Here is a 72,089-nt window from a genome sequence, read left to right as displayed (position 1 = left end):
TTTTAGGATGGAGAAAATTACCTAAGTTCAATAAAAGATTGAGCTAAAATTTAATTTTAATAAAACTGAAAAAAATTCCTAATTGTTTTTGTGCTCATGGTAATGCACAGTGGACATGTATCTTGGAGTTGCACAACTATGTGATGTAAACAGTGACAACAGCGACATAAACTTTGTAGTTCCAGCTGCATGGATTTAATACAAGTAGTGTTTGCAAAGAATTTGTGGGGATGTTTAGTCTTTGAGGAACAAAAGATACATCATTTCAGGTGTATTGAAGGTATTTTTGTTTTCAGGTTGTCCTACTTGGATTGTCTTAATGCTTGTGTTAGGCAGATGCCTCTGAAGTCAAGATGTGTTTGAGATTACTATCTATAGAAGCTCTCTTTTTGAAGAGTTTAAGATCCTACTCAGTAAACAAAAGATGTGAGATGGCAACTTGAAGAATTTTATATTATAGTACTGTAAACAAACAAACAAAACAAAACAAAGCAGAGACCAGCCAAAGATCTCATCTGGTTAGTTTGGACTAGATGATATTAGTTGCATCAATTGTTTCAAATTCTTTCTAAGTGGTCTTACAGTCTTTAAATTCCTAAGGGAGGCTCTCAAATGTAAAAATGGACCGACAGACTAAGGGTTCATGTAGTTATTATGCTTCTTAATATAAACAATGGTAGTCAGATTCTGATTCTCACATGAGTTTTGATAAAGTTAATTTATTTTTCTCAGGGTATTGAGTTTCCAGCATTAAGGAGGGGAGAATCAGTTCCTTGATTCAGAGTTAATCGCAAACTTAAGTCTCTTTTTTGATCGTTAAGATGCAGTCAGAGCAGGGTGGTGACAATGTGTTATAATTCTGAAATGTAAAATTAAGGTCACTTTATCAGAGTTAAACTCATTAGTTCGATACTAATGGGTGAAAGTTTCCAGCACCCACCAGAAACTACTAGCATGCCAACTTGCTTTTACCATAATCAGTGATTTTAATTCACATAAATATAAATTGTAGCTACAAAAAGGAGTGAGAGTATAGAAATCTTGGATTTGGAGGGAAAAATATATATATATATATTTATATATACATATATATATATATGTATATATATAGTTGTTTGTACCCAGAGTTGAACTGAGGGAGAAATGCTGAATTTTATGGATATGAACAGTCCCATTATTGTTGGCCTGTATTGGAAAACAGATTTTCTTCCTCAGTAACCTGCCAAAGCACAGTGTCTGGCATTGGATATTGGGAATGACTGTAAAGATCCTTCCAGGTTCACTCAGAAAGCATGCCTTTGTTGACTAGAGACACTGCCAGGATTTGGGAAGAGGTGATGCATAACCACATATTTGCCAACTTTACATGGAGGTAAAATTTGCGGTGGGTCAAGGTGAGTTTTCATGACTCAGATAGATGTCTCTCTCATGACTAGTTCCACTCTCTACCTTTTATTTTTCTCTTAACTCCACAAGTAACAGCATGATGACTAATTTTGGCTTTTCAGATACCGAGTTACTTGGAAAAATTATATTCCAGACAGGGAATATGAGGATTCTGTTCTCTCGAACAGATTACATGCACTCACACTCCACTGCACTGCCCTTCCTGCCCCCTCCCCCCAAAAAAATTAAGGAATGAAGGTAATCAAGGTGTTGTATTCACTGCTCTCTTGGCTCAGGCAGCAATCTCCAGTAATTCTGTGTAGTCCCAACTCAATCAGGTGCTAAAGTTTATTACTAGTAATTTTAAATCCCACCTTCCAGTCCCCGAGTGGGCTGCTTGCAGGGTGGGTGCGTTTCTTTCTGGGTGAGGAAGAGGATGCTAGGGGCTAGAAGACCCTTGCCCCTTCCCCTTACCAAGGGCCATGGTTTCCCTATCTCTTCTGATTTGGTCTGTGTAGTCTCTTTACTTCTTTTTTCCTCTTTCCTCACCTGAATCTTGTTCAGATTATGATCGTGGAAAAACTTCTGCAAACTCTTGTTTTTGTAACATTCTAACCAGTGGCTGCCCAAAGGGAGCAGAATTTGAAACTCTAAAATATGCCTCTTTGTGATACTGATCATTTCAAGCTGGTTATTTTTAAGAAACACAAGATTCAGAAAGAAATTGACTTCGCCCATAACTACCTAAAAGAACTTAGATTGAGAACCAGCTCCAGGAAGGGAACTATCTTCATTGATAATTATAGTTTAAGATGAACTAGGTGTGATAGGGAGGAATTAGCAAAGCTCTTTTGATCAAAGTCCTCTCTGTATCCTTTCATTAAAGATAGCCCAGCAAGCATTTGTTCACCAAACATTTGATTTTCCATCTCCATGTAAATTGCCTTCCTCCTCTTTGAAGTCCCAATCCACTACCCCTCTTTCTCCTTAGCTCAAAATAGCATATAAATCTCAATTGCCCAATTTGTCCTCTGGTCCCATAATCTTATGAAAATTCTGTATATATTTTATACACATATATAACACAGTTTGGTTATTTTCTTCTATTAATCTGCCTTTTATCATTTTAATTATTCGACCAGCCAAAAGAGCTAAGAGGGCAAAGTGGAAAATTTTTTTCCTTCTTTAAGTCTTACAAAATTAGTTATCACACTGTTACTTGTGGAGTTTAAGGTGTTTTTTTTTTTTTTTTTTGATACTCATAGGTGAGTTAATTTAATTAGTGTAGGTTGAAGAGGAAAAGGCCACAGGGGTGAAAGAGAGAATTTGATAATGCCAGAAGGACAAGGTGGATTACATACTAAACACATTTAGCAATAAAACCCCAGTAAACTAGCATGTCCTAAAATGTGCACGTAGGCACTCCAGGTCCCACAGAAAATTTCACAGGCAATACAGAGTGAAACAGAACAACACTTGCCGTATGTCAAACCAGCAGAAACTACTAGATTGAAATAGTTATCAATTTCAAAATTAGATTGTGCTATACTCCTTTTAATGGCGTCATGTCTTTTGTGAAGGTGCTTTTTGCTTATTTGTTTGCTTTCGTGGACACAACAATAAAAATCAGGCCCCGTGAGAAAATCAGCAGGAATGGGAAATGAGGCTGGTCACATCCAATATGGTTCCAAAATTTGAGGGATCGTGCAGTACCCAGTAGGTTCACACTTCTTGTCAGTAAGTAACTATGGTTATATAAAAAAAAGAAATGAAAATGTCATTTTTCTTTCAATTTATGTGTATTGAAATTTCCATTTTGTGTGTAATATTTTTTCAAACAGCTATGAAGTTGTTAAGACATGGACACTTTTTAAGTTCTTTGAGTCTAATTTCTTAACACACAGAACTGTAGGTGTGTTTTTGTCCTGGGGTTTCCAGAAAACAGTTATCGTTATCGAAAGACTAAGAGTGCTATGAAGCAAGAAAGATTGGGGATATCTGCATCACATTATCAATCACATTTATCCTATTATGTGTGTGTGTGTGTGTGTGTGTGTGTGTGTGTGTGTGTGTGTGTTTGTGTGCGAGAACTTGTCTAGTTTTAGTCTCTTTTCCAGGTTTATAGCACGCTGACTCCAAACAAAGGTGTCTCCGGAGCATGGCAAGTTTGGTAAGGCCATTTATGGTCTACACTGTCCATCTGTCCCTGGTAACACCATGTGTGGTCAGCAGATTCTATTTCAGGAGAAGCCTGCCATGACTTACAGCACTCGGCCCAGCATACAGTCAATGAATTTTTTTGTTAGATATTTATTTATTAAGTGATTTTTAAGTGAAATGAAAAGTATCCAGAAAAAGAAGAGTTAAGATGTCTGTGGTCAGTATACTTTTCTTTACAATAATGAGTCTTTCATCTTTCTAGTATTTTCTCCCTACTACTCTACTGATTTGAAAGAGGAAAGGGACATTGTTCTCTCATCATCTTTGTCCTTCTCTTTATATTATTCTCTTGGGGTCAGGATGAGACTGTGCCTGTGACTAAGGCCAGCTTACATGCCAGAAGAGTTTTATTTATTGTCGTAGAGTGCTGAAGTGGTTAGAATTTTAAAGACTGATTACGTTCCTCTGCTTATTTTTGTTTATTTATTTTTTTTTTGGAGAGACCTCACAAAGTTGAACGGTTTGCTCATGGCACTTGGATTCCTACTTTTGGAGCCAGGACAAATACATAATTCTGATTTCCAATCTGATATTCATTCAGTTACACTGCTGTTGGTTTGTCAGTGAAATTTAAGTTCATTTCAGCCTTTTAAAAATTCTTGTAGTTGATCAGCCATAATTTCTTTCCTTCGATTTGAAGCAGCTTATTGCTTTATGTTTGAGGGAAGCCACCATCATCCTGAAGATGATTCTTTTGTAATAGCAGGCTAACTAACTTTTCTCTTTGGGTTTAAGAAGCAATCGGGAAAGAGGGGTGCTGTGCTCTATAAATATAATTGGTTATATTCTACTGAAACAAGCTATAGCATATCACATCTGACATTTTTCGTGACTTTGCATATAGATAGTATGAATTAGAAAATGCACTTTTTTTGAACTCTACAGCTGTTCATAAAATTGTCACAGAAATTTGCATTTAAAATATACATATAGGGAATTTGCACACATTTATGGAGCTCTCTGGAATCCTTAATAGGTAGAATTTAATACCTGCTGGCAAATACTTCCCAGTTATATGCTAGGAAAAGAATAAAAAACTGATATACGTGAGCCTTGTTTAATTTGGGGCTCATGAGCTTTAATAATGGAGTGGACAGAACCATGAGTTTGATGAATGATATTTCTGTTTAAAAATGGAATAGAATCATACTTTTTTCTGACAGTATAACAGAGCTAATAAAGTATCAGTGGATCAAGCCTATTTCTATGATATCAATCTAAAAAATATATAATAATCAAAATATAAATAAATGGTCAGCTTTTATTTAAATAGAATCTAAACAGCATAAAAATAGAATTGTTCAAAAAAGGAATTATTTAAATAAAGTGTCTACATTTAAATTAGCTTTTGTAGGCAGTGGATTTTTATACAAGCAAAAGTTACTGAAAAGAATTCATTATTCTAAACTGAGTTTAATTCTAAATGGTTAATTTTTGCTAATAAATTTATTTTTTATATACTATTAAAATAGTGCATATTTATTGTGGGGATTTAGAAAATACAAAAAAAAACTAAAATGATAAATTAATGCTCTTGAAATTCCACCATCTAGAGATAATTTCCACAAACATTTTGTGTATCTGTTTCAGTTAAGAGCTTCAGTGAGCACACAAACTTTCACCACATCATTGTTAAGAATTATAGTGTATTATATTGAATCAATAAGTCATGTTTAAATGTTTTAGAGGATTTCATTTATTTTGTTAGAATTAACAACATTTTGATAAACTCTTTTATACTTGTCCATTTGCACAACTCTCTCATTATTTGTTTTGGATAAATTCCCCAAAGTGGATTTTCTTAGATTAAAACATTTGTCCATTACTAAGTCTTTGAATAAACATTTCTGTATTAACTTCTAAAAAGCCTGAATCAGATGTTCCAGGCATACTCTCTTCCTTTACATGACCTAAATTCTGAATCTCTACTTACTCACATCATTTACCAATATGATAGGAAAAAAAAAACAAAAGGGAATTATAGTGTTTACTTTGTGTTTTAAATTACTTATGAAACTTTCTATTTTCCCCTTATTAAAATATTTTAAAGATTCAATATGCATAGAGATTACTATGATGCTATCCATGAGATGAGAATATACAAATGTTAATAATTTTTTATTTTGTTTATAGTTATACAGTTATATCTCTCTCTGTGTGTGTGTGTGTGTGTGTGTGTGTGAAATAAAATCTTACACATAATGTTGAATTTCCCCTCCTAAATCCTATTTTATTTCTCTACTTTTATCTCCACGAATAACCATTTATCATAAGCTTGTTGTGTATGGTTGGTGTCCATGTTTTTAGTTCAGCTGTGTTTTTTTTTTCCCCTACATTTGATTTTAAATAATGAACATGCATTTAGAGATCTCTAAGTTTCACCACGTTTTTCTTTTATCTTGTGTACTAATGCTCCTAGTATCCATTACTGTTATTTTTTATTAAGTGGAAGTTCATCCTTAGGAATTTCTTTTAGAGAGAAATAGCTGAGTTAGAAAATAGAGTTTAGGCTCAAGGCTGAATGAGAAGGATGATGGGGAGAGTTCAGGGCTGTTTTCACTTTGTTTTATCTTGGCAGCAGCAAACAGGCAGTGCAAAGAATACAGACGAGGTATTCTTTGCATTCTAATGAATGCTGTACTCTATTTTCTTCTTTATATCTTTTACAGACCTTCCCCAAATCCAGTGGTCTTGACAGCCTGTATAGAGTAAAATGTGCTCCAGGCAGAAAAAGCAAAGAACTGTGGATTCCACGTCTTTTTTAATACTGAAAATCATCAGCATCTGAAAAAATTTTACTACTATTTTGGGATAATATCCATCCTTTCATATTCCTTACTAAGAGAATCCTAATTTTATTTGAAGTGACAACATTCCAAGTCAAACATGTGTACTTCTTAGTCTTCTTTGCTGTTATGAGGGTCACAGTCAATGAGGAAAAGCAAAAGTTGCTTAGAGGAAAACTCTTTGGGAAAACTCTTCATAAGGATTTGAGTCAGCTGTTGCATACCTTTTGGTCCTGGACATTTGTCAGGCATCTTGAGAACATAAGAAGGATAAGAGTCACAACCTAAGGGTAGCACCTTGAAAAGCTAGAAGTATTTCCAGATTTCTTTTGTGTTAGAGAAGATGCTTTGGGAGGGAGGGCAGTTGGGGGAGAAAAAGAGAAGAGGAGGAGGAGGAGAATAAAGAGAGAAAGAGAGAGGGAAGGAGGGAGGACTATATCTCTCAATAGATGATAGGTAGGTAGGTAGATAGATAGATAGATAGATAGATAGATAGATAGATAGATAGATAGATAGATAGATATAGTTAGATAGATAATAGATGGTAGGTAGATTATAGATGAGAGGGAGAGATAGATACTAATTTGTTTGAGGCACTATTTTGAGATGTATGTTACTAGTGATCGAATGCAACTTCTAACTGAGACAGTCATATAACATAATATCACAACTCACAGAACAGTCACATCACCCAGAATAAATATCTGCTTTTTCTGGCCCTTAGAACTTTCTCTTTGTCCACTTGTCTGCATTTGTGCTGCATGCCTCAGGTGTTTTACTTTAATCTGTAACTGGGTGCTTCTTGTGGATAGTTCTAGTCCTAGCCTAGCACCAAATGTTCTACAGTGGAACATTTGTGTGACTGCAAGTTCAAATATACTTTTATTTAGATTCATTACTTGCACAATTGTTTAAATAAGTGTAAAATAGTTCTAGTTTCAAAGTCACTTTTACATATTAATAAAGATATTACACCATTCAATATTTTTTTTGGTACCAGGATTGTAGCTGTGAATTCTGATTGCAGTTCGATATTTTAGGCTGTTGAAAGCTTTTCACACTTTTTCACTATCTTGTTATTTTAAAATTTGCTATGCTTCTAGGTGAATATATACATTCTTATTTTTTAATGACACTAAGTGGCTATTTCTATAGGAAATATAATGAATTTATTGACCTCTGAGAATTTTCTTTCATAATTTTTTTTCTGTATTTCCTTGCCTCTCATTATTTGTTTCCTCTTTTGTAACTTCTGAAGCTATCAATGTCCCTTAATTTTAATTTTCCTCCATGCCTTTTTCCTATTTCACACCATTGGGGGAGAATTCCTTAGTTCTATCTTCCAATTCACTAATTTGTTCTCAAATGTACACGTTCTGGTATTTAGCCCAACTTTTGAGTTTATTTCAGTAATATTTCAATAATCATAGATTTTCATTGCTGAAATCTCTAATTTGTACTTTCTAAAATAATTTCTTCTGCTGTGGAGATACTGTTCTCTCTTGTAATTTTGAGGGTTTTTTTTTTTTTGGAACTTATTTTCAAGTCACTTTTGCTTGCTCTCTTAGTTTTTTTCTCAACTGCTATTGTTATTGATTTTCAATCTAAGTGTCATTCTCAATGACTTGTCTAAAATATTTGGTCTTTTTGATTATATCGAGGGCCCCCAGTTAGGCTAGCTGTGACTCCACTGTTTGTGTTCAGCGGTCTGTCTCTAGTGAGGAGGGAAGGGCAGTGCTGTGCTTCTCACACATGTACCGCTTTTCTATTGCAGTGTAACAAATCACCACAAAGTGACCTGAAACAATATCTATTTATTATCTCATACACTGAAGGTCAGAAATCCAGGTTGACTTGATCAGGTTTTCTGCTCAGGGTGTCAAGTCCAAAATCAAAGTCATCTGGAGTGGGCTCTTACCTGTTGTTTTAGAGGAAAAATCTGCTTCAAGCTCATTAAGATTGTTGCAAAATCCACTTCTTTGTGACTATGGCTCTGTTTGTGACTGAGGTTTCTGTTTCCTTGCTGGTTGTCATCAGTCTACAGCCTAAAGGGTGCTTCATGCTTTCTCACATGCCACTCCTCCCCCCACTGCCCTCATCTCCAAATCAAGAAAGGTGTGTGGAGTCTTATTCACTCCTAGTATCTCTCTAGCTTGCCTTTATCTTTCCAGCTAGGGAATTGTCTCATTTTTTAAAAGCTGATGTGATTATACTAGGTTTCCTCTGGATAATCTTGGATAATCTTTCTCTTTTAAGTCAACTCTGCTGTGCCTATGCTGCATAAACAGTCACAGGAGTAATATCTCATTGTACTCATAGGTTCTGGTGATTAGGCTGTGGAATTGGGGGGAGGGCATAGAGCTAGATTTTAGATTGCTTTAAGAATCACCCCTGCTTTCCATTACATCTAAGCTTGGAGAACTCTAGAGAACTCCCCCTATTTGTAGTTGTGGCTTGCTATGCATGCTTTGGACTTTAGTTTTTCTTCTTTCAACTTAGTCTTATATGCCTTCTTTCTCTAATTACAAAATTATCATAGTTTTTGGCCCACTCAGGACATTCTCATCTCCAGCATCCACAACATCTCTTCTCAAGGTTTTCTATAGCAACTGAGTACTTCTCTATTATGGATTTACTTGACTTCTCACAAACATTCTACAGAGTTAATCGTCTCTCCTCTTTGGAATATTGTTGCTTCTCAGCTTTTACCTTCCTGGTTATCTTTCTCAATCTCCCTTGCAGTCCTCACCTTTACTTAAATTTTAAATGTAGGATCTGCTCAGTCTCCAATTTGGATTATCTTCTTGTATTATTTTCATTCTTTACTTAGTAATTAGTTTCCACGGCTTTAAATGCCACATATACTTTGATGACTTAGACATTTACTCTCCACTCCATACCTCTCCCTTGTGTTTGAGATCTATAATTCAGTCTCTATCTGTGAAGTATCACAGAATTAATATGTTCAGAAGTGAATCCTTGATTCTTCAACTCCACCATGTTTTGATCCCAGTAATCCCTCTCTTACTAGTAGCATCACCACTAACTCACTGCTCAAAAAGAGGACTTGATGCATCTTTCCTTCTTCACTGGCACATCTAAAATATCACTAGGTAGCGTTAATTTCATATTAAATTATAAACTGTGCCCATTTGTGTCTCTCACCTAGACTAATGAATAAGTCTCATCTAGTGCCCTTACCTTCACTCTTGCTCCACTTTATGCATTCCCCGTGAGATACTCAACATGATACTAAAATATGTATTATATATTCAACCATCTGCTCAGCCTTCTAGTGGCTTCCTGATACACTAGGATTAAAAATTTTAACTTATTCCCAACATCTAATAAGGCATTATGATCTATTTCCTGTTAAACTCTCCAATTTCACTTATAGTATAGCCTTTGCTTATGCTGTTTCTATTCCTGGAAGGACTATCCCTTGGCTTTCCACCTGTGTGATTCATAATGGCCCTTCAGGTTTCACTTAAATTATATTTCCTCAGAGAGGTCCTTTCCATCTGCCTGTCTCAGATGCTCTTATATATCCTGTCCCTACTCATTTTCTTATTAACCCCATTTTCCCTCTTTTTATTAATTACTTAGTATTTGTCTCAACCACCAAGCTCTAAACTCCATGGGGCAGGAGCCGTTACGTCTTGCTCATTACTATGTCTCCAGCATCTAACACAGCACCTCTACAGAGTGTGTTTTAGGGACGTATTTGCTAAGTGACTAAGTAGATGATCAAATGATTTAGTAATGAATAATAAAAAGTACCTATTAAATAGTATTGTTGTCAGTTCCTCTTGGCACTTCCATCAATTATGTTAAAAATATGTAATTTCATGCATGAATTTACTTTTTCTGCTGTTCCTTTCTTAACATATTGATGGTTCTCACTTTCCCAAATATGCATTCTGTTTGAACTCAACTTCATCTGAAAATATTTTCACCTTTACTTTCATTTAGTACTTCTCTAACAATCTTTCTCTTGCTTATTATTATATTAAATAGATTGAAAATGGTTTAATTCCATATTTTATCCAACTTGTAGTTATTGATATTTAGGAAAGGAGCTTAGCCTGTTTGCATTTGTTTCCATTAAAGCTCTCTGTAGCTCCTTGCAGCATCTAGTTTTTCCATCTTTGCACTTTTCCTCCTAATTATTTGCAAGCGAGATCTAGTGAGTGCTGAAGAAATACTTAGGATTTTTTTCTTTACTTCTTATTTCAACCTTGGCACCCTGTCTAAGGGTGAGGAATAATAGTAGTTTGGTATAGTTAGGGAAAAGCGATTAGAACTTCCATATAGGAAAAGGTCAGTGCACATGAGAGCAGAGCCCATGTCTCCTTTTGTTTTGCTATGTGTCTCCAGTACCTAACATCAGTCTCTGCTACAGACTGGATCCAGGAGCTCTCTGTGGACTGAATGAATGGATAAAATTGATTCGTTTGTCTTTCCCTGCATCTGGAAGTGTAGACTAGTATATCTCAGCCCTGAGCGCTGTGGGCCAAGATCCCTGCTCTTATCCCAGACTGTAATTATCTTTTCCTTAGTAAGTTTCACAAGAGAGACAAATACATGAGAAAAAAGAAGTAAATTAATGTTATGTTATTAAGTAAAATTTTAGCCCCAAACTCCAGTGCCTATCTCTAATATATTATGTACAACTAAGTAACTCTTTGTGCTGTTCCCTTAACTTTTCCCCCCAATCCTGGAAATCACATCTCGAACTTTCTCACTTTGACAAGAGATGATATGGAGTACATGCACATTCATCAAAGTAAAATAAAAATTCCAAGGTTCTTGGTTTATTTTATTGTAATTTTATGTCACCCTGAGCTACTCTAGTTTTTAACAAGAGTATTTACATTCTGTTTTAAATTTTGTGATTTTTCCTTTTTTTTATTTTTAATCCTCATCCCTACATATTTTTCATCACTTTTTCATTTCTAGGCAATGTCTGCTGTATCTGCAAGATGAGAAATGGAGAGAAGAAAGGGAGGAGAGGGAGTAGACGACATTCTTCAAGCTGCCACCTTTTCTTGGAGGTATTGCTGAATGAATTCTATGCTGACATGAACCTGATGCTCTACTTATCTATCTTCCTAAAATGATTGATTCATAGTTCTGTGAACCAGACTGGGCCTGGTGGTGAACCTGACTCTGTAAGAATCTTTGAATTAAAAAGCAACACAACAATAGTAAGCTCTACTGTAGCTCTTCTTTCAATCCCCCCTCTTTTTTATTAAGCCATAATTTTCACTTCACTAGATGAGACAGACTTGTAACACAGCCTGCATGAATGTAAAATAAGTCATCTATAGCAAGTGATAAGCACATTTGGGCAAAAAGCATACACTGGGGAGAAAAAAATCAAACCATTATTTTAAAGGACTTTACCAAGAACTGCTATATTCCCCATCTATTTGCTGGAAGTCAACAAGAATATCTAGCTGTTTGTATTCATGTCAAATGTCAAAGCAGAGCATCCTAATGCAAAGAAAAAGAAAAAAAAATACTCCAAGTTTCCCTCCTCCTCCCCAAACCATAAAAGGAAAAAGGAAAGTTTCATTTCCAGAAAGACTTCCTAATGGTGTCATAAAGTGTAAATATACCTCCTCAAGGAGCATATTCAACCTCAGTTTGAACATCTATCTCCTTGAATCTTTCATTTGCATAATTGTGAAGAAGTAGTACCTTTAATTTTAAATCTATTTAACAAATCCCTACAGTTTACTTCATGATAAAATGACATAGCTGAGAAGATAAAACACACAAATTGCTGAAAGTATATCAATTCTTTAAATCCAAAATCTGGTATAATGCAAAATATATTTGACTGAATATATATATATATATATATATGCATATATATATGAAATACATTTAACTTCTTAGTTATATGATGTTGTCCAAATTATCTACCAGTGACCTAGAAATAAGGAGATAAATGTGTGAAGGGATTTTAGGATTATTTATCTGAAGGACAGGAAGGTCTATAGTAATCTATTACACAGGATGTTGACTGCTGCACTATGCAGAGAGCCAGACTTCAGACATAAAAAGGTGCCTTTCTGAGGTTAGTGTGCAGGTAACTCATCCAAAGAGATTTATTGAAAAAGTAATGAGCAAAGATCAATGCAGTACCAGTTAACTTATAAATCAGTCCCTACAGATTCTGAGTGCACAAGAGGCCTAGTTTCATTCATAAGATTATAACGTTTGTGGTTACTGGAAAGAGATTTAAAGCCATTTTTCTTCCATTCATTTTTGTTTATCATGCAGAGAAAAGATTTAGATGTTCAATCGAGATCGAGAGGAAAAGCACTTCAGGAAAATTCAGTGACGTGCTGACAGTTTGATGACGTGTTTTCTGCCACTGAAACGGTAGGATTAATGCTGCCTGGCACCGGTGGCAAAATTTAATCACTCCGAGGCACAGGAGCACCTCGGTGGTTTATCGCCAACATTGTGCTTTACGGGAGGAAGGCCTTTTCTTCATTACAACTGTATAGTCAGTAGTCTGTCAACATGTTCTTCGTATTAACTTTCATCATATGCTTTCAGGGGTAGCCATTTTACCTTCACCTCCACTGTTGTTATATGACTGCGACAAGGTGATTAGTGATAAAATAAAAGAATGTGACATTATATTAATATTTTTTTGATTCCCCTTTGGGGGTCATTGGCAATAACACACATATTTGCACTGAAGAGAAATGATGGTTCTGTTCTTCACCATACTGCGAAGATACCAATCTGAGGACAACGGTGAAACAGGCCTTTGGAGTCTTGAGGTCAAGGTTATAGAAGTGTGAAGAGATCTAGAGCATGGGGTGAGCCTTCCTTAGTCTCTCAGAGGCAGGTTTAGAATGGTCAGTAGTACAAGTTTTTTGCTGTTTTCCCAATATCTCAGCTTTACCTGCAGTAGGGCAGAATGGTGCATGGAGAGTTGGGGACAATCAGCATTAATGTCCATGGTTGCAGTGTCCTTTAGTGGGCTGAAGAGCAGCAAGGACTACAGCTTTGGGCATCAGGAGAGCATAGTTCCTGCCCCAAGGCCTATAGGGGCATCTGTAGCAGTCACAGGTGCCTTGGGCTGGATTCACAAGGTGAGTGATCCCCTGGGGATCATTTGCAAGGGAGACAGCAATGTGGTAGCAAAATAAAAATGCTAAAGCCCTTTTCAGAGGAAGTGCAGTTGTGTTTATTTGTTTACTGGAACACATTTAAAATCTAAGGCTCTTAGGGCTAATAGCAAGGAAGAGTCGGCATTTACAAGTAGATATTCATTGAGCACGTAATTTGGAATTCAAAAAGTAAGGCACAGCTCTTATTTTTGAACTTGCTATGTCACAGGAGAGACGGACACATAAACAGTTCATTTCCATTTGGATGCATTCTATAATAGATATAATGGAGATAAAAGCAAGAAATTAGGCAATTAAGTTCTATGAGCATAAATTTTCTCATCATTATAGTAGAAATCACAATAGCGCCAAACTATCACTGTGATGATAAAATGAAGCAATAAATGTAAAGTGCTGAGTACAGTGCTTGAAACCTGAGTTTTCTCATCTGTAAAATAATGGTTTTTTCATCTGTAAAATAATCTCACTTCATGAAGTTTGGATGAAGATTGAGTGAGGCGATGTGTGCCAAGCACTTAGTACATTGCTTGGCACATATTAGGCACTCAAAATTGTTAGCTATTGATCTTGATACCGCACTGTGATTTTCATGGTGTGAACACAGGGCAGCTAATTCAGTGTGGGGCACATTTGTGGGTTGTCTGGGAGGCTGTCAAAGCAGCCTTCCCAGAAAATGAAATACAATACGTGAGTCATGAAGAAAGAAAAGCTGTCTGACAAGTGAAAAAGACGGGGGGGAGAGGGTATCCTAATGTATTCAGTTCTCCTGTGCGACTTCACCTTGTATGATTACATAATTTCTTATCTCTGAACTGTTGAACCCCAGGGTGAGTCACTAGGGCAGGCCTTTTGAACTTTTCCTGCAGCTTTGCTGCTGTGAGTACTGTGTGTAATTGTGCCTGCATAACATATTTAGAGTTAGGAAAGTAGAAATTTTTTTTTTAGACCATTAAGTGAAAACTTTTAAAAACAGAAAAAGAGAAAAAGAATGTGCTTTAGTGACGGATTTGGGTTGTAAAGTACAAAACTCACTCGAGTTAGTTCAAGTAAAGAGGTGTTTACTGGGATGAGGCATGTGTACCAATAATGAAGAATCCAAAACTAATTCAGAACTGAACAAACATCTGCTTTTAAAAAGTGGTTAATGTTTCATGCACTTTATCTAGAGCTAGATTGAAGATTGCATAGGTTTTTCACGTTCTAATTCTACCTGTCATATATTTCCTACAATTAGTTCAAGCTTCTGCCACGCTATTTCTTTTTTCTTTAATTAAAAGTCTATTTGATTTTTTAAATTTGATTTTTATAATTTACAAGGTGATCACCCCAATAAATCCAATACCCATCTGACATCACACCTAGTTATTACAATATTATTGACTATACTACCTATGCTGTACTTTACATCCCCATGACTATTTTTATAACTGCTGTACTATCTCTTGATATTCTTTTGTCTGCTGTTTTTCTTTTTTTTAATCATGTTTATTTAGTGGTGTTTGTGATATAATGGGAGAAGATGAATTTGATGGCTGTTAGCCATTTGCCAAATTTAAACCTACTTTTGTAGGGCTTTTAAACCGTCAGTTAGTGCTTATTTTGTTGGCAGTATTATATGTGAGCTTATTTATTATTAGAATTACAGCTCCAGTGTAACTGTGGCACAGGTGACCTTGATCAATTTCACCTAATTTGTTGTAGAGGTAGGAGTGTTTGTCTTTCCTTTTTCAGTAACTTGGCCACAGAAGAAGTAATAGCAGCCATCTTCTCTTGAGGGTAGTTCAGAGGCTGGTCTTGACTTTATTGTTATTAATTCCCACAGGTGAAAGCTAATGTTGAATTGTAGGCTATAATATTGAAGATTCATAGCAGCACCTATATGCTTACTGCAGGGCAGGTGTCCATTTACTCTAGAACTCAGTTGCACAATAGTGGCCTAGAAATAGGATTGTGTCAATAGTGATGTGTTTCTTTGAGGAATTAAGGAGACGACTGTCTTTCTGCCCTCAGAGTGAGTAGTCTTAGGAGAGATTCTCTAAGGGCCCTTTTTGCTAATATGCCCATTTTTCATGCAGAAGAAGTTTCTGTTAAGCCTCTTTTAAAAATTAAAAAAAAAAAATTTTTTTTTTTCAGAAAAGAAGATTCTATTTCCCATCCCCAGATTTAAAGGCCATAACTGATAAGTCAATGCTGCAGGCCAGAAAGTCATTTTCTATTATTATATGTGGTTACTGGACACACGCCCCATCTGAGCAAGTACTCAGCCTTCAGTAGATATTTATTGCATGAATAAATTATAGCAAAATGTGGGCTCAATCATTTTAAATTAATCCTTCTCTCTTTTTTTTTATTAAAAAAAAATTCTAGGTAGTATCATGAGGTAAACAAGAGCCCCTATAAGATTCTAGATAAAAAAAAATAGACCAACTGGATCGTCAACTAACTGTGGAAACATGATTGCACCTCTCTGTGCAAGCAAATCAGCTAAGAAATTTTTACGGAATGCTGCCGTGGCAATTTAGCTACTTTGTTATGGTTACTCATTCATCATGTCTCTCATTCACAGGTTCCTGAGAGTCACATTTGTTCTCCTCTTTATTCCTGCATTGACTCACTCAAAGTTATTGAAGATTTTCCTGAACTACAGAGTAGATCATGAAGTACCTGTAAACTACTGCTGAGAAAAAGGAACGTAAATAGTAATTTTTGTATCATATTGTAATAGCTCATTCCATGGTTACTTGATCAGAATGGCCAATCAGGTATAGCTACTTTGGCCTCAAGTTATTGAACTAATAAAGTGAGATTGAGCTAAATGCAACCATCTACAATAAGAAAGCTTAAGAAGCTCTGAATAGGTGTGGCATGAAACACTGCCCAACTTTGGGTGCTCCATACCAGATTCTCACAGGAAAAACAACCACCAAGCACAACTAGTCATTTCAACTAAGCTTTAAATAATACTAAATCATTTTCTATTAATTATATTTCAGGGTTTCAAAGCCAGAGTAGTTGTGAAGCTGTGACCTATGTTCAATTTTGTTCATATCCTTTACCTTCTTTCATAAAGTAACCTGGGATTTCCTAGTTTCTGTAATCTTAAAGAACTAAATAAAACACTAGACACTTTTGAATCTGCACATAAAATCCAGCATATTGAGCCCTCTTCAAATAATCAATTATAAGATGCGTATTATGTGGAATCTGTAAATCATCCACAGTCAATAAAGCTGATAGTGCAAGATTGTGGCAGAGGACAGAAACAAATGAACAAGTAGTTTAATAGCTATGGAAAGAAAAGTCAACTTAATTCTTTTTTATCTCTTGATCATATACAAATGCACATGAAAATTCCAAAATGTTTCCACAGAGGATTGTTTATAACCACAAATTTATAAATATAAAATTATATATGATTTCTATATATTTTTATTAAAAATTTAAAATATATTATGAAAGACACACCAAAAGTAATACAACAGCATTGTAAGGTATGATTTCAAAAGTAAATACAGAGTTTTTATTTAAAATCTATTAGAATATGTCTGTGGGATAGAAATTGACCTGGAAATACTCTCAGGGAGCAACAGTGCTGCCTAAGGTAGCTTCATGTAAGGAATGCCTTCCCTCTTTTTTTCTTTCTTTCTTTTCTTTTCTTTCCTTCTTTCTTTCTTTCTTTCTTTCTTTCTTTCTTTCTTTCTTTCTTTCTTTCTTTCTTTCTTTCTCTCTCTCTCTCTCTCTCTCTCTCTCTCGCTCTCTCTCTCTCTCTCTCTCTCTGTATTGGAGTATTCAGATGACCAGGTGACAAATAAACTCCAACTTGGAATGTTTTAATCAGAAAGTACAGCATAGCAAAATATAACATAACCTGTAAAAGTCAAGCCGTAACTTTAAATAAATCTTAACAATAAAAGCAGGCAGTATTATATGATGTTTTACAAAGATGAACAAGGAACAGTGATTCCTTTCTATTTTGCTACTGTGAAGGCAGCTTTGGGTTCATAGAAGGGAGAAAAGAAAGGACTTAGCATTTGAAGTACAAACTCTATGTCAGGCATATGTATATATATCAACCCATATCCTATGGGTCAGGTACAGAATCCTATGAGACAGATACAATTCTGTTCTAAAAGAAAGAAAGTAGCCAAGCAGGCAACATATCCAAAGTAGAATGCATTAAAATTTGGCTTTTTATGTTATGTACAGAGTAGATTCTACTGCTCAGTCACCCCTAAACTCCATATTTCTTCTTCTATAGCTAACAAAAGTCACCCTGCACCACAAATTCCTAGATGTCACTATTAACAGCTCTTTTCTCTTTTAATAATTTTACACATTCCTACCTTTTTGATAGCATGGCTTCAGAAACATATAATGGCTCCCTTTGTCCAGAATTGCAAAAGACAGAAGGAAACAAAGATAATAACGAACCAAATCAGGTTTTTAAGTGTGGCCGTTATTGGTTAGAATTCTATAGTCGATATGATTCTAAAAATGCTCTCAAAGATATCAAGCCTTCAAATCCACAAAACCTATGAATATGATGAGATATCACTATCTCATTATATTGTGTTACGTTATATGGCACAGTTGACCTTATAAGAGATTATCCAGATGTACTTAGTCTAATCACATGAACTTGTAAAAGCAGAGAGCCTCTTTGAACAGCGATGGGAAAGAAAGGCAGAAGAAGTCAAAGATATTTGAAGCATTAGTAGAATTCAATGCATTATTGATAAAGTAAGATAGACAGGGCCACAACAGAAGAAATGCAAGTGGCCAGTGGAAGCCAAGAATAGCTGAGGGCTGTTTCAACAAGTATCGGGGGACCTCAAACCTATAGCCATGAGGACTTGCATTCTGCCCATAACCTGAATGTACCTGGAAGCAGATTCTTTCTGCATATCTTCAGATAAAATTCAAGCCAGCCAACCTCTTAACTTGGAACTTGGTGGTACTGAAGCAGAGCACCCAGTTGATCATGCCAGATAGCCAATCAACAGGACTGTGAGCTAATACATGGGTGTTTTGTTTGTTTTGTTTTGTTTTGTTTTGTTTTGACACCAAGTTTTTGCTAATGTGTTAAGTAGCAATAGAAAACTGATTCAGATTGTTTTCTTTTAACTCTTTAAATATCTAGTCCAGTTACATCCTTTAAGTCCCTTCATGTACAACTGAAGAGATACCCACCAGTTTGCTATTTTATAACCCTGTTCATCTTCAGTAGAGCACTTATCACAACTCGTTAATCCATAATAATCTTTTTTTTTTTTTTTTGGCTCTGTTTCCTGAATAACTACTAAATCTTGAGGATAGGATTTGTTTTTCGTGCTATATCCTGAGCCTCGTACATAGTATGACTTACCTTTAATGAATTGAGTGAATACATATTGCTTGTAGTAACTAAACATCTGCCTTAGATAACATAAAGCATATTGGAATAAAGATTCTACTACCACACAAAAAAAAATGTGTTGAAAGGTCAGTTAGATATTTTAAATATTTTGGCACTTAAGTTTCTAAAACCAATTATTATCTCCCACATATTTTTACTTGTGAAATTATTTACTTCCTTTGGTTACCTTTAAATACTTTTTCCACAAATAATTTAGCTGCAACTTAATATTTGTTTTTTATTTATATATAAAGAGTGCTTTCCGGTTTTTCTTATTGCCACTCCATTCTATTAGGTATATAACATACTCATAAAGTGCATGTTGCAATTTATGAAAAATAAAGAAATGTGCAAAGAGATTCTTATATCAGAAATGGAACATTACACTGTATTTAGGGTAGTGTTCAGAGAGAATAATATCCTTGGTAATTGATTTCAAAGCATGTAAAATTATACCAATTTGTTTTTGAGACAAGCTGAAAATATTCTAAGTCAAACAATAAAATGTAATTTCTTGTAGTGACTGTATAAAGGCCATGGGGGAGGTGGGGAATAGAAGAAGTTAGTTAATGGTGAGATTAAGTAGGCAGGTACTGAAGGCTAAATGATAGATTAATATTTATGCTTAGATATCAAGAATATCATAATGAGAAAAAAAATGAAGGGTTGGGGGTGGGGAAGAATTTCCATGAAGAGTCCAAAGATAAGGAATTATAAATGAATATTTGGACTTACACTCCATTTGATATCTGCCCTGTGGAACAATGAGATTGCCTGTTGTGTAAACAAGAGGTCACTGGCCAAGGAACTCTCTAAACAAAGCCTCTAACAGCACACAGATTGGTTTGTTAACTATGGCGCCAACAAAATCATTTTAGAAGTCTTTTTCAGAAAAATGACGTAATATCAGGACAGTCACTGGTAGCTACACAGAAAATGGTGGATAATCCAACAATAAATATTGCATAGGAGAGTCATCTCAAGTAGACACATCGCTCCCCTCTCCTTCTCTACTCATTTCCCCTTCACCTTAATCTCTCGCTATGTGGAATTATCTTCCAATTCCAAAAAATTCCTTGCTTTTCTTGTCTATATATTTTTTCACTGACCGTTGCTGCTACTTTAAATATTCTTTTTCTTATTCTAAAGGTGAATAAAACAGCTGGTTTGGCCTAGTTCTAACACCTAATCGAATTTTCCTCTTTTCATAAGGATAAAGTTATATTGGATTAGAGCCCACCCTACTCCAGTATGACCTCATCTTAACTTAATTAATCTTAACTTAATTAATCTTACCTGTGCAATGAACTTATTTCCAAATAAAGTCACATTCTGATGTACTGGGGTTAGGACTTGGGGTAAGATATAAGCCATAATATTTCACACCTACTTTATAGGGTTATTTTGAAGACTCAATAAAATAATGGATAAAAAGTATTCAGCTCAATGTTAGGCACATTAAAAATACTGAATAAATTACTTGATATTAAGGGACATGAAACATTTTATTTCTGCAAAATGTTGCAACTATTTTTGCTGCTTATTATATTATTTTAACTTTTCTTTTTCTCTCTTTTGCACACTCTCTGTCTCTCTTTCATACACACATATAGAAGCTCACTCTTTCACTTTTTATGTAGCCAAATATTTTCATGTTTTCTTTAATGTGCTTTCTACCTTTGGCATCATCATGCTGTGTTTCTTTATGTACTTATTTTAACAGCCTTCATTTGACTTCCAACAGGAAAAAAAATTGTGTAAAGAAAGTTGTTGGCACAGGTTATAATATATAAGGGACAGAATTCTGTCCTTTTTACAACATTTTTGCTGTTACCAGCCTCAAAAAGATCTTTTGAAAGCTAAACCCACTATCCTAAAAAACAGCTGGATTTAAAAAATGGGTCATTTGTTAGACAACAGCTTTGGTCAATAATGAAATGCTATTCCATACAGGGAAGGCAAGCTCTCACAACAAAAGGTCCCAACACTCTCCATGTTGCAAGGACTTGTTCATAATATTCTCCCAAGAAATTGCCTTTGATATAGAATTTACTGTAAACTGTCAAAACAAATGTAAAACTTTCTGGCTTGAAAGTTATGGTTAATACGCATCTTGTTACTACAGTGACAGCTGGAGCAGCCAGAATTGTCCATTATAAAAGGATCAACACTAGATAGATTTTAATAAAAAGCCCACAGGGAATCATGAGGTCTCAAAGTGTTGCATAGATGCCTAAAATTAAAATAACAACAAAAAATGGACACAGATTATAAATATTTCAGGATACATCAAATGTATAATTTCATTCCTTTTGCTTCTGTACTATAGACACACTTTCATGTAAATGCATAGGAATTTAGCAAAATTAAATAATTTAAATTTGAACCTGAACCATATCAGAGGTTCTAGCATTCACCTTCCAAAAAATCACACAGCGGCTTGTCATAAGAATTAAATGATATTCCTTGTAAAGATCTTAGCGCAGTGCCCAGGAGTGAGACTTGTCTTATTTATCACCTCTGTCATCACAGTTATGTTAGAAATTATATGTGTGTGTGTGTGTGTGTGTGTGTGTGTGTATTTAACAAAATGTCTAAATTAGTGGCCCTAAGCAGGGCACAGGCTGCAGCTAAACTTGGCCTACAGTGGGGTTCCTCCCATAAGGTCATGGGGCCAGCACACCTGTGGCCAATTTTGGACCAAGCCAGAGCATTACTTGGCCTGCATCTGGGGATGGTACATCAAAAGGGCAGACTGGGAAAGCATCAGAGCCTTGCTAAAGTGAATCCTGCTCTGTAGGGTCAGCCCCTGCACAATAAGCTCCTCCTCTGTAGTCACCAGCCAGTCCTCACAACCAATCAGTCCAACGGTCGATCCTCCAACTGATGTACAAACAGAATGAAGGCTCCACTATAACACACAAAAGACATACCTGGAGCACACAGCTCAGGTGACCAGGGCCCCAGAAGACACCTAATACTTAAGGCCTCTCTGCTAAGACCAGGAAACAGAGCAGCCTTATCCAATACATAGAAATAAACACAGAGAGGAAGCCAAAATGACACGAAGAAACATGCCTCAAATGAAAGAACAGAAAAAAAAAAAAAAACATTCCAGGAAAAGAACAAAACAAAATGGAGACAAGTGATCTACCAGATATAGAATTCAAAACACTGGTTATAAGGATGTTCAATGAACCTAGGGGAAGAGTAGATGAACTCAGGAAGAACTTTAACAAAGAGATATAAACATAAAAAAAGAACCAGTCAGAAATGAAGAATACAATAGACGAAATAAAGAATATACTAGAGGGAATCAACAGAACATTAGATGAAGCAGAGGAGCAAATCAATGATTTAGAAGATAAGGCAGCAGAAAACATCCAATGGGAACAGCGAGAAGGAAAAAAAAATCCAAAAAAATGAGGATAGCTTAAGGGTCCTGTGGGAAAACAAAGCATACCACTCACTGTTAATATGATGGGGTATCAGAAAGAGATTAGAGAGAGCAAGAAATTGAAAACCTATTTGAAGAAATAATGACAGAAAACTTCCTTAACTTGGCCAAGGAAACAGACACATAAGCCCAGGAAGCACAGAGAATCTTAAACAAGATGAACCTAAAGAGGCCTACGCCATGATGAAAATGCTAAAGGCTAACGTTAAAGAGAAAATTTAAAAGCAGAATGAGAAAACCATCCAGTTACCTGCAAGGGAGCTCACATAAGACTTTCAGCTGATTTCTCAACAGAAACTTTGCAAGACAGAAAGGATCGGCATGGAATGTTCAAAGTGATTTAAAGCCAAGACCTACAACCAAGATAACTCTATCCAGTAAAGCTATCATTTAAATCAAAGAACAGAAAAAGAGCTTCTCAGACAAGAAATAGTTAAAGATGTTCATCAACACCAAACCAATATTGCAAGAAATGTTAGAAAGGACTTCTTTAAGAGACAAAAGAAAAAAAGAGAGAGAGAGAGAGAGAGAGAAATTAATAAAATAGCAATAACTACATATGTATTAATAATTACTTTAAATGTAAGTGCCCCAATTAAAAGATAGGGTGGCTGAATGGATAAGAAAACAAGACCTTTACATATGTTACCTACGAGAGACTCATTTCAGATCTAAAGATACACACAGACTGAAAGTAAAGGGATGGAAAAAGATAGTTCATGAAAATGGGAAAAAAAAAAAGGAGGGGTAGCAATACTCATGCCAGACAAAATAGACATTAAAACAGAGGTCATAGCAAGAGTCAAAGATGGACTTAGTAACTCTACTTCTGGGTATTTATCCTAAAAAACCCAAAACACTACTTTGAAAGGATTTGTGAGTCCATTTGTTCATTGTAGCATTATTGACAATAGCCAAGACATGGAGGCAACCTGGGTTTCCATCAATAGATGAATGGATAAAGGAAAGGTGGTGTGTGTGTGTGTGTGTGTGTGTGTGTGTGTGTGTGTGTGTATAGCCATTAAAAAATGAAATCTTACTATCTGCAACAACATGGTTGAATCTGGAGGGTGTTGTGCTGAGTGAAGTAAGTCAAATAGAGAAAGACAAATGCCTTAGGATTTCACTTACATGTGGAATCTAAAGAACAAAATAAACAAACAAACAAACAAACAAAAAACAGAAACAAACTCATTGATACAGAGAACATTTTGATGGTTGCTGGAGGGGTGAATGAAAAAGGTGAAGGGGTTAAAAAGTACAAATTGATAGCTACAAAATTGTCACAGGGATGTAAAGAATATATTCAGTGATATTGTAGTAACTATGTATGGTGTCAGATGGGTACTAGATTTATCGAGGTGATCACTTCATAAGTTATACAAATGTTTAATCACCATGTCATACACCTGATACTAATATGATATTGCATGCCAAATATAATTTTAAAAAATTAAAAACATCTCAATTTAATTTTGTGCTTTTTATTGATTTCCTAGAAGACTATGAAGAGAAATTTTTAAAATAAATTTAATTCTTTTTAGAAATTGAAATTTTTCCAGTTCTTCTTTAGTCACCTCTCTCAATTGTCTTGTATCTTACAGTGAATGATCTCTTTTGTTAGTGTGTCACCTCAAAGAATACGAAATACAGAAATGCTAGAATGTATTTTGGGATTATTTGCATTTCATAGGTGAAGTATCTGGTGCTCCATAACACTTCTAAGGACATTGTGGATGAAACAGGAATAATTTAAAAAATATAAATACTTCAGAGTCTAATGGAACAAATGGTGAAACTTCTGACAGCCTAACCAAAAACAGCAAATAGGGACCATGGTCAGATCAACAATATTACTTTCTTATAGTGGTTTTTATTTTAAATAGTCTCAAAGCAGCCACTGTTAATTTAGAAGTCAGTTAAAGATGAGCTGGTAGCCTTAGAAATAATATTTAGTTAAGAAGTTTGGCTATGTTTGCTTGAGTTTGGGTCTGACCAGAAGTAAATACACTGAGAACCTACCAAGTTTTGAGGAAATAGTATTTCTAAAGAACTTCTAAGGCAAGCTTATAATAGCCTCTCACTGCCAAATTACCAAAACAGTCCCAGGCCTCTAAATCTCCACCAATAGCGATGAAGCTGCTAAAGCTAAGTCGTCTCCAGCAAGGACAACCTCATCAATGTCTACCTTTTTGTGACCATGAGAAAATGGACAGATGTACCTCCCAGATGGAAGAGCCAGAGGCCATGGAGGGAAAACAAGAATAGAACCAGGAGTCCCCAGATGGGATGATCACAGAGTGCACTCCTTTGCCAGGGAAAGTAGTTCTCACTATTCCTTCCAAACAGGATAGGTTAATTGTTCTGACCCAGTGATGGTTGCATGGTTCCTATTTTTCTCTTTTCCAAATGGAAACTTTTATTGTAGCTACTTTTTTTCCTCTTATACTTTTCCATTCTTATGCTTAGTGTTCTGGGGAAGCAGGTGTCTTCATTTATAATTGACCAGATCCCAGGAGCTGTATGTAGACTTGATGAAGAGAGCTACACATTACCTGGACTTTGAGCTGGATGCAGTTACCAGAGGCAGAAATGGGGTTCTTATCTTTTGGAAGGGAAATAAGTACATTTATAAATGGAAGAAGGAGATATAAAGATATGAGTAGTTAAATAGGGATGTCACAGACACTGTGTTGGTTATGAAATATCCCATTTTACCTTCTTCCTTAAAACAGAATTCTTATTTTACTCTGGGCTGATTTTATTCATAGCCTCTTTTGCAGATTAAAATGGACAAGGAAATGAAAACAGAAGTTGCTGGGTAGGCCTTCTAGTAATTCTCATAAGGTAACTGACTCGGACATGAGGCCTGTCATTTTACCTGTCACTCTTTCCAACCTGGAATGCAAGCATTGTGGCTGAAGTCCTGCAGCTTTCTCATGACTTAGAAATTGGAAGCAATAAACTAAAGACAGGGTGGCAAAAAGAAAGTTCTGGATCCTGACAAGTATGGTCTTAATGTTCCCTTCAGATTGACTAAACTTTAGACAGGTTTCTTCCTGGCTATAAGCCCCTGACTCCTCTTTTCTTGGTACATTTACTTTAGAAAACTTGTAATTACTAATCCTTTCTTTGCCCCTTTGAAATGTATTTGAATCTCCTTAAAGGATCATAAGTCTTAAGAACCCACCCAGGAAGATGTATTTTTCAAGGATCTGGAAACCATCTCCTTAAAATGTAAACATCAAGAAAAGAGAAAGCTCTATCTCTCAGTCTCTGGGGAATGATAAGAGTCTAACTTCAGTGGGCACCTGGCTCCAACTTGTAAAACTACCTCCTGCCAGGAAAAGGAGACAATTCAATTTTTCTTTGGGTAAAGCTAATTAACAAACACAAACGACCTATGATTCCTAACCCCAGCTCTTAATATACTCTCCTGCCCTTTGTGTTGGTGGTGCTGAGTATCCAGATCTGATCTGTACTCTTTCCTCTATTGTTGGCAATAGTATCAGAATAAATCAATTTCTGTCTGCTCATCTTGCTAGTGTAATTTTTCTTTAACATTCACTAATGACTTTGTGGAACCACAGGCACATCTCTGGACTGCCTAGCTTCAAACTTCTTTAACACGACCAAATAAACTTCTGATTTATTTAAGTCACTATAGTCAGGTCACAATTACTGGTGGCTAAAGCAATTCTTAATTAATAAGAAGCTTTGATATGCAAGAGTAAGGAAACCAGTAAACATAGAAAAGTCTACTGCATTTTGTAGAGTATATCCTGGGAATGGGCCAATCAGAGTTAAAATGTTCTAATTTCCTTTTACTTTTAATTTAATTGGAACTTTATAAATTTAAGTATGCATAGTAAAATTCAAAATAATCACTAAAAGATTAAATGTTGAAGTATGTAACTTTTGATCTCTTAGAAGTAAAACTTAGAAAAAGAAAACAGGGACATAACCCAATAGAAGATCAGTAAAATAGAGATAAAAGTAATGTATATAAAAAGCCAGAGAGATAGTATTCCCCAAAGCAGATATTCCTTCATCAGGTGCTAAATATGGGAAGTGATGGATGTGTTAATTAATTTGATTGTAGAAACCATTTCACAATGGATATGTACATTAAATCATCATGTTATGTATTCTAAAATATCATGTCGTACAATATCAATATATACATTTTAATTTGTCAATCATACCTCAATAAACCTGGAGGATGGAGGAAAAAATAAAAGTTCTATATTTAAGGGATCTAAAAAATAACTTTGAATATATATAATGTAAACATTTATAAAACTGCCAACCAACCACACTCTTTTTTCCGCAATTGAAAAGTTAGGCAGGAGAAAACACACACACACACACACACACACACACACACACACACACACCCTACGATTTGCACAGTGCAATTAGGCTTGATTTAATGGATATATTAAGAAATCTTTACCTAACAACAATCAAAGAATATAACTACATTTTTCTAAAGAATATATAAAAGACAAGTAATATCCATGGTCTAGGTTGGAAAACAAACCTTAAATATCAAAATATCAGTATCATACATATCATAGCATGTTCTTACAACATAATTAAAGGACAATAGCAGTAAAAATTGTGAAGGGACATTACCTGTTTGGGGACTATTTAAAGCAGTTTTCTAAAGTGATTGAAGAAGATACCCTGAGGAGACAAAGAAAATACTTAGAACTTAAGTGATAATAAAAATAATATATAAAAGTAATAGATATTGAAATTCATGGTATTTAACTTAAATTGTACTTAAGGAGAAATGTACATAATAGTATTATGTATTTTTAAATACTTGTATAAAAAAAATTGAATAATCAAGTTTAATAAATTGTCAGTTAAGATATTTAAAAAAAAGAACAATTGACTTAAAAATATAATTGAAGTAATAAAGATAAGAGTAAAAATGTAAGAAGTAGAAAAATATATATTAAGAAGGATCTAAATAGTAGTTGTTTTTTTGAAAAAAAATGTAGTAATAAATGAACAAAACTCCATTAGAACTAATTAAAAAATTATATAACACTCAAAAATATTTTAGGAATGGGAAAGGAATAAAATAACAAATATAGCAGAAATTATATTGGTAACTTTATGCTCTTACAATTGAAAACTTCCTAGAAGCATCTAAAAAATAGTCTTATGCAGGATATGTATAAAACCTAAATAATAGAACATTAAAAAAAAATAAATCATTAGTTAAATCTTTCCCAAAAAGAAAACTCTAGACTCAGGTGGTTTAATAGGTGACCATTATAAAATATTAAATTAAAAGATTATTTTAGTTTTATACAAAAGTATCTAAACAACAGAAAGTGAGAGACTTCTCCCCAGTTAATTTTATAATACTAACTGTAAATATAAAAATTTGTCAAGGACTATAAAATAAACTATAAGTTAATCTCCTCATAAATCCAGATTTAAAATGCCTAAATAAAATATTATATAAATCCAAACAAAATATATGAAAAGTCATGACAAAATGTTTATATTGCAGGATTCTAGGTTAATTTGACATTAGAAACCTATTATTGAAATCACTGTTACTATGTTAATTGTACTTAGAAAAAAATGATATTCTCAACTGATATAGAATACTTATATGATAAAATTCAAAAGCCATTCATGATACAAAATTAAAATTAGAAATGGAAAAAGCAAATATTACATTTAATAGTAAAATATTACAGGCATTCATTTTCAGATTGAATATGACAGTGATAGCCATTATCACTGTTTCAACAGTGAAGTTCTTTACAGTGTAGTAAAATAAGCAAAAGAAAAAGAAAAGTCTATATAAAGATTAGAAAGGATAAAACCAAACTGCCACTGTTGTATTTAATATAATCGTATACTGAGAAAACTCTAAATGTTTTACAAATATTAGAATAAGACAGTTTAGCAAGTTTCTGACTATATGTTCAATAAAGAAAAAACTAATTGCTCTTCTTTGCTCCAGTAAACAATGAAACAAAATTCCAATCATCAAAGCTATAAAAAAAAAGTATAAAAGGAGCTGTTATTTTAGATTAGATAGAGCAAGCAAACTGCATCCTATGTCTTCCACTAAATGCAACTATAAACTTAGACAGAATGTAGAAAGCAGTTATTCGAGGACTCTGAAAAGTGAATACAATCTTGTAGATCAGGGAAAAAGACCAGAACTAAAAGCTCCACTGAACTAGTGGTGCATTTACTGTCTTTTTACTCTCTGGTATCCCTCAGCTATAATATACACAAAGTGTGGTGTAATTGGCCCTTACTCTTAGACGGAAACTATTTAGAAATCTTTGATAGGCAGAGTTAGAATCCTTAGTTAAATATTCCTCTATTAAAAAGTCTCCATCTTCATTTGTGTAGTAAAACAGGGACTTTGTGGAGTTTTGAAAATCAAGATGTACTTGAGATCAGAGGCACTGGGGATCTATAAGATCTCGGTTTCTCTTATTTTGAAGCTTAGAAACTAAGTGTGTTTGCAAAGCTTAGGCTCTTCTTTTATGCTATTTGTAAAACTGGGAGGGCAATTATTAAAAATCAAATGTAGGATGTTCTATATTTGGGTCAGAATATCTACCATCTACCTTTATTATATAGGATAAAAGAATCACTTTCCATCATTGCTCCAGTTGTAATAGTCTCCTATAATATTTCCTATATTCTCACATTAAAGTTCTAAAGTTTGTTTTCATACATTTTTAGCAAATATGGAACTGAAACTGATTATTTTTTTCTTTTTTACAGATAATCAGTTGTCTCAGGACCATGCTGATCTGTAAATAACACCATTCTCAGTTATCGTGTGGCCGCTTTGGCACCACATTCTGTCGCATTGGTTTGCTTATCTCTTCTACTGCCTTGAGTGTTATAATTTATTAGTAGTGGTGTAATATGTCATTGTGTTTGGCAGGGCCAGTCCCCATCATTGCTTTTCTTCAGGATATCATAGTTATTCTTGGCCTTTTGAATTTCCATATTCATTTATAAATCATATTATTAGGTCCCAGGAAAAATCATTTCATGTCATTGTGTTGAATCTATAGATTTACGTGGAGATAACTGACATGTATAACATAGCATGCCTTTCTACAGATGATCATCTAGTCAATCTTTAATTTATTAATATAGCTTTATTATTTTTACATAAAGCGCAGTCCAACTTTTCTTTCAAAAAAACACACACTTTTATTATTAACGAATGTGACTGAACTTTTCTAAGAGGTTTTGGCATAATGATTTTATATTATGCATTAACATCATTGTCATTTATCTAATGAAATGCTCAATTTTATTTTACAAATTATCCTCATGACTATCACTATTAACCCTTTGATTTTGAAAAACATGCACAGTAAATGATGTCAGGGAAACATTTATTTTATAACATGGTTGCTAACATCACAATCATCAAATTCAATATCAAATTTAACTTTAACTTGTTTTAATTGGCTATCTGTTTGAACTAAACTAGAATATTTTGAGTCAAAATGTAAAAGAATCTGCCACATGTTATTTACTATGACTGCCCACATCTCCTATTTCATGCTCATCTTTGGAGCTCCAACTATTGTATCGTCGGCCGGACTTACAAGTTTTGCAAGCTGTGCATTTCCAAGATGGCTGCTGCTGCTGCTGATGGTTTCCATTTTAACTACTCAGGTCTCCAAGGCAATCAAAAAAGGCTTCAGTCAGTGATTTAGGAGTCTTGAAATAACATAAAGGCAAAGTTGTCAATTGAGATTCCAACTTAGGTTGTAATTTCAGCTATACTTATGGTTTGATAATTAATGGGGGACATTAAATTAAGCAATTAATTATATCTTCAGAGTCTTATTATTAATAATCTCTGTTCAGTTCCAGTTTTTTTACTATGGGCAACAGTGCTATATTTAAAATGTTTTGGCTGACCTTCCTTTTTATTTAGCAGATATAAGGTTATTAAAGTAGTTATGAAGAAATATGACATCTTTAGTTGATCTGATAATTGGTATCTTTGATTCTCTAAAGGAATAATTTGCTGGCTGACATTCACACCAGTGTAAAAAGAGAGAGGAAATCATCACCCTTACAAGAGGGTAATGCAGTGATATAGAAACAAATTATCTTGTTCAGGGTTGTTATAAACAAGATCGTAGTGATATTTGTGATGTGGTAAAAAGAATATGGTTAGTTCCACCACTTAAAATATTGGTTCAGCTAAGTCTAAAGCTCTGAAGAACTTTTTTTGCTTATAGAAATGCAAAGATAATAGTTAAGGTAGTCTTGAGCAGTACATTTTGCTTTACCAGTCAGCTAAACTTACTACAAAGGTATCATAATGTAGACAGTGTGGGGTTTGTATACAACAAGATAAAAAGTGAAGGCATTTGTGTTGAGTGTATATCTCTCCTTCTTCTCTTTCTTCCTTACTGGCTTCTTACTTTCTGCCTTCTTAACTTTCTCATCTTCTAGAGCTATAACTATTGGAGTACTCTGGAACTCAGGCTTCAGAATTCTTTTTTCTCTATATTCATTTAAAATAAATTCAGTATTCTGACTTTAAATAGTACCTATAAGTGGATAGCCCCCAGTTTTATATCTTCGGTCTAGCCCCTCTCAATTTTTTCTGGAATAGATCCACAAGAGAGCTAACAAGAATCACTTTTGATTCTCATTTGTAACATGTCCAAAATCACTTTTGATTTTCATTTCTGTGCCAGACACCACTAATTGTCTATTGATGTTCATTCTCTCTGTCTTCCTTTTAGTAACTGAAACTCCTGAATTTTCACTGAGTACATGATCATGTAGTAAGGACAATTCAACTGACCCTTGAATAGTGTGGGATTTAGGGACATGGATCCCCTGTACAACTGAAATTCCACATATAGCTTTTGTTCCCCCAAAACTTAACTACTAATAGTCTACTATTGACTGAATGGCTTGCCAGTATCACAGTCAATTAACATATATTTTTTATATTATATGTATTATATACTATATTTTTATAATAAAATAAGCTAGAGAAAATGTTAAGAAAATCATAAGGAATAGAAAATATTTTATAACATTGTACTGTATTTAACAATCCTATAAGTTTATGTTATCTGTTTCTAGGATGAATCATCTGTCAGAAACTACATCAATATTGTCTTATATGATATGAAATACTGTAGATGTTATATGTAGTACTAGCACTAGACATCAAAAATGAAAAGGTAATGTGGAAAAGAAATTTACATTTATTTACAGTATAATGATTTATATACATTGGTTATAAATAAGCAGCAATATGATTACTTTATGGTAGCCTAGTGTAATCGATGTAATTACTTCACGGTACCCTGGCCAATATACTAATAAATGAATCATTGTAAAATTTTTATGGCATACAGTATTACAGTCATATTCATAATACAATATTGAAAATATTGTTAGTATTTTTAAAAACCACTTACCTGTGAGAATAGGCTGATATGCAATTTCTCCAATTATGAGAGTCATAATATACAGTAATATAATTCTCTGAAAGAAAGTTATAAAACAGTAAAAAAAAACTACCACATTATTAATTTTTTTATGAAATATCACTTATGCCTATGTAACAATAGGCTATCCACTTCAATACAAGTCTTGAATACAATGTTCTACACAATGAGTGCTTAGGCGATTATGATGATGACACAAAAACATCTCATACGGTTGTTAGATTTTCACATGAAGACACACACAAACACAACAGATAAGTTTATTAATTGTATAGAGTGATGATGATATACTATTCATTAAGTAGAAATGGATAATTATAAAGGCCTGCATCCTCATCATCTTTGCGTGGAGTAGGCGAGGGAGAGAGGGAGGTGGAGTTGGTCTTACTGTTTCAGGCGGCAGAGGTGGCAGAGGTAACTTTACAGAGGTATGTTGTAAATTCTGACATTTTTGCTTTTTCATTTCTCTAGAAATGTTTCTATGTGCTACGAATCCTTCTTCCATGTTTCACTAGTTTTGGTGCCCACTGCATAGAATGCTCCATGTCATAGAAGAAGTCAAAAGTGGTCTTGAATAATTGGAGCACTTCTGTGAATTTGTCTAATGGCCGTTTGTTCCTGGCACCGCTTCTTCTAGTTTTTCTTCCTCGTCATCTGGCACTGGTTCTAAAGCACTCATCTCCATCAAGATGTTTTCTGTTAATTCCTCTTGTGTGGTGTCTATTAGCTCCTGAATTTCTCCAAGATTAATATCTTGAAACCCTTCATCCCCCCATCATTTTTTGTCATATCCACAGTCTCTTTCACGATTTCCTTGATTGGCTCTGTCATACATCCTGTGAACGAATGCACATCTGGACAGTTTTCTCCAGTAGGACTTACTGTTTTGGGTCTGATGGCTTTCAAGGCTTTTTTATAACAATGATGGTGTCTTGGATGGTGTAATCCTGCTAGACTTTCATGATGCTCTGTCTCTAAGGGCTCTATTCCTTAGGATTGACAATCCTTTCCAAAGAGCACTGTGTGTAATGAGCCTTAAGTGTCTATGACCCCTGATCTAGAGGCTGAATAAGAGATGTTCTATTTGAGGGCACGTAGACCACTTTGATGCCTTCAGTGATGAACTCATGGGGTTCTGGGCAAGGAAGGGCATTGTCCAAATTCAAAAGAACTTTAAAAGGCAGTCCTTCACAGGCAAGGTACTTACTGACTCAGGGACAAAGCATCGATGGAACAAATCCAAGAAAAAGAATTTTCATTATCCAAGCCTTCTTATTGTGCAACCAAAAGACTGGCAGCTGGTGTTTATCTTTCTCCTTCAAGGTTCGAGGTTAGCAGCTTTATTGAGAAGGGCAGTCCTGATCATAACCCCCACAGCATTTGCACAAAACAGAAGTTAGCCTGTCCCTTCCTTCCTTATATACTGGCACTCAGTTCTCTTCCTTACTGATAAATGTCCTTTGTGACATTTTTTTTTTCAGAGTAGGTTACTTTTGTCTGCATTAAAAACCTTTCAGGCAGATATCCTTTTCCTCAATGATTTTCTTAATTGCGTTGAGGAACTCCTCTGGCAAGTCTGTCTGCAGAAGATGCTTCTGTTATCTAGACATTTTTAAGCCAAAACTTTTTTTTTTTGAAATTTTCAAACCATCTTTCACCTTCCTTTTGCTTTAAATTGTTACATAATGAATTTGTTTATTTTTTTCTTCAATCATGTTGAGTCTAGAGATTTCCCCTCATATGCCAATCCTGCAGCCAAATAAAAGCTACATTTTCAATATAAAATAACAAGGTATTTCATAAAAAGTGAAGGTTTTCTTGCATGTGATGCCGATGTAGCTGCATCACAAATTCCTTCCCCCTTTTTTTCTGCCATGTTCCTTACACTGAATTAATTTATTTTAAAATAGTGAGCAACTGAAGCTTCAGACTTCAACTGATGGTACACATCAAGCAATTTAATTTTTTCTTGTAATGTCATAACTTTTGTCTGTTTCTTGGGAGCACTTCTGGCAACACTGGTGGCATTTTGTATGGGTCACATGATGTTATTCAAGGTTTATGGTGCTGCACTAAAGATGTTGAAAAATATACAAGAACTGCAAGATATCACTTATTACTACTATATGCAATTTACTAAAAAGACAAACTGCTCTCACAGAGATTAGCATCACACGGCTTTTAAACAGATACTTGCAACACTTGAGCTCACTGCGATAGCAACAGGAGGTGGCTATAAAATTATTATAATAGTACAGTATATAGCAAAGTTAATTTCATGCAGTTATGATTTAATACTGCATCTTTACATTTGTTTACATTTCTCTTGACTGCAAATAGTGCCATGTATGGTTTATAAGTGATTGTATGCATAAGTTTCAATCACTTTTAACTTTATATAATAGATTAGTGTATGTTTTATGGTAGCAAATAATAAAATAGACTAGTAGCTTCATATATTTTTTACATTCATAACATACCTAACTTTTCCTTAATTTCTTTGATATTTCTAGGCTATGTGGTTGGTTTGAGAGTTTTTTCAAATTGTCACAAATCTACAAAAACATTTCCAATATGTTTATTTAAAAAATTCACATATAAGTGGGCCGGCATGGTTCAAATCCATGTTGTTCAATGGTCAGCAATATTTATATTATCATCTTTTCTTTCAGCTAATTGTTGCTATAAGACAAAAGTAGAGCCATGAGGATGCTAACGGAAGTGATGCGTTCAACTCCCAGGTCATCTCCTTAAAGATGGAGCTATTTGTTCTGGAATTTCCTTTCTTCTTTCACTGAAATTGAGAAATGGAGGTGAGTCAGCTTGGAAAACTGCAGCAATAAGATTGGAAGGAGTGTGGGTCCAAAAATGACTTCTGGAGGAGAAACACCTTTCTGTCCCTGAATGGCTTTCTCCTAAAATGTTTTGTGAGATAGACCTCAGCTTCTCTATTCATTAAAGCACTTCTGGTGTTTTTATTCTAGCACTGTATTCTGTTTTATACACTCCCCAATCCTGATCAAGCTTCATTTTTTTCCATCCTTGACTCCATTCACATCCCATCTTTAAGCCTTAAGCATATACTATGTTGCATATACTTTCAAAATAGATACAAAATCTGACTATTCTAACATATTTACATTGTCTAAATTATCATAATCTTCCACATGGATTATTGTAATAGTATCTAACAGGCCTTTTGTTTTACTCAAATTTAGTTTTAAACTAACAGCTGGAGTGTTCTTTAAAAACATGTCAAATCATGTTCTATATATGCCTAATTGCCTCCAATGGCTTCTACATTATTACAAAATGAAAACAAACAAACAAACAAACAAACAACATCTTTACAAGAATTTATATATATACCCTACTTCTACCTCTGTGAACTCATTTTCTATGACTTTACTTTTAATCACATGTCTCCCCAGATTTTGGCCAATTTGCTGAGGACATTTCCAATTCGATAACCTCCATTTGCCTGAAATTGTTTCATCTAAGATAGCCACACAACTCACTCCATCATTTTCCTTAGATCTCTCCATAAGCATCATCTTATTAGTGAGGTCTTCCTTACAAAATATCAACTTCACATCATTTTCTCTTACTACTATTTTTATTACTCTGGTTTATTTTTTTCCAACATACTTATCACTTTTTTGACTTATAATGAATTTACTTTTTTATGTTTTTTTTTTTTTTAATGACCTCTATGAGGACAGAGGTTTTTAAATATTGTTTTGTTTTGTTTTGAATTCCTGCTATATTCCATGTCTGGAAAAGTGTTGAAGTGTAGTAATCACTCAATAAATAATTCTTGAATTGAATAAACAATAATGAACATCTATCCATTAATGAGCTATGAAACAACTATGACAAATGATATTACAAAATACTGCTTAATTATATAAAAATAATCATAACAAAATGCCTATTTAAAAAAGGAAATTTATGTAAGAATATTTTGATTAAAAACATATAAGAAACATGACTGCATAAGATGTACCTTGCACATATTCACCTCACAACAACAATATTCGATCTATCTGAAAAGTGACTTCATGGGCACTTTGAGATCCAGGTAGGAAACTATGAAACTCTGATGCAGTCCAAAATCAAAGGGGAGCCATTCTGGTTATAGCTGTTATCCCAGCTGTAGACCCAGAAATAAGTCTCTATCCCTGAGGACTCAGCTATAGTCCCACTTGGATGATCCTGTTACCAGCACCATACCCCAAGGGACCAAGGAGGAGTTATGCTCTCTCGTACTTTGGGTGATAAACATATAGACCTTGGAACTTGCTGTGGACCCTGACATGGCCCATGAACTGCTGCAGACCCCTTGATCGTGGTTTAAAAGCCCTGGAAGTAAACCTACCCAATCCAGGCAGACTGTAGATTCTAAAAGGACTCCGTAACTGTGACCCATCACATCCCAACCACCTAAGAGTCCAGAGTCACAGAGGGAGACAGTCCCATCTGCATTTCCAGAGATTCTTAAAGGACTCTATACTGAGCTTCAGCCTTTCCTCACCAGAGCCTGTGACCAGTCCTCCTGGCACAGGGACCCAGCAGGAGACATGCCCACCTGCACCCCTCCGCGCTGGAGCTCCTGAAGAGCCCTGTCCTCAACCCCAAGCCATCGCAGCTGTATTTCAACAATTGACCTTACAGCCCAGGGATCCAATAGAAGAAGCCTCTGTTTGTGCTCCTGGAGATACTGAAAGGATCTTATGTCTCCTGCCTCTCTCATTTAGTCTACAAGCAGAATTAGTGACCCTGGGAACTAGTGGGAAACATTATCATCTGTACCTCAGAAAATCTTGACAGGCCCCAGTTGGCGCCAGTCCCCCATACATGGTCAAAGACCACTATGGCCTCCTCGCAAACCTGGTGGGAGATATACCCATCTGTGTGTCCAGAGCCGGGTCTGCAGATATCAATTTTGGATGCAGAAACTAAAACAGCCCTGGGACTTGGTTCCAGTTTAGAAACAGTCCCATTCACCCAGGGACCATACAGAATCCACATATACCCTAGCCCCTGGTAACCAATCAGATAACTGTGAACTCCACTGCAGACCTAGTGACAGCCTCAGAACAAGCTTCAATCTAGCTTGAATTCTGGAAATAAATCCAACAGAGAAATAGCACTACAATAGAAGTATAGGACTTCGATATCCCACTTTGAACAATAAATAGTTTATCCAGAGAAAAAATTAATAAGTAACTAGCCAACCTGTATAACATAAAAGCTCCAATCATTGTAACAGACATATATAGAATATTCCATCCAATAGCACCAGAATATACACTCTTCTCAAGTGCATGTGGAACATTTTCTAGGATAGAAAATGTTGGGTCACTAAACAAGCCCAAATATATTTAAGAAGCTTAAAATTTTATCTATTATTTTTTTCTGACCATAATGGTATGAAAATAAAAACAAATAATGATGGAAAACTGAAAAATTAAAAAATACATGAAAATTAAACAACACACTCCTGAAAAACCAATGGGTCAAAAAAGAAATCAAAAGGAAAATAAAAAAAAATATCTTGAATTAAATTAAAACAAAAATGCATTATATCAAAACATGGGATGCAGAAAAAGAAGTGCTATGCGGGAATTCCATAGCAAAAAATACTACCTCAAGAAACAAGAAAGAGCTCAAATAAACAATCTAGGTTTACATCTCACAAAATTAGAAATTGGAAAATTAGAATTAGAAAAATTCTATTCTAATTAGAAAAATTAGAAAAAGAATAGAAAAAATCGAAATTAGGAAAAGAATTAGAAAAAAGAATAGAAATTCAAAAAAGAATAAACTCGGCCTAAAGTTATCAGAAAGCAGGTAATAATGAAGATTAGAATAGAAATAACTGAACTAGAGACTAGAAATATAATAGGAAAAAATTAATGAAACTGAGTTGCTTTTTTTGAAAAAATAAACAAAAATGACAAATGTTTAGCTACATTAACCAAGAAAAAAGAAAAAAATTAAAAATTATTGATGAAAGAAGAGACCTAATGACTGACATAATAAAAATACAAAGGATCATAGGAAATTACTATAAACATGTATACATCAACAAATTGGATAATCTAGAAGAAATGGATAAATTCCTAGAAATACAGTACTTGCCAAGACTGAATCATGAAGAAGTAGTAAATTTGAAAAAACTAATGATAACTTAGGAGATTAAAGATAATCAAAATCTCCAGAAAAATAAAAGCCAAGGAACAGATGGATACACCTGTTAATAAATTCTACCAAATATTAAAAAAAAAAATAAGACCAATCTTTCTCAAATTTTTATAGAAAATTTAAGAGAAGGGAAAATACCCAAACTCATTTTACAAGGCTAACATTACCTTGATACCAAAGCAAGAATAAGACATTAAGAAAAGAAAATGACAAGCCAATATTCATGATATATATAGATGCAAAAATTTTCAACAAAATTCTCGCAAAATAGATTTAAAAGCACATTACAAAGATCATACTTCATTATCAAGTGAGATTTACTCCTGGAATGCAAGAATGCTTTAACATATACAAATCAATAAGTGCTATAAACCATTTTAACAGGATAAAAGATAAAAATCATTTCATCCTCTCCGTAGTCGCAGAAAAGCATTTAACAAAATTTAGCATCCATTCATGATAAAAGCTGTCAACAAATTGAGCACAGATGGAATGTGCCCCAACATAATAAGGACCATATATGACAAGTCCACAGATAATATCATACTCAGTGTTGAAAACTGAAAGCTTTTCTTCTAAGATCAAGGAACAAGACAAAGGTATCTATCCTCACCAGTTCTATTCTAAATACTGGAAGTCTTGATCAAAACAAACCTGAGAAATAACAAAGCTGGAGGCATCACACTTCCCATTTTTAAACTATACGACATAGCTATACTAATCAAAACAGTATGATAGTGGCATAAAAACAGACACACAGACCAATGGAATTGAATAGAGTCCAGAAATAAACTCATACTTAAATGTTTGACTTCTACTTGACAAGGAAGCAACAATACTCAGTAAAGAAAAGACAGTCTTTCTTATAAATAGTACTGGGAAACCTGAATATGCACACTCAAAAGAATAAATTTAGGCCACTGTCATGCACCACTCACAAAAATTAACTCAAAGTGGATTAAGGACTTAAATGTAAGATGCAAAACCATAAGCCTCATAGAAGAAAACATAGGGGAAAGTTTCTTGACGTTGGTCTTGGCAATATTTTTTGGATTCAACACGAAAAGCACAACAACAAAAGCAAAAACAAACAAGCAAGACTATATCAAACTAAAAAGTTTCTGCACAGGAAAAGAAACAACAGAATAAGGCAGAAATCTACAAAATGAGAGAAAATATTTACAAATCATATATCAGAAAAAGAGAAAATATCCAAAACATACAGGAAACTCATATAACTCAATAGCAAAAAAAGGTAGTAATCTGATTAAAAAATGGGCAAAGGAACTTATACATATTTTTCCAAGAAAATATATAATGGTCAACAGGTACATAAAGATATATTCAGCAGTGTTAATCATTGTGGAAATGCAAATCAGAAGCACAATGAGATAACACCTTTCACATGTTAGAATGGCTATTATCAAAGAGACAAAGATAATGAGAGCTGGTGAAGATGTAGAGAAAAGAGAAGCCTTATGTGTTGTTGGTGAAAATATAAATTGGTGCAGTGGATATGGAAAACAGTAAAGGGGTTCCTCAAAAAATTAAAAATGTAACTACCATATGATACAGCAATTCCACCTCTGGGTATTTATCCAAAGGAAATGAAATCACTATATCAAAGAGATAGCTGTACCATGTTCATTGCAACATTCTTCTCACATTCAAGACCTGGAAACGGCCTGAGTATCTACTAATAAATAAATGGATAAAGAAGGTGTGATATATATATGCAATGAAATATTATTCAGCCATAAAAAGAAGGAAATCCTACCATTTGTGACAACATAGATGGATCTTGAGGGCATTATGCTAAGTGGAATAAGTCAGAGAAAGACAAATATGATCTTATCTATATTTGAATTCTAAAAAATGAAAAAGCCAAACTCAGAAACAGACAGTAGTATGATGGTTGCCGGGGGCTGTGGGTAAGCAAATGGGAAGATTTTGGTCAGAAGGTACAGACTTCGAGTTAAAAGATGAATAAGTTCTGGGGACCCAATATGTAGCATGGCGACTGTAATTAATTATACTTTACCCAAAAGTTACTTTAATACTTGAAATATTGAAATATTTATTTCAATACTGAACATAATCCAATAGTGAATAATTGAAAATTGCTAAGAGAATAGATCTTAAATATTCTCTCCACGAAAAATTATTATTTGAGGTGATGAATGTATTAACTAACCTTATTGTGGTAATATTTCACCATATGTATGTGTATGAAATCACCACATTGACATCTTAAACTTATATAATGTCATATCAATAGTATCTCAATAAATCTGGAAAGAATATAAGTAACTATGTAAGAAACATTTTGATTGATGTAATAGTTACTGATATTTAAATCTTGCTATCTTCTAGAGAATGTATTTGATTTAATATCTGTAACACTATTTAAATTGAATAATATTGTTTTCCTTATTTTTCAAGTAATGAAATAGATGCCTCCCAGTTTAGTAACTTTCAAAGGTCGAACAAGTAAAATCAACTTTATCAATATTCCCCTAAAATTCATTGCTATGCTGACCCTTTACATCATATATTTATAATAGATTATCACTTCTTCATATTTGTAATTTATATTAGCATAATACAAAAACAGTTTAACCACAAAAAATAAATGAATGTTATTAATGACAAAAATAGAAAAAAATACTTTTATAAAATGAATTGTAAAGGTATTTTGGTTTAATAATTCACCATAAGAGGAATACAAATAGTTAATAAATACATAAAAAAATCTTTAACCAGTTTTCTTATTTTTTTGTTCTTGTTTTAATGCTACATATGTTTTAATTCACTTTTTGTTTCTTCATCTGTGAGGCTGTGTATTCTTACCTCCTGTTGGCAATATTAAACTGTTCTTTAAAATTCTCTGTAATCATATTGAGAGCTTTTCCTAATCTTTGGAATTATTTTTCGCCCCTTGTGATGTGGTCTCTCTGCATGCTGACTTGCTCTATTTATTCATCCTCCAGGCAGAGCGAGAGAGGGAGAATGAGAGAGAAATCAATCCAGCCACTTACGGTGGCCAAAAAAATTATATGACTTGCCCTTGGCTTCTCTCTCTGTGCATTTGGTGCTTTTCTAATTGTCTTCTCAGAAGCACAGCCAGAAAACAGGTAAATGTGGGCATTTCTCTCAGCCAGTTTCCAGGAAAAAGCAGGGAGAGAAGCTGTTAAACTTTCATCTAGTATAGTCTTAGTGATTCAAAATGAAACCTTTTCTTCCTTACTCTTGTTATATGGCACTCTTAGCAGTTAAAATATATTAATCAAAGCATATACCCACCCCTCCCACTTACCCCCCTAACACAAGAACAACCTAGTTTTTATTCATGCAGTGCTGCTAGGACACTTTTTGTTCTGAAGTGCCCTGAAGACCATTACTTGTAGAGACTCTACCATTTTCGATCTTCTCATTTATTTTCTGCCCAATTGTTCATATAAAGAGATACTAATGGAGTAAAGGACATCATTTTTGCCTCAACACTCAACAGAAATGTAGTGGACAGAGAGATAATTATCATTCAAAGAATCATCATATTGCTTGCTATGTACCTTCTAATTACTGGCTTTGCTTTCTCTCTGATGAAGTGGACAGAGACTAAGGTGCCCAATCAGTTCTTTTGGCCTTCTGGTTGATGATGCTCTTCTTAAACTTTAAGAACGGGTTCACTGTTATTTCTGGTTTTCATCTTAAATGTATATCTTCTTTCTCTCTGTTTTCCAAGCATTGTAGCTAAATGTTAAGAGTTTCTGCACTGGTATCTAGAAGACATTTTAAACCAAAAATTATTATTTTTTAATTAGTTAACTCTTATTTCACAGATTTGTTTTTGTGCTGACTCTTTGCAACTATATTTCGGTTAGAATTAACTGGTAAATAATTCTTATCTGGCGTATATATATCAGTGGTACCATCTTCCATTAAACAACACTCAAATTTGAGGGCACCTTTTCGCTATTAAAATTGTGTGCATAGATGCTGATGTACTTAGATTTACTTAAGGAAATAATGGTGTGTGGAAATACTATATCTCAACATTTTTATTTTCTAATCAGTGAATACCATATGAACTCCATTCCTCCCCTACTTCCTAGTCCCTGGCCCCAAATCCCTTTCTGACTTTCTTACAGAGCTATGGAACAAGATAATGACACACTAGTTCTGGGGCAAAAGTTCTGTACTTGGTTCTCCCCATCACATGAAAACACTTTATTTTTCTTTTCTCTTTGCTAGCCTCTTGATTTGGAGTTGACATAGTGTAGCAGAAAGAAACTAGCTGTTGGAAAAATTTTAGCTCTGCTATTTGGAAAGCCTTCAGTGGGCAGGCTACCTACTTTTATGAGTTTGTAACAGAGGGATAATCCTTTTGGGTAGCTGATGAAAGAGTTGCTTGAGATGGCAAAGAGTAAGTGTCCAAAGAATATAATTTTCATTTTTGATTCCCTGAACATCCAAAACAGCTCACTGTCTTAAAATGTGAAGTTGATTAGATTTGGAAAAAGATGGTCATTAGTGTTCCTTTATTCTCCAACTTTAGTATGTCTGCTGTCCAAAGAGCCTGGAAAAGCAAATCTGATACAAAGAAGCAAAAACTCACATATATACTATATTCTTTTCTTTTCCAAATTTCCCTCCTACAACTGGCAAACATATGCTTTCAACTGAAAATTGCTTAACACTTTACATCCCAGGAGTTAAAATCTTTACTGAGGAGGTAACATGTACCTCGCTCTATAATAGTTTCAGGGGATATGATTTTGTCATTGAGTATTCAACACTTGGCACAAATAGACATAATCTTTTCCCTTCCGAAGCTAAGTGTTGAATAGAAAGATAGACATTAATCTAAAAACCATACACACAAATATAAAAATGTAATTTTGACAAGTGCTAAAAGATGGTTCCTGACCTATTAAATACTACTTTGGGATTATGAACTAGTGAGAGAGGTAAGGGAAAATTTTTATTAGGATATAATTTTTAACTTGAGATTTGAATGTTTTGAAGGTTTAGTGAGGTGAATAGAAAAAGAAATACACAGAATCAGCAGCATTGGTCTATGGTACAAAGAAGAAAGAACTCCAAGTTCAACAGCCAGAGAGATTGCCTTTATGTGTACGGAGGAGAGAATGAAGAGGAACATGGTGTTGGAGGAGATGCGATAGCTTGATAAAGAACATACTTTGTAGGAACTTTCAGGTTATTTTAGTTGTCAATTATAGAATAACAAATTACTCATAACTTTGTGGCATAAATCAATAGCTAGTTTATTATGCTCAAAGATACTATCTGTCAGTAATTTGGAAAGGGCATGGTGTGAATGGACCACTTCCACTTTATGATATCTTGGATGACCTGAGTGGATGGAGGCTGGAATGTTTGGTCCTGGAAGATCCACTTCTAAGATAGTTCCTTTGTTCTCATTTTGCAACTGAACTCGGATGGCTGAAGAATGGCCATCGAACAGTGTCTACTACATGTAGCCTCTTTTGCACGTCAGTCTTACTTGTCAGCTTAGTACTCTAGAAGCAAGTGTTCGAACAACAAGAAAGCTGCATGATCTTATATGATCTAGTCTTGGAAGTCACAGTGTCACTTCTAATGCATGCCATTTTGTAAAGCAGTCACAAGCTCACCTAGATTCAAGTAGAGGAAATATCAAATCCACCTCTTGGAGGAAGAATTGTCAATCCACAGGACATGTTAAGGACTTGTTGCTTGCACTCCAAGAATAATAGAAAGGGTTTTTAGCACTGGGTAATGATGTTTAGGTGTGTATTTTTATAATAATACTGACAAGGGAGCAAGGAACAGATTACAGGAGAGTTGAAGTGGACACAAGTGAACAAGATGGATGTGAAAGAAGAAATCCAGGCAAGAAGTAGTATTAGCCTGGACTAGAATGATATTGGTGGAGACAGAGAGAAGTAGATAACTTTTGGTGTTATTTTGAATGTTAAATCAGAGAACTTGGTGGTAAATTAGGTAAGAGAGGTTAGAGGAGGGGACAAAGGTAATTCCTAGGTTTTGTGCTTTGCACAATTGGATAGATGATAAATCACTTTTCTAAGATTAGAAACAGAACTAGAGATGAAACAGAGAGAAAGATGGTGAGCTTTATTTTGCAAATGATGAATTTGCGATAACTTTAAGATATTCAGAAGATGTTAAGTGACTAGTTGATTACATGATTTTAGAGGAAAGAGAATAATATGAAATAAGAATAGAATAAGAATAAGATAAAATCATCTCATCAATTGCATTATATCACCTGTATTGGTTATCAGTTTGGTGGAAGTACACAATTCAGATACTGCTCAATGAATAAATATTTTTTTGAGCATCTACTATACAAATACCAGTGTATTAGGAAAGGGGTTATGGATACGTGTCTTACTCTTAAAGACACAAATAAAAATTCAGTAAATGTAATATTCTTGTAATGATTTGAAGATATAGAGAGGTATTGTGTAGACTACTAGTGGTAGGTAAGTCAGGTTTCAGTCAGTCATTTGAGGACATAGCTATGCTATTGTTCACATGCAAAGGGGTGATAAGCAAATTATATGATGAAAGTAAAGTAATAATAATCAAACTTGGATTATTATTAGATAAATTCTCATAATGACAGGATACGATTTACAATAGCATGATTTTGCTTGCTAGTTGATAAAATGCAGCTTTGGCTTGTAGGTTGTGGCCCTCCCCACCAGTTCACTCTTCCCAGCATAATCTCTGCTCACAACACTTAGAGAATTTTAATTTATGGCTGAGATCTAAAAAAAGAAGCTGTTAAAGGGGAATGCCAGCATCCCTTGGATTCTGGTACTCTCTAATCTTGTATCTTTCCTGTATAATTAATCACATTTTACAGAGATTTTTGCAATTGTATAAATGATCTTGTGACAGGAGAATGATGTGTTATCATACAGAAGATGCAGGCAACAACTTTTAGAGAGATGCAGGTTATGACATGTTATTGGGTAATGAAATCAACTTCACATTTTATGGCCAGAATTTAACAAAATAAAACAGAATATGACGAAATAGAAAATAATGGACTGAAACTGGTGCAATATCATAGAATGCACTGAATTGCATTGCTATTATTATCATTCACATTAAATATCTCTATGGGCTAAAGTGGATGTGTACCTCTTGACCCCAGTAAAACTAAACAAAAGAAACAGGCTCAACATTGCACCAGATTCACATGTAGTATTGACTCCATATGTTCCATGCTGGGTAAATTTATAACCTAGCTGGCACCACCAGATAGATGTACTAAATATCTTTTCTAATATTTGATTGTATGTTATTCATATGGAGATTTCTCTCTAAATTTTATATTTAATGATAATAAATGAAAAATTTCTATTAATTTTATAAGGAAAATAATTGTTTTGATAAAATATAAATATTCCCAGAAAAATGGTGTTATTTCAGGGTGGGGGATTTATTTTAGTCTTACTTGTATATTGAGACCGCCTAGCTCAGTGCTTGATAAATTGTGGTTGTTTTAAAACATGTTTGTTATAGCCATTGAATAAGTGAATTGATTTTTCATTAGCAACATATAGGATGACTGTAATTTTGCATAATCTCTCAATTTCAACATAAGAGAAAGATGCCAGTGTTTAAGGGGCCTGGCATGCTCTTGTGGATGTTCTTCCCCTCTGTGAAGACAGATGGGTAAAGCCTGGCTGCATAGCAACACATTATTCTCCCACTTCAAATCACCTGCCCCAGGCTTCAACCGTCCCTTTGAGAACATTAATCTGGTCCTCTAGCTCACTAATTCAGAAACATGTCACCATTTTCCATGTGGATAATAATGATAACATATTAACTAATAAACCTGAAGCTCTGTGATCTAAAGCTTTCTAGTAGTCAAGCTTTGTTTGGAAACCCATCCTTCCACCTAGGTTGACCACTTCTGTTCCATCCCTCTTTCCTTCAGGGAGGGGGCAGCAAAAATGAGCCTTCAAGTAGACCTTTCCACTGAGTTGCTGTGACCATTGACATTGGTCATCAGAACAGGCTTTATTTTTAAGAGAACTAGGCAGCATTGATCTTGGTGTGATATATAGGTTCTGAAGGGATTACATCTACCCTGCCTGAACTCGCAGGCCTGGCATTCCATGGCAGTTTCTCACCTACTCCAGCCCAATAGTCTTGCCTTAACTAACCATCACAGTGACTTCTCATATTTAAGTGAGAAATTCAGAAAATTTCTCCATAAGTTCATCTTTATAATCTGTCTACCACATCTAAACCTCATTATCTGGCTTACCTAAGCTTAGAAGACTTGAGAGCAAATTAGCCTTTTTGTTTGTTTGTTTGTTTGAAACAAAGATGAGATTTGGCAAGGTGAGAGACGGTGGAGAGAAATATCTTGCTCCTCTGTGTTCAAATACCTCAGCAATAAGTCCCCTCTGGCCCTATTCTGAACTCAAATATTGGTATTTTCTTTCTTTCTTTCTTTCTTTCTTTCTTTCTTTCTTTCTTTCTTTCTTTCTTTCTTTCTTTCTTTCTTTCTTTCTTCCTTCCTTCCTTCCTTCCTTCCTTCCTTCCTTCCTTCCTTCCTTCTTTTTTTTGTTTAATATGGAAGTTGTTTCTTAATAATCTCTTGCTGAAGTATCAATTTCTCAGAGATATCTTTGAATACTTATGTAAAAAGAATGCCACTAATACATTTGATCTCTTTGAAAAGCTTTAAAGCCCACATTATCAAAGAAAATCATTTATTTGGTGAGGAGAACTACTAGGGGGTTGATTTATCCAAAATATTTATGACATCACATGAAGAAACTATACCTTTTGAGATTAGAAATAAAAATGTGAAAGATAAGTGGTATTCCTATGTTCCCTGGTTGAGATTTCTCAAGATATCAATCTGTCTGGTGACAGAAAATTTAGCTAGCTCAAAAAGATAAAGTTTTCAGCAGAACTATTAATTTTGTAATAGTTATATTCAGGTTCTTTCCTACAGTCATTTGCTCCCACGTCAGACAATGTCAAGGATATGGTCATAAAGGGGTTCTAGTGAGCTGCTGGGATTCTGTAGGCAAAATGGGACATGAACAAGCTGTTTTTTTTTTCTAAGTCAAAGTATCATTCTTATTTGACCAAATGTTGATAGATTATTGAGAAGGAGAGCACAGCTGGGCTTTTGGAATCAAATATGTGTTACTCCACCAGGCTTATTCCTCTACTTTCTCTTTGGCAATGTCTTGAAGGAGTGTTGGCTTCTAATGATTTACTTATTTAGAGTAACACTTGATTGAATTGAACTCCTAGGGATGAGTGAATCTATAGAGGGTACATCAGTGAACCTTAAGCATTAGAACATTTCTGTTTTTTTGAACACTGAAAATGTTTTTGAGAGAGATTTTGTTGTAGTCGAATTTTAGAACTTCTGGTAAAGAAAAATAATAAGTTTTTTTTTTCAGATACATTAGTGTTGTTCAGACTCAATCAGAAAACTGTATACTGAGTTGGATCTTCTTTAAAGAATTACATATAATTTTTAGATAGTCTTATTTTTTGTATATATTTTTATACCAATATGTTCAATAAGCAAAAATATTTTTGAGTCTTCTATCTATCTGACAAAATTAAGGGTCATGGGATTATGAAAATAATCTATTTTCTTTGCACATACACCTTTCCTCAGCAGCTTTCCAAATCTCTGGGAGTTTATGTAGTATTCTACTTTGTATTGTAGTTATTTGTGTATATTTTATTTATCATTATAGAGTTATCTAAAATAATTTTCTTGATCATATTATTTTAATGCACCATCATTTTTGGAAAAGTCTGCTACACAGTAAAAAGTCAGAATTTCCTGGGAGAAAGATTAATAGATTATTCTTTATATTTTTAAAGGACAGATTTTGCTATAAAGCTAGTTTCTCCAGACTATAAAGGTGAGAATAAACCTATCAACAGATAAGAAACAAAATGGAGTGTTCAGGAGACACGATTGTTGAAATAGAATGGGTGTTTTAATTAAAAATGGTAGATTGCCTAAGTATGTTTAACTCTCCTCCCTTATGACACCAACTAAATGACAAGAGATTTTAAAAAGACATATATTCTGAAGGATTGAAAAAGACAAAGTGAAGACAATCCAGAAAGAAAATGTCAGAAGCTAGAATAGTGACAATGACTTAGTAGACCTGAAGAAACTGAATCCTAAGCTTGAAGAAGTAAAATCTATTAAGCAATATAGTAGCTATAGTGGGATTAACCCCCAAAGTGTCATCATTTGGAAGGACAAATTGCCTTTGGAAGTGGTGATAAAAATGAGGTTAAAAACAGGAGGGTTGTTTTAAAGTCTGTGTAAGGGACAGATCCCATAACCCCTCCTGAATTCCACACTGCCCAGACATTTCCTCCCAGTCTGCAATTCTCTTTAAAATAATAATAATAATAATAATAATAATAATAATAATAATAAATAACACGAGCTGGGTGACAGATGGAAATCGATATCTGAATTGCCTACAAATATCCACAAAACTTGGGAACACGAACAATAAAAATTCAAAAGATCTGATAGAATTGAAATTGCGAACAATAGGGACTGAGTAATTTGCCATTAAGAAAATACCAAAAGGCTAAAAACAATTAAAGAGATGTTCTACTTGATTGATTATCATAGACTTACAAATTAAACTAACACTGAGATATTTTGATTTCATATTGGGGGAAAATAAATGGGTGGTCAATTTCTGGGGCAACAGTAGAGAAACGAAAATTCTCATAATGGTGGTGGGATTGTGAATGAGTGACATCAATTTGTAAAAGAATCTGGCCTTTCCTAGACAATAATATATAGTATTTTCAATTTTTTTCTACCTGTGTAATCTAAAGAAGCTATAACATTGACACACAGAAGCATTCACTAGGTCTTCATCTTGAGCTTGTTTTTCCTAAGCAGAGCTGAAGTCAGCCTTGGTGTCCATCACGTAACAAATAGAATGGATATTTGACTAGTTTAGATTTCTGATATACTTGGCAGCATATATTACTTGTTCTACTGTGTCTGGATTATTTCATTTTGGCATAATGTCTTCCAAGTTCATTCATGTTGCAGCAAAGAACAGTATTTCCTCTTTAATTTTTAGGGTGGAATAATATTCCATTGTATGTATAGACCATATTTTCTTAGTTAATTCATCTGTAGATGGACATTAAGGTTGTTTCCATGTCTTTACTGTTATAAATGATGCTATAACAAATATGAGAGTATTAAATATAGACAGCTTTCTTTTTAGTTAATTATATTTTTTTCAATAAAAATGAAAAAAATAGAATGTACCTCTCTGAACATCACATAGCTGTCAGAGCAACTAAACAAATCCACATTAAACATTATATAGAATGAAGAAGTAGGAAACAAAGTGAGACAGACAGCACAATACCAACCACTACATTAAAGCACATGTACTTAAAATAATACTAAATAATGCATTTCTGTGAGTTGAAAATATATATGTATAAACAAAGAGAGTGCGCTTGTATAAGGGAATTGTTGATGTTAGAAATGGGATTGCAGGTACAACATAAATGAGAAAAAATGATAACGATAGTGTATCTAAATAATGATGATGATTAGCACAATTCCCAGTCCCTGGAAGCCTTTAGATAAACACCAATAGAAAGCAAACCACGAAAGGTAATCTGACACAAGGGAAAATGCCCATCGCGGTACCTGACACCTAGTTGTTGTTCAACAATTGCTTCTTGAACACTGAATGAATACATTAATTTGTGAAATAACAAGTGAAAAAATGAATGAATAATATGTGTTTTATGTACTAGAAAGTGTAGTGTATAGAAAGTATGTACACAAATGGGATGCAACCAAAGAATATTTTTTCCTACATAATTCAAATAAATATGTGCTACAATGATTGATAATTGGCTTCCACTGGGACTTAGTTATGATTATTTATAAATTGAGGGAAAAATGCATAATTGATTCAGATAATGCTGATTGTGCTGAGAAAGCATAATGGTGGTTGAAATTCAATTTATTATATGCATTTCTGACCATCCTAGGGGCCCTTATGTCTAAACATAAAAAAGGAGACTGTGATCAATTTGGAAATCTCTCTAAGGCAAACATATTTCAGTGGGAAATGCATTTTCCTATCTACAATATTTAGTTCAGCATAATTAACATGAATAATTCAGGACAATTTCCTGATACTTATTATGTTTGAGAGCTTAGCTGGATTCTAACCACCCTCAAAATGCAGTCAGAATGTAAATTTCTCAGGAAAGAATAGGAAGTAGGTAGTTCGATTAAAATGTAATGTGTATTTAGAATTAACAATACTCAAGGTCTTAACAAAATGACCTTGACAGTATTATTTTACAGAAACACATTTGCATAACTGTCATAATGACATCTCTCTCTCTCTCTTCCCACTCTTTCCCACACCTCTTTATGTATTTATCTTCTCCCTTGATCAATATACTTTCATGAAAAAGAGCATAGCTTATTTTATAGGTCATTTTAAGTTGAATGTCAGCTAAATGAAGAAGTGTGATTTTAAGCTAAGAAAAGGAGACAAAAAACTCTGCTTTTATAAAAATGAGAATGTTTGAATCAATTTGTACTGGGCCATATTTGCCATACTTCATTACATAGTAAGACATTCACCTTGTGAACGTCCAAGTTAGTTCTCTCTCTCTGTGTAAAACCCAAAGAAAGGCATTAGGTTATAGGATGCCTTATAAGAGAACAGACTTTATATATCAAAGTATATATATATATATTTCATTTCAAGCTCTCTGAGTTAACTTGAAATCTTTTCAATATGAAACAAAATATCTGAATAGAATTCCTAGACTGCTGGTAAATGAAGGCAAAACTGCAACTGTTTTCCTTGACTTGGGGGATGATGAGAGTTTCTTTCAGGGTCTTTTATATTTTGGATAGCAACAGTTGTCCTGGCCTCAGAGCAATAACTGCTTTGACCTGGTCTTGGAGAACCAGTGAGACTGCTGGGACTGTGTGAGGGCAGACATTCCGAATTCAACAAAAAGGTGAAAAGAAAGGGAGAGGGGCCAGAGGCAAGAGTATCAGCTGGCAGTCGGTTATCAGCCAGGGAAATGATGATGAGGCCATCGGTTTAGACCAGTGGCTCCTAACTTTTGGGGGCTTATGTGTCTCTGGAATCTGACTAAAATTATGCCCATCAAATATATTTATGTTCATCTCTGCTTTCTTGCTACATGGAACTTTTCTGTTACATGAAACTCAGAAAGAATTGAGAGAAAAAGAAAATGTAAGTTCCTGATGTCTTCTTTCTATTTTGTCTTTTCCATTTTTTAGAACTACGTTTCATATCTTTTAGATATGAAAGATCATCTAAAGAGTTCAAATTTAGCTGTTATTTACACATTGTGGGTCACTGGGCAACTTAATATCTTTAAGTAAGTTGCTTAATATTTTACATATATTATACAGAACATAGCTCTACAGAATCTGGTGCTTATAATAACTATTAATAACTAATAACATTGTCTTTAAAGCAAAGATGTGAATTATTGTCCCAATATTATAAATGTATATATAATACATTTATGTATACTTATATACATATGTTTGTTTTTAATTACTTGTTCAATCATTTCCTTTGGATGAAGACATTTGTAGAAGTGGAATTGTTGCATAGAGATCAATCAAATGTACTACTTAAGGGGTGGCTCCATGGTGTAGTGGTTAGCATGTCTACTTTGCTCGCAGAAGGTCCTGGGTTCACACCCTGGGTGCACACCCCAAGCATGTGGAAGGAGACACCTCTACCTTCAGAGATCCAGTTCCCAAGGAGAAATGGCAACATCCATGGGTCAGGGGTGAAAGTGGGGAAGGGGGAACTAAAGAGGGGGAAAAAATGTACTATTTAAGTAATTTCATGCAAAATTCCAGATTATTTTCTAATTTTTTTTTCTTTCTAGCAGTGTGAGTGTTTTATCTCCATACTTTTCCCAAATGCTGAGTAATATCATACTTTTTAAATCTTACTAATACTATAGTTAAAAAATATTCTTACCTACTATATTTCTATTTCCATAATATATTAGGAATTGTAATTTTGTGTGTAAAATTAGCTATTTATATTTTTTCTCCTAGAATAGTTACTGTTTATATTCTTAGTCTTCTTTTTCCATGTGTAGTTCACCTTTATCTAATCAATTTGTGAGAATTATTTGTATATTAAAATTATCGCTAATTATTCTCACATATAAATTAAGGCCTGAGAGCTTACCTGACCCCTCACTCACCCCCAATTTGATTTGCCAGTCAGTACAAAACCTGGACCAGGACCTGTGATGCTCATTCTCAGGGCAGTGCTGTTCTCCCTACAGAATCTAGTGCTTCTTATATTTCCTAGTAATAAGAAGCATTTTTCTCAGTCTGTCTCAAATAAACTCTAATAAACTTAAAAAAAAAAAACTACTGATAACTAATAACATTGTCTTTTAAACCAAAATGTGAGTTATTGCTCAAAAAATTTTAGACTAGTATTTTCAGGTTTTATTGTTTTTTGTTTGTGTTATCAAGATGATCATATATTCAGTTGTACTTTGTTTTTGATTGTCCTATGAAAATGACCTGGTGTATATTAGATAAAGGATGGTGTTATTTTCTAGGACTATGAAACTTAAGTGCAGAGAGGTTTTAATCGTAGTTCTGCTTAATATCGTCTAACCATAGGAGGTAGGATAATAAACTCACTATTAGATATGCCTGTTTACTACAAAAAGCTGTTTTGACTAAAGCAATTCCACACGTTTAAGGAACATCTGGCATTGAAATAGTGATAGTGTCCAATATTGCTAAAATTTGCTGAATTAAGATTGATTGAAGCATTTAGGGCAATGATATATAAGCTTACAATCCTAATACAGCAATCTTGAAAATCATTGAGACAACAGGAAATAATTCCTTATTTTGTAAATATGCTGGAACAGAATTGGCTAGTGGAAAGCTGGCCCCAGCTTCTCAAGACAAAAACAAGAGGTCCGAGGACAGTCAAAGCTCAGGACTGCTATAGTGTTCTTGCTGCTAGTTCCAAGGATTCTTTGGAAATCTACAATAGAAACATAACTGAAGTGAGAGCCTAGGAATAAGCAGTCTCTTTCTCTTAAAAGAATCACAATAGTTCATCCTGAATTTGTGTTAGTGCCACTTGTCCTTTCGTCTACTCCATTTCCAGTAAAAAGGGAGTTTGTCTAAAAATCCTCATTTTCTGAATGACTAACTGGTGCCATTAATCTCCACATGTCTCCTCTATCTTTTTACTTCCCTTATCACATTACTTTATCCCAAGGAGCATTTGATCTTCATCTCTTTCTTGCTGTTGGACTTAATCCCTGTCTCCTGCCTTCTCATCATTAACACCCAGATCCCCAGAGCCAACATAAATTTTATTGAATCATCATGTGAAACAGATATGCTTCAGTTAAGATGTTTGTGGGTGCAAGTAACAGAAACCTAAACACAAAGTACCATGTCCTAGCTCATATAAATGGATGTTTAGAGATGAGGCAGATTTTAGAATTAGGCCGTCCATGGCTCAAGGCACATCTTTAAGGACTCAGGTCTTTGGTGTTTCTCTCCACCCTGCTGTTCTGCTTCTTATGGTTCTTGTTTATGAGTGAAAAAAATGTCCCTGAAGATTATATGCAACTTTTCCTCTTAGTCACTGGCTGAAATTTGGTCATGTGCTCATTCCTAAACCAACATCTGGCAATAAAGATGAGACTATCTTTAGATTAGGGTTTCTCAATTTTGTCAAAATTGACAGTCGGGGCTAGATGATGCTGTTTTATGGGGAGCTGCCTAATGTATGGTAGGAGGTTTTACGGCATCCCCAAGTGCTACCCAGTAAATGCCATACCCCTTCCCAAATATGACAACCCAAAATATCTCTAGACCTTGCTAAATGTCCCTAAAAGAAAACTGTTCCCAGTTGAGAACTACTAGCATTAGACTAATAAAGCTCACTAGAGAAGATAAAAATAAGCTACACTTCCATTGTAGCACCGAGATGTGAGATATAGGTGATTATCAAAAGTAAGATTCTTTTAAGAGTGAGGTAAAAGAGAACAGTGACACGTAAGCAATCCACATGTAAACTACATGTTTAAACCAAGTCCTGCTTTAATATTGATGCTGCTGTTCAATCCAGGATAATGTTGACACTGCACAGTTAGACTACTAACCATTGCCTTACTGCTATAAAAGGGAAAAGACTATAATGCACAAGACATAGATGGAAAGAAGGAAGCCTCAATATAGAAGGAAGTCTTATTCCTTATGAAAGATCGACCATGATTACTCAGTGGAAATACAGCCTACAGCTTCTACCGATGGGAGAAACGAAGAGTTCTCAGTTACCTACAATAACACATTACTGTTAACATCTGAGATTTAACAACAATTCCAGATTTTCAGAACATTTGTGGTGAGTTGTGGCCCAATGGGATAAGCATTGTACCTTTTGAATAAATTGGATCATTTAGTGGCACTCAAACTGACCTGTCCTTCTGTGTATCTAGCTGATGGAATACCAAGTAGCAGGATCTATCTTGCTGCTGTTCTGAATCTTTCACTGTACCCCTCATTTTGGTGTGAGGGAGACCCCTACTCCCCAGGAACCCATGAATAAGACAGATGTCCTCTATATTGTTTAACCATGAAGATGACTAGTATAAGATATGTATTAATTATTTTGGTGTTTACTGAAACATAGCTTGATATAAACTTTACTCACAGACTGTAGAATTATTATATGTATTATTACATGCTGGCATTAATCTTTTTTTTTGTTTTTTTTGTTGTTGTTGTTTTTGTTTTTGTTTTTGTTTTTTTGAGCCATCCCCAGACACTGGCTTGGATGCTGGGGGCACAGATTTCTGTTTTAATGCTAGCAGATACAGGTATCAAGCTGCCTTCCTCTGGACTTACTGTCACTTGTATCACACAATGATGACCCTGTTATTTTAAACCAAGAGACATTCTCAGAGAAAGGCTTTTGATATGGCTTATTTATTTAGCTGAAACGAGTCACCATGGAATGAAGTTACAAATTCATTCATTCATTCATTCATTCATCATATATTTATTTAGTAGGCATTGTACAAGTTCCTAAGGGCATATTGATGATTAACCCACTTCCCATTTAGAAACACAAATAAATTCGGCTCACTGTCAGTGTTAATTTAATTTTACATAAACACACTTTTTTGAAGCTGAAACAAATGTGACTGGTTTTCAGTGTAAAAATAAAATATAAAAATTGTTCTTAGAGTTATTTATGAACAAAACTTGTCTCTAATACTAATGTAACAGAAATGTATACATAAATCGGATTCATCCAATGAATATCCGACTAACAACTGTTTGAGAATGATGTTTATGTCCTGTGTAGAAACGCTACTTTTTCAAGGATTTGACATATTCAGCAATCGAGAATTATTATATATTTTTTAAATTTATTTTTTATTTTTATTTTTATTTTTTAGGTGAGGCAACCCTTGGTTGACCTTGCACATTGCAAGGAGCTTGTCAGCTTACAAATATCTTATTCTTTTATTTTTTACACCTACAGCACCTGCCCTTCCTAGGTGGTCTCCCACCCAAGTACTAACCAGGCCCGACACAGCTTAGCTTCTGAGATCAGAACAATTATTATATTTTTAATTGGAAATATCACTATGAAAAACAGACTGCTACAAATAAAATGATGTCATTTGTTTCCAAAGACTATTGCTATACTAGAGCAATGCAAAAATATAATAAAAGCAAGATATTTCATGGCAAAATTTTGGGGTAAGTTTAGGATTGTAATTCGCATGTTAACGCTGTAGTTGCAAACATTGCTGGAGTACTCTCAGGGCAAATGGGAAATGGATTAAAGCGTGATCTTTGCCATTAAGGAACTCAGGGTCTGATGTGTAAGAAAAACATATAAACAGATGATTTTACTAGATTTTAAAAAGTGTCATATGAGAAATAAAATTCTGTCAGAGTATAGCAATAAACTTCTGAAAGCAGTCTATAGGTCAAATTCCTAGCAGGAAACAAAGACTATTAACTGAAGTAAGAATTAACTAAAAATTACCTGAAAATAATTAACTAAATAAAACTTAGTGAAATAACTATTTACAGAGACATGGACTGGATTTGGAGAAACAGAATAAAATGATGAGGCATCCAGGGACCAGCAACAGTGAAAGCCATGGGACCGGAAGAGGCAGGAGGAGAATGTTGCTGGAACTCAAACACTCAAACATAGGAATGGGACTTTCCACAGCACCTGAGGTCTTGGGTAGAAGAACAAGATGAACACAGCTCTTTCCAACTTGTAGTTTAGGAGGAGAAAAAGGAGGGTGCAGGGAGAAATGTGCAGAATAAATAACCTGACTTTTCACCCTTCCTGCATTTGACTTACTTTGTATTGCTTCCTCTAATTGGCTGTATCCAGCTAGAAAACAGAGGATAGGATGATATACTTAATCGAATCAGCCCCTTGTCAAACAGGGAAGGAAAAAAAAGAGCAAGAATGGTAAGTCTGTTGCATGCCAGCAGGCTAGGATGCATGGTGAGGATATTGCTGGTTGGGCACAGACAGCTGAAACCAGGTTGAGAAAGGATTTGGGCTCTCATCTCGCTTCATTTAGTAGAGATGAGAGGACACTATCAGGGTGAAGAAAATTTGATTTTATCCTTTAACATTTCCCCTTGTTATATAATATTTTTCAGCAAAAGACAGTGTGTGTATGAAGTGTATGCATGCATATGTATGTGTGCATTGTGCTTTCTCATTTGCATAAAGCAAGATTTTTAAGAATATGATCTTCAAAAAGTATTTTCTAAGAAGGCTTTTAACATTTTTTCATATAAGCAACTACTGTAACTACTAAAAAAGTATTTTTAATAGCAAAAAGTACTGACCGAGATAAATTCATAATTACACTGAAAAGGCAAAGTATTGACCTTGAGGTGCCTAGAGAATTCATAAGATATTTGTAAGTCCGATATTAATGCAGATCCTAATTTTTAGTTCCTCGCATCAGATATCAGTTGATCAGAGATGCCCAAATGTTTCAGATCCTCATTAAAATGAAGGGGCTTTATGTGCATTGCGATATGCTATTTTGCCCCCACTCCCATTTCATCTGGGGTCCAAACAACTGAGCTTTTTAAAAGATGATTAGAATAATTAGCCAAATACTTATATATTTCCATTGGTTTTTATAATTAGATTGGCTTTTTTCCCTCCAAGTTTAGTTGGAAAAATGACAAAAGATGAGCTGTTTGTATATCATTAATCTGTATCCTCGTTAACTAAAGTAAGCTCTTTAGTCAAGAGGAAGAGATTGGGCTAATGATGGTTTCTGGCTGTTTGATTGTTTATCCCTTTTTTTTGTCATTTTTCACTCTCTATATCCCCTTGATTGATCCGATAGTGGCTATAAACAATCAATAAAACTTCAGGTGCCACAACGTGGCACTTCTCTTGCATATATTATGTGAGATAGGGGAAATGAAGATGTAATATAGTTAATCCATAAGGAGTTTAAGGGGGGAAAAACACAATGAAACCTTTGAAAACTTTCAAGCATACACAATACTCACATTTTGTGCTTACATATTTATTATGACTGGAACATTATTTTGTCAAAACAAATATGCAATATGAAGCTAGAAAAGATATACTTAGTCACATACAGATTATATATCCCAATGTATATTCCATTAGCACCGATTTGACTATAAGTCATGTGCACATGACTTATAAGTTTTGAACTGTTTTGATAGATCTTTTTTGTTTGTTTTTCACATACTAACAAGAAGAAAACAATGTTGATATTTATTTTGGTGCCCAAAATATCAACCAGTCAGTAAGCACTTTCCAGGCATGTTATCCACTGGCTTATCGGCAAGAAAAAATCATTTTCCAGCATGATTTCTCTCCACATCAAAATAAAATGGATTATAGAGGAAATCTGAATCACAAGACCTTTGCAAATCTTTATTAGAAAATATACCAAATTATTAAATATTTTGAAAATAAATTTATTTAACATTTTACACACACACATGGTGAAATGATTACTACTGTGAAGCCAATTAATATATCCATCAGATAGTTACCTTTTTTTGGTGAGACCACATAAAATCTACAGTCTTAAGAAATTTCCATAACCTAATATAATATTAACTATAGCCACCATGCTGTACAGTATATCTCTAGATCTATCCATTCTATATAACTACAACTTTGATCAACATTTCCACACTTCTTTCACCTCCCCATCCTTGGTAATCACTGTTCTACTCTCTGCCTCTATGTATTCGACTATTTTAGATTCCACATATAAGTGAGATTGCATGTTTTTGTTTTTGTTTTTTTCTTTCTGTCTGGCTTATTTCACATAGCATAATGTCTCTATGTTCATCTATGTTATTGAAAATGGTAAATATATACAATGAAATATTATTCAGCCTTAAAATAGAAAATAAATTTGCTTAATTTTAATTATAATACACGTTGTAACAGTTTTAAATGAGTGTTACTAAATAAAAGCTAAGCCAATGGGGAAAAAAAAATTCCCAAACTTACATGGTGTATGGTGAACATAACATCTCATAAAGTAAAAAGATTATATTTTGTAGTCAGCAATTGAAAGAAATCAACAAGACGATCAGGGATGCATCTTTAGTTTTATGATGTCCAAGTTTTAAGTAATTTCCACATTTTTAATCAGAGCCCCTTCACTTAAAAGCCTTTCGATTCAGAAAAGAAGAAATTATTTTGGTCTCTTAAGTCAATTAAAAGTCAATTAAAAGTCTGCCGTCTGTAATGAGAAGTCTGACACGGTATGGAATTTTACAGAATTTGGAGTCAGGGAAGTTGAGTGTTGGGAGTGTTTGGTAAATTAAATATGACCACATCACCATCGAACTTCTGTGTTCCTTGTCCGTCTTCGCTTCACACTGCAGAGAAGATAACTCAGTTTGAAAAATGATGTCACTGGTATGGATTTTTTGCCCCCTTGCTTGTTAATCTAAAGAGTCCACCTGAGACCTGCCCCTGAGTAGTGATTCTGTCACCATGGCAGTGTGAATGACAAGGATAATAGAGAGACACTGGGAAAGCAGATGTTGTTACACTGTCCTTGCTGCGTGACTTAGAAGCAAGGAGGAAAACTGAATAGCATGTCCTCTGAGCAGCTGGAGTTGATCTTGCTGATTGTGCCCAAGAACATTGGCTGATGCTTCTCCTCACTGCAATAATTGTGACAGAACAAATCTAAGCAACCTGCCTCTCAATCAGTTCTGCTTTAAGAATCAGTGGGTTGCTATCAGAAGTTTACCATTTCTTACAGAAGTCCAAATGTAGACTTGTAAAGACTGGATAAGAATCTTTAAGTCATGTGGCTTTCCTCCCTCCCTACCTCTCATCTTTCCTTCCCTCCTTCTTTCCCGAAAACTCCCTTGCTTACTCCCTTCCTTCCCTTCTTCCTTTCTTCTGTCTTTCCTCCTATTTTTCTTTTTTCCCCTTTTCTCCCTTTGACCTTTCTATATTCAAATTATGAATCACTGCTATGTATTAGACAGTCTTGAAGCATTAGGAACACAGAAATGAATAAACAAAGTCCCTGCCCACTTGAAGCTAGTGAGGGGAAATCGAGGCATGCAACACACAAATAAACACACACACATATGTATATGTATATGCACACACACACACATGCAGAGTAATATTAGGTAGTTATATTCACTAAAGAGAAATATAAAGGTGATAAGAAAATGGAAAGTGTTATTAGAGTGGTTGTATTAATTTCTAGGGTTGTTGTAACAAATTACCACAACCGTGGTGGCTTCAAACAATCTATACTTATTTTTAAGAGTACTGGAGGCCAAAAATCCTAAATTATGGTGTGGACGGAGCTGTGCCCTCTCTAAAGGCTCTAGAGGAGAATCTTTCCTTGCCTCTTCCAGTTTATGGTAGCTTCATGTGTCCCATGATGGTCAGCGTAAAATCTCTCCAATCTCTGTCTCCATCTTTACATGTTCTCTCCTCTTCCATCTCTTATGAGTATATTTGTCCTTGTGCTCACCTGGGTAATCCAAGATGACATCATCTCAATAACCTTAATTTAATTACATTTGCAAAGACATTTTTTTTTTCCAAATAAGGTAACAGTCACAGTTTCCAGAGATTAAGACATTGATATATTTTTGCAGAGAAATAACATTCAACCCACTACAGTGGTCAAGAAAAGCCCATCTAATAAGTTGGTCAAGAAAGAGCTTTCAGATGAAATAATATTTGAACAGACACCAGGTTAAAGTGAAGAAATGAGCCAATATGAAAATATTATTTAATAAAAAGTATAAAGATCTGACTGTTTGACCAAAAAAAATTGATATCTTCATTAGTTTTTGAAAATATCTATGAAGCATACTCCAAAAGAAGTTCTATATCTACTTTTTGGTGCCAGGAATAAATTAGAGTGCTAGAAGTTGCTTGAATTTTAATTACAGATTCTCACTGTGCTATTCACAGCTCCATAAACAATTGTGTACCACTATAGGACCTCCTCAGCCCATCTCCAATTCTACTCTTAGAATTTTATTTTTGCATATTACTAACAAACATTTTCATTCTTCATAAAATGCACATAGTCCTGGAAAGCCCAAAGTTGATGTGAATGTAATGTGAAGATACCAACATGAGGAAAATGAAGAAGGGGTAGGGGTCTTGAAGGGGTTGGGAGGCATGACAATAAGAAGAATGAGCAAGGGGAGTGATTATTTCCCAATATCAAATTAAGAAACTTCAAAATGTAGCTAAAACTGACCATAATAACCCCAGTGGGTTTTACATGCTGGTGGGATGTATCTTGCTCAGTGCAGGGAGAAAGATATTTTTCTTTTTTTTTTTTACTATGAAAAAGGATTCTCACATTTGCTTTGTAACAATAATTCTTTATGCTGGAAGCAGAACAATTTCATTATATAGCAGAAAACAGTATGAGGTAGATCTGTTTTAGATTCTTCAAGAAGATTTTTTACTCACTGAAATTATACCTGAGACTCAGTTGTAAGTCAAATGAGGAGATTGCTTAACTGTTGTTTTTCCTTCTTTGCAGATTCTGTAAGTCAATTTTATGCACCCATCTCTCTAAAACTGAATGTAATCATCAATATTCCTAAAGTAAGCAGGAGTACAGGATTTCTCCCCTTAATTATAGCATTTTAATTAACAGATAACACAGTGTTAAAGCTAAAAGGCATCTACAATGCATATTGAAGAAACACAAGATTTGTATGCAAGAACCAGAGAACTTGATTTCTAAACATGTGTCTGAAACCCAGTTTCCTCATCTGCAATGTGACTAAATAGTTGCCTTCACAAGATGTGTATAAGCATTTTTCTCTTAATATCAGTATGAAGGATACTCAAAATACTCAAATGTATTTTAGCTTTGAGAACCCACTAAATATTGAAAGGCCTTCTAGCTCTTCTCTTTCATTGTGTCTTTCTTTCCTAATGACTGGAGGCCTCATTCATAATTTGGGTTTATTTTAATAAAAACTATCAACTTACTAGGTTAATGTCCTTAATATTGATTAGAATCTGTGGTTGAAGCACTTCTAGGTGGGTTGTAGATATAACGCACCAAGGATTAAGTTCTAAAGGTTTTTAATATTATTTGATCAGTCACCAAAGGTATCCTGGAGTAGGAGACAGAGGCACCATGGAAGACTGTTACAAGTGTGTACAATACAATATTGCTAACTACAGTCAATAAGCTGTACATTAGAGTCCAGTGCTTATTCATTTTAAAACTGAAAGTTTGTATCCTTTGATGACTATCTCCCCATTTCCCCAGCCCCTGGCAACCACTGTTCTATTATTTCTGTGTTCCAGTTTTTGTTATTGTTGTGAGTTTTCAATATTAGAGATATCATACAGTATTTCTGTTTTTCTGTCTGACCTCATTTAACATAATGCCCTTGAAGTTCAGCCAAATGGCTGGATTTACTCCTTTGTTATGATGGAATAAGAATATATATATATAAAAACATATATATATTTACATATATATATGTGTGTGTGTGTGTGTGTGTGTATACATATATATATATAATCAATCATTGTTTTTATGCATTTATCAGTTGACAGGTTATTTTCATGTCTTGGATATTGTGAATGATGATGAAATGAACATGGGAATGTAGGTATCTTTTTAAGATAGTTATATCTTTAGTATGTTTATTCGGAAGTGGGATTGCTGAATCATATGATAGTTCTTTTTAAAATGTTTTGAGAAACCTCCTTACTGTTTTCAGTGGTTGCATCAATTTGCATTCCTATCAACAGTGCACAGGGGTTCCCTTTCACCTACATCCTCAATGATACTTGTTATTTCTTGTCTTTTTGGTAATAGCCATCCTAATAGGTATGAGGTGATATCCCATTATGGTTTTGATTTACATTTCCCTGATGATTAATAATGTTGAGCACCTTTTCATGTGCCTATTTGTATATCTTCTTTGGGAAAATGTCTATCAGTTCCTTTGCCCATTTTTTAAATGGATTTCTTTTTTTTTTTTTATTATCGAGTAGAATAAATTACTTATATGTTATGGTTGTAAAACCCTTATTAGATATATAGTTTGCAAATATTTTCTCCTGTTCTGTTGGTTGCTCTTTCATTTTGCTAATTATTTCTTTTGCTGAGTAGAAACATTTTAGTTTGATGTAGGCCCGCTTGTTTATTTTTGCTTTTGTTGCCTTGCTTTTGGTGTCATATCCAAAAATCATTGGCAAGACTAATGTAAAGAAACTTTTTCCCTGTAATTTCATCTGAGAGTTTTATGGTTCCAAGTCTTACATTTAAGTGTTTAGTTGATTTCATGTTAATTTTATAAGTGGTGTAAGATAGGGGTCCAATTTCATTCTTTTGCATATGAATATCCTGTTTTCCCTAAGTTATTAATTTATTGCAGACACTATCATTTTCCCAGTGTGCATTCTTGATGCCTTATAAAATAAATATTAGTTGAACATATCTATATGGTTTATTTTCAGGCTCTTAATTCTGTCCCGTTAGTCTATGTGTCTGTATTTTTATGCCAGAGTCGCACTGTTTTGATTACCGTAGCTCTGTGACATAATTTGAAATCAGGGAGCATGGGGTCTCCAGTTCTTTTCTTCTTTCTCAAAATTGCTTTGCTATCAGGGGCATTTTGTGGTTCTATAGAAAATTTAGGATCGTTTGTTTTATTTCAGTGAAAAATGATGATGAATTTTGATGGGAATTATACTAAATATATAAATCACTTTGAACAATATAGATATGAACAATATTAATTCTTCCAATTCATAAATGTGGGATATCTTTCCATTTACTTGTGTCTTCTTCAATTCCTTTCATCAATGTGTTATATTTTTCACTGTTTATGTACTTGTATTTGCTAAGAAAGTAGATTTTAATTGCCTCCCCACCCCTACAATGCACACACAAAAGGTAACCATGTGAGGTGACAGACATGTTGACTAACTTTATTGTGGTAATCATTTCACTCTATAAACATATTCCAAATCATCACCTTGTATGCTTTAAATCTATATGATTTTATTTGTCAATTATACCTCAATGAAGCTGGGGGAAAACATGAATGTACAATCACTGGGAAATCATGTTAGCCATTAAGTTGAAAAGAGCAGATGAAAGATAAGAGCTGTGAGACTACTGTAATACAAAAATGGACAAGAAGGCAGAAACAAAGAAAATTGCTGAAACCATATCATTATAATGCAGCACTGGGGAAGAACCTCTCCTGGGTGGGATCTCTGGCTGATATTCTATATATATATATATATATATATATATATATATATATATAAAATATATTTCACTCCAGATAGCTGCTTATCTTACTTTCTTGGATGTAGCAGCCTCATTGCTCTCCCAGTCAGTGACTGTTGTCAAAAAAAAAAAAAAAAAAAAAAAAATGACACCAAGCACTCTCCTATTAAAAGCTCAGCTTACAAATTAAAAAAAAAACAATAATCTATGAGGAAAATTAAAAAGGACCTATTATTGTCTTTAGAAATAATTATAATTTTTGACCAACAGATTTTCCATGATGATCACATTTATTTAGTCCATTGCAGAATTGCTTCTACTGCATTAGGTTTAAAATTACAAGCCCTTCTTTTTTATTCAAATATTTCTTTAAAAAATAATTCTAACTATTTAGTAGTGAATTTAATATAAACATACTATTGACACTTCCTAGTAAAAAAAGTGATTAATGGTACATTTTCTGACTGTCACCTCACTTTTAGCTCCTATTTAAGAGGTGTGAAGATACAGGAAAAAATTCATCTGTGATGGAAGCCAGATGAAAGTGTCATCCAAATGGCAGCAAGTTTTGGAAATTGTTTATTGTTGACAGAAACAGATTGTAGAAGGTCTGTCATAGCTTAAATGTAATTAATCTTCTTGAGAGGAAGGAAGACTTTAAACAAATAAAATGGAAAAAATTTTGACCATGTGACCAGATTTTCACTCCAGCTACACCTGTAATCCAAAGAGTTGTATGGGATGTGAGTCTAGAAGCAAAACAAAAGAATCATAATTCTCTTTTGAAACTTTAGGAACTACAAAGTAATGGACCGACAGCAAAATTTTGAAAACAATTTGTGACCCCAGAATGTCATACCTTGCCAAGTTATCATTTATGTGTGAAGCCACATGAAATTTTCAAATATTTAGATCTCAAAACATAAATAATTGGCCCATTCTCTTTGAAAAACAAAATAGCATTAAAAGCATGCCAACTGAGAGACCAATAAAAATTATATATATATATATATATATATAAATAGGAAAGTCATGTTTTATAAGGATTCTTGAGAAATGAAAAATAGGAAAATGCTTTAAATGAGTGTTAGTAAAATGTATTATTTTTCTCAAACTATATATAAAAATTAATAAAGTTTATATTTTTCTGTTTGAATTTGACAAAATATTTAGATTCATTATTTTTTTAATTCATGGAAAATAGAAAGAGAATAAAGTAATACAATTTATTGATATTAGATATAAACAATAACAAACTTAAGAACATCTGAATATATCAAATAAAATTAGAAATAAGTACAAAGAGATATCAATAGGAATACTTAGAGGATATGGGTGATTTGAATGAAAACGCTCATATTCCATGAAAGAACGGTCCTGAAAATGTTATTTGCCCCCATAATTTTTATCTACCATATAAAAATGTCATAATGTACTAAGTAAAAACTAATTGAGGAGAACTTATAGAAGAAAAAGAAAGTGGGTGCGTCTAATGACATGGTTAGGAGTACATGCTTTCTCCTTTTCTGAGAAGCAACTGTGAAGCCATGCTGACGTGGGCGCCATGAGCAAATATCGTGTCCCTATGATGGCAGTCAAACTGATGACAGAACTGAAAAAGCTGAAAGTATGAGACTGGGGTGGGGGCAGAAGGTGAGTTTTTAAAGAAATCAAAGAACACCTATCCCACAACTCTAAAAAACAAATTGTAGTCAAGAATTTTTGTGTGAAACATACTTTTAGATACACCAAGTTTTCTGAGGAGTTAACATTTTTAACATGATCTGCGAGATTTGTGGGATCTGCTTCATGGTAACTCCTCCAGCTTCATCTCACCCCACTTTGCAGCTGCTCTTGCCTCTTTCAGCTCCTTAGAAATATCTTGCTCCTTTTCTATACACACTTTGATATTGCTATTCCCTCTGTTTAGACTGTATCTCATCCTACTGACCTCCCTACTATCCCAGTTAAACTTTTATTTAAGTGACTCCACTCATCATTCAAAATAAACTAGTCATCACTTCTCAAATAAAGAACTCTTTTACCTCCAGTCAGAACTAAGTCCCTTCCCTCTCCCTGCATGCTTATTACCTTGTACTTAGCTTTAGAGGATTTGTTATTTTCAAAATCTCCTTCTCATTGAATCATAGGTAGGGATAATATACAATGCACATAATTTAATTTCTAGAGCCTAGAAGAGTGCTAGGCTTACTAGTTATTCTATAAATACTTGTTAGATGAATGAAGGAAAAGATAAAATGAGATAAAGTGGGTATGACTAATGTAATTACTAATGTCAAGTACACAGGTTTAGTTCAAACTTTACTTGAAGAAAATATGCTTTTGTTCTTCCAGTGATTGTGTAATATTTTAAAGATTAATCAAATTAAGACCATAAAAGAAAAGGCTCAGAAGATTCTGCAGAGCACATATCACACGGTCTACATTTCCCTGGTGCATCAGAACATAAAATCTTAACACAGCCTTCTTGGGATTTCTTCAATGAAGCAGTGACTAGGGAAGATTTAAATAACATGATTATATTGGATATCTTTCAAATTCCACAAAGAAAACATATAAATTTCTCTGTGACAAACTGTTATTCTGTGTTCTCTAAATGTAGAGTAACACAATTAAGAAAAGTTAGTTAAAAAATAAGAATACATAAAAGCCTTAAAAATAAAAAAAAAACATTTAAAAGCTTCTAGAAGATAACTTTTGAGAGTATCTTCCTGATTTGAGGTGGTAGTGATTTTAAAATAGGATATAGAAACTATTAACCCTAAATTAATTGATTATATTCAAATTAAGAATTCTTATTCATCAAAAGGCACAACTAGAAAGTGATGGGACACACCACAATGAAGGGAAAGGTATTTTCAACATATATAACTGACAAGAGCTTATACCCAGAATATTGAGGACTCCAACAAATAAATTAGAAAAAGACCAAGTGCTTTACAAAAGAAGATATCCAAATAATCAATAACATACAAAAAAGTACTTGGTCTCCAGGGAAATGCAAATTAATACCACAATGAGATATCCCTTAATACCCTTCAAAGGGGCTAAAATTATGATAATGCCAAATTTTAGTGAGGATATGGAGCAATAGAAGCTCTCATATACTGTTGATATAAGTGAAATTTGGCACAGTCATTTTAATAACAAATCTGCCTTATCTACTAGAGTTCAACATATAGATGTTTTGTGTTCACCCAGTTTCACTGCTTATGTAAATACCCATCAGAACTTCAGCAAATATGCAAAAATACATTTATGAGATGATTCATAGTTGCACTATTTGCAATAGCTTAATTGGAAACAACTTAAATTGTCCAACAGGATACATCAATTGTGGTACATTCATACAATTAAAAAGGCAGCAAATACAGGAAATGCTGTTGCCTGAAACAATGTAGCATTGAGCAAAAGATATACCGATATGTCCTACAGATTATATGGTTCTACTTAATAGAAACACAGGCGTGCTCATTCTATTATATGTCCTTTCAAATATAGCTTTTATAAATCTTAACATGTGTTATATTTCAAATTAAAAAGCTAATAACAAGAAACATACATATACATGCACACACTTGTGCTACACATAGATACAGAACTTGTGGGAATTCATTGTGAAAATTGTGAACTATTTAGAAATTATGAACAATAAAAGCACTAAATACCAAAATGAGTTGGATACAGCTAAAAGTGCACTCGGAAGAAAATATTCTACTAAATAAAATTTTTAGTGTAAGTAAATTTACACTAAAACATTTGAAAATTGAAAAAAATAATTGAGAAAATGTCTAAAACCTAATTTTATCAAAAGACTATGATAATAGATAAACCTTCAGAAAGTCAGTAAAAAGCTAGAGAAAAAGGAAAAGAAAAAATTAGAGAGATAAGCAGATATTATTTAAAATAAGTTATATTTACAGAGAACAGTAAAATACAATGTAAAATAGAATTAAAAAGATCATTTTACTTGATTTCATAATATTTTCTCTGCTATGCTGCATTTTCAATACAAATTTTACTTCTTCCTTATTATCTTTATAAAATTATTTTTTCAAATTTGGATATCAAATATTGAACATTTGCTTCTGTATTCAGAGTTATATGAATTATATGATATGTCTAGTGTTCTGAGATTGTCAGATCTTTTTATTTTAAGGATATGCTGGATTTATAAAAAATAATGAGAAATTTTTATTTGGATTAATGAAGACTAAATTAAATAAGGTTTAATTAAATTATATTTAAATAAAGATTTAAAATAAAATAATATTTAAATTAATGACTTCTATTTGAAAATAAATGTAAATAAAGCTTAGTAAATTCACATTGAAATAACTCAAGGAATACATGCAAGTGTAAACAGACAAAAATATTACTAATATTCTCACATTTGGGAAGAAAAAGAAAACCATTTTTATCAAGTGAAAATTTTTCTAGATACTTCCTTATGCAAATGTGGATATGGTGTAAATGTAGGAATAGAGGTAGAAATTAGAGAGAGAAATTGCTAGGTTTTTGCACAGACATAATTGCATCACTGTGGAAATAGTTTCATATGTATTTTTGTGAAGTATTTTTAATTTCCTGTTACTTAAATTTCAAGTGGCAAACTGGTTAAAATAAAAAAGAATAGCTGAAATTTATATATATTTTTAATTACAATAAATAATACTAAACAGTCCTACAAAATTACAAAAATAATAAAGCTATATAAAAGATATGAATCATTATGTTTTAGTTGCTGTTTAATTTTACATTTCATAATTATTATATTATTTTACACCTTTTAATGAAAAGATGAAGAAATTAGCATTAGTAAAGTCTTTCTACCCTTCTTCCTATCTAGAGTGTTTGACTTTTCCATCATTATTGCTGTTTGTTGAGGGTTATAGCTGTTTTTCTTCCACTCTGTACCCATACAGATATTTAGTTAATTCTATATTCAGTTATACCTAATTATACCAAATGATAGATACCCAGTCTTTTTAGCCGGCTCCTCTGTTTTCAAGATCATTATCCCAAGTTTGTGTCCTAACTACTGTCTATGAGTGATGACTTGATTTTCTGCCTAGATGACCGATTTCCTTTTCTTTTTGACATTTCAATTTTAATTTAACCAGGCATTTATCAGGGAAAATTGATCTGTATTAATAATTATGAGGATGTAAAGTACGGCATAGGGAACCCAGTCAATAATATTGTAATAACTATGATGATGCCAAGTGGGTACTAGATTTATCTGAGAGATCACTTCATAAATTGTATAAATGTCTAACCACTGTTCTGTACACCTGAAACTAATATAAAATAATATTGATATATTATTATATAATGTCAACTATAATTGAAAAAAAATTGATCTATATCAAGATTCCTGAAATTTGAAGTGCCCTATGGATCTGAATCTAGCGTTTTTTTAATTTCAGAAAATTTTTTACCACTATATATTAATACTCTTAAGAGCTACTTCTTGGGTTATAAATTCAAGGACACATTTTTTTTTTTGCTGGATCACATATATGAATGTAATTTTTCATGGTTTATTATTTATTGTAACCATGTCTATTACTATAATATCATTGTGGTTATGATGAGCATCTTTTCTATGTAATTGAATATTCAACTCTAAGCCCTTTTATGTATTCTTGTGATTTTAAAATATTTACTGTTTCCATGATGATGTTATTGTGGTATTCAATTTAATTCTGTATTTATTTAATCTCTCTTTTCACCTCTTAATGTTGTTTTATGCTCTCACTTTTAATTTCTTTCTAAAAATTTATTTGGTTTCCATTAATTTCTTCAAAAGAATGAAACACTAGCGGGAATATATCTTCCTTCCTTTGAGTTATAATATATTCCAAATGTTGTCACTGTTTTGCTGCTTTTATCCTTCTTTCCTTTCTTCCTTCATTTTCTTAATTGCCTTTTTTTTGGCACAATTTCCTAATCTTAAATTTCTGTGTTGATTTCTTTTCCCCGCAATAGGTGTGCTAAAAGTAGGTTTTATTCGTTTAATGAAAGTATTCAATCTTGGATCTACTTATTTTTTCATTTCCCAACCCTAATGTCACCCATGGTTATCTCTCTCTTCTATTTGGTCTCCTGCAACTTTCTTTCTTTTTTTTTTCTGCTACTTTCAAAGTTTTAAAACTTCCGTATTGTCCTCATACTGCATATATTTTCCTTCTTCCTTTTCATGAAAAGTTTTTCTGGTCTCACAGGAAATGAAATCTGTAACTTGAAGAGATATCTGCACTCCTATTTTCATTGCAGCATTACTCACAATATCCAAGATATGGAAATTACCAAATTGCTGACCAACAGATGAATAATAAAGAAATTAAGATATATAATGGAATATATAATAAAATATATACATAAAGGGGTATTATTCAGCCTTAAAAAAGAAAATCCTGCCATTTGTGAGACTATGGATGAAAGTGGAAGTTATTATGCTAAATGAAATACCCAAACATAAAGAAAATTTCTTTATGATCTCACTTGTATATATAATCCAAAAATATTGATTCATAGAAACAGAGAATAGAACAGTGGTTACTAATGGCTACTAACAGTGAGGAAATGGGGTAAATGGGAAATATTGGTCAAAGTATACAAAGGTGTGGTTATAATATATTCCAAATGTTGAGTAAGTTACGGAGATCTAATATACAGAATGATGACTATGTTAATAATACTGTATTGTATATTAGAAATTTATTTATAGAGTAGATTTTATGTGCTGTTACCATGCACACACACACAAAGATAACTGTGTGAGGAGATGGATATGTTAATTAGCTTGACTATAGTAACCATTTCACTATGCATATGTATATCAAAATATATTGATTTAAATATATTTTAGATGTATATGATTTTCGTAAATAAATAAACAAATTTTTTTATAGTTTTCTGGGTCTCACACTCTAGTAGCTATCATAGAAAAGCTATGAGATGGGAACTATTTCTTCTTTCCATTGGAAAACTAACCTATTTCTATTATAATGGAAGGCATTTCTATTATAATGGAAGAGGTGAACCTTCTGAGGTACTCCTTCATTGTCTCACTGTGGTACCTCCCTATCATCTCGACTATTGTGTTTCTGTGTCCTTGACCCTACCTATATAGCAAACCACATTCTCTCTCCCCTAAATCGTTTGCATTATCCTTGAAGCATATTTTATTGTTTTCCACCTTTAAAACAAAGCAGAAACATTAATTGCATTACGTCAGATTCTCCTCCTTCTATTATTATTCAACCCTGACATCCCTTCTAATTTCAGTCTATCTACTTCTTTTAAAGTCAAGTTTCTTGAAAGAAATGTTTACATGCTTTGCATGCATTTTCTTACTTTCTACTCATTATTAACAGACACTGGCTACTGCATACACTGGTCTACTTGAAACTTCCACCTTCAAGTTCAGCAGCGATTTCATGTTTTAAAGTCAAAAACAACATTTTAAACTAATGTCTAGTTTTATGAGAGCAAATATCTCAAGTGCTACATAACTGTTAATAATCTTCCTCTCAAAACCATATTTTTTCCCAGTCATGTTAGTCACTAATATTTTCATAGTCCATTCAGTTTTTTATATTCAACACAGTACTGGTCATCCTCTGCCTACCCAATCAATAACAAAGTCTTAATTCTACCTTTGAAAGACCTCTGGACTTCATACACTTCTCTCTATATATATATCATCAAAGCCCTACTTTAAGTCGAGGTAATTTTTCTCTTGGAATATTGCAATAAGCTCCTAATATTTATTTCCTTTCAGACACAATATCTCTGTAAAGTTAATTCTTTACTGCAGCTAGAGATGTTCCAAAAATGAAAAAATGTGTTCTTTCCTCTAGAGATCTTCAATAGATTCTTGCTTTTGCTTATAGTTCTCTTAAACCATCCATACTTAATGCAAACCGAAATCAAACCCCTTTATCACTCTCATTAGTAAGTTAAAGTCAATGCATTTGTCAAATCTTAGCTTAAACCTCACATATTCAGAGAACA

The sequence above is a fragment of the Rousettus aegyptiacus genome, unplaced genomic scaffold (assembly GCF_014176215.1).
Source record: "Rousettus aegyptiacus isolate mRouAeg1 unplaced genomic scaffold, mRouAeg1.p scaffold_m13_p_7, whole genome shotgun sequence".
Classification (NCBI taxonomy): Eukaryota; Metazoa; Chordata; class Mammalia; order Chiroptera; family Pteropodidae; genus Rousettus; species Rousettus aegyptiacus.
This window is presented reverse-complemented; position numbering follows the sequence as displayed.